The 71,895-nt window shown below is 47.5% G+C and overlaps 1 long non-coding RNA gene across 1 annotated transcript; it reads left to right on the top strand.

The window, feature by feature from the left end:
• Positions 1–21,549: 21,549 nt before the first annotated feature.
• Positions 21,550–46,889, top strand: LOC115835395. Its single transcript, XR_004030360.1, has 3 exons — positions 21,550–21,728; positions 35,905–36,156; positions 46,599–46,889. It is a non-coding gene; the product is annotated as an uncharacterized LOC115835395 (long non-coding RNA).
• The last annotated feature ends 25,006 nt before the right edge of the window (positions 46,890–71,895 follow it).

The raw sequence follows: 71,895 nt of genomic DNA, 5'->3' as shown, positions 1-71,895 counted from the left end.
ACTTTATCTGGAAGAGATCCAGCTTACCCTATGAACACAGCTGTATGTGTCAGAGACAGAACTCATACCCAGGTTGGTCTGGTTCCAAAAACTGGGCTTTAAACCAGACTGGAGCCACTAAATTCCCAAAGGTAGAATCACTTGATCAAAGAGATGCACATTTTAAGACCTTTGGAATATATTTTTCTCTAGAAAGAGCATACGAGAAAATCTGTTTATCCTCACTAATATCAACATTAGATATTATTACCATTTAGCATTATGAATGTAAGAGGTAAAGTGATATTTATTGTTTTAACTTGCATTTATTTGATTACTTGTGAGTTGATCACTTTTTCACATGTATCTTACCCATTTGTATTTCTCTTTCTGTAAATTCCATGGGAACTAAGACCTCCAAACCAGAGAATCCCAAAGTTGCAGGGGCAGGAAACAAAAATGTGGGTCATTAGGAATAGTAGTGAGGGGAGCCACTGCCATTTCTACCTCTTGAAGTCTGTCTGCACCTTCTGAGTTTTGACCACAGAAGAAACTGCACCATATACTGAGATTCAGTGAACATATTGCATCTCAAAAGACATTACCCAAGTCCTGCAAAAAGCTCCCCCCAACTGGCACCATAACTAAATCTTCAAATGGCCATTCCTCTGTTCTATTAGGTGGATGCTTAAGGCCAGTGACTTACATGAGCACAAGCCCATGGATGCACCTCATTAGCTGTGAAATGAGTTCCCTGGTCAGAAGCAATGCTGTGTGGAATACCATGACAGTAAATAAGATATTCTGTCCATGGATGGTGATGGGGGCAGGGGCATTGTGGGCAGGGAAGGCAAACTCACATCCATAAAACATATCTAGTCCAGTGATAAAAAGGGCTACTGCTTCCAAAATAGAAGTGGTCCAACCTAGTCAACCTGTCACGAGGTGTTGGCTGGTCCCTTTAGAGAGTAGTGCTATGTTGGGGGCTCCATGTTGGTCTCTGCTATTGGTAGGTAGGTTGGGTATTTGGCAGTGATTGTAGCCAGATTGCTTTTGATAAATGGAAGTCCATGTTGCTGGGCCCATGCAAAACCTCATTCCATGCTGGATATGAGCTGCAGGCACAATAGCATGAATTGAGGTTTTGGATGTTATGAGTCCACTGACATTTACAGAATGGGTCATCTTGCCCACTTGATTATTAAGATCATGCTTGCTGAGATTGCTCTTTGCTAAGCATTCACTTGGAATACAAATATCTTCACGTTTGAGTCCATTTGGAGAGGTCCATCTAAATATCTCCTTTCCAGAACTCCCTGTCATCAAATTTCCAGTTGCATTTCCTCCAAGTCCCTGACCAAACCATTATTAGCCTCTGTCCATAAATCAACATAGATCTAATCCAATCCTTTAGTTATCTTTTCTTCCAGGCAAGATAAACAGCCAGGTGCCCTGCTCAAAGTTCTGCCCCTGGGAGGGTTTCCCTTCACCCCCTGCCCTTCAGGGGGCAACCTGAGTGGAACTACAGTGCTGAAGAGCTGCCTCCAGCAATAGTGCCAACATGCCTACCTGTCAGCACAACTCACATCCCTTGTCCACAGGTCTCTCTCCACATGCACTTATAGTGGGATTCCTGCTGAGCTCCCTAAGAGCAGTTATACTGCCGCAGAACTCTGTTAAAAGAAAATGTCCGGTTACCCACTTTAGGTCCCCTCCCTTTGTATGGGAGCTCTGTTTTCAATCTATTAAATCTTGCAACTGCAGACTCTTCTGGTCCATGTTTGTTACGGCTCGAGCTGAGCTTTTGCTCACCATCCACCACTGCTGTTTGCCACCATTGCAGACCCACCACTGACTTCCACCCCTCCAGATCCAGCAGGGTGTCCGCTGTGCTCCTGATCCAGCAAGGCGCCCATTGCCGCTCCTGATCGGGCTAAAAGCTTGCCATTGTTCCCGCACGGCTAAGCACCTGGTTCATCCTAATTGAGCCGAACACTAGTTGTTGGGTTCCACAGTTCTCTTCCATGACCCATGGCTTCTAATAGAGCTATAACACTCACCGCATGGCCCAAGATTCTATTCCTTGGAATCCAAGAGGCTTGCCGCGATCTTGGAAGTGGCCCGCCACCATCTTGGGAGTTCTGGGAGCAAGGACCCCCCGGTAACATTTTGGCAACCACGAAGGATCTCCAAAGCACTGAGTAATATTGGACCACTTTTGCTTGCTATTCTGTCTTATCCTTCCTTAGAATTGGAGGAAAATACTGGGCACCTGTTGGCCAGCTAAAAACGATTAGCATGGCCGCCAGAATTAAGACTCAGGTGTTAGGCTGTCTGGGAAAGGGCTTTCTAACAACCCCCAACCCTTCTGGGTTGGGTGTGTTGGTCTGCCTTGAACCAGCTTCCACTTTCAATTCTCCTGGGGAAGCAGAGGGCCGACTAGAGGTAAAAAGCTGTCGTCCCGAACTCCCGATGTTAGCCGGTTGAGATCATGGCGCAGCCAGAAGTCTCTACTCAACAGTCCCCCATGCATTCACCCCTAGCTTTCCTTCTGACCCATACTTCCTGGGTCCGACCACAACTTTCTTTAAAGTGTAGCCCCAAAATTCTCCTTACCTCTGAATCTACTTCCTCCGATCCCTGCCTCCTAGGTACTAATGGTTCAGACTTTCATTTCCTCTAGCAAGTTGTATCTCCAAAGGGATCTAAGGAAGTTCTACCTGAGTCCTTAAGCCCCTAGGCTATGGACCCAGAGAATCTTGTCTCTGGTGTCTCTCCCAATTCAGGCATACAGCTCTCGACATGGGCAGTTATGTGGGACCCATTCCCTTCCACCCTTGCCAGGGCCCCAAGTTTGTAAAGGACTAGGAGAAAAGACAGAGAAAAAGAGACAAAGAGGGAGTCAAAGAGAGAAAGACAGAAGTATTAAAGAAAAAACAGTGTGCCCTATTCCTTTAAAAGCCAGGGTAAATTTAAAACCTACAATTGATAATTGAAGGTCTTTTCCATGACCCTATAATACTCTAATACTACCTTGTTGTCAGTGTAAACAAGGGTGTAGCCTGAAAACTCTGAGACCACTGACCACCTGTAGCCTTCCTATAAAAAATCCTTAACTCAGTAACCCGTGGATGGCCCAAATGTGTTCAATTTGTAGCAGCAACTTCTTGGCTAACAGAAGAAAGTAGAAAAATAACCTTTAAAGGGAACCTCATTGTGAGCACACCTCACCAGTTCAGAATAATCCTAAGTCAAAAAAGCAAAAAGATAGCTTACTAACTAAAATCTTAAAGTATGGGGCTCTTCTGTTAGAAAAAGTTGATTTAACATTAACCACTGAAAATCCCCTTAACCCAGCAAATTACCTAACAGGGGATTTAAATCTGAATTACCATACAAAGATCCGACCAGACCTAGGAGGAACTCCCTTCAGGACAGGACAATAGATGGTTCTTCCCAGGTGATTGAAAAAAAACCCACAATGTGTATTCAGTAACTGATAGGGAGACTCTTGTGGAAGCAGAGTTAGTAGAATTGCCTAATAATTGTTCTGCTCAAATGTGACAGCTGTTTGCACTCAGCCAAGCCTTAAAGTACTTACAGAATCAACAAACTATCTCAATCCTGACTCAAAAGTTTACCTACACCCTCTCTGAAATGAATTTGCATAACAACTCTTGTTTATGGGAATACATCTTGATGGGGCAGCTGGGTTGTTATGAAATATTCAAGAACCCAGCCCAGCTCTAGAACTCACCTCTGAGCACAAAGGCAATGTTGGGTATGCTGGTAAAGGACCACTAGAATCCAGCATCCTGCACCCCCTTCTTTGTGGTCAAGAAAGGCGGGAAAACAGGTGCAGGACTGCTACATCGGTGAGCATAACTCCGACAAGCAGAAGTCCACAGGTGGTTACGCACCCTGGAAAGGAATAAACGTTAGGACCATAGAGGACGCTCTAGGACTAATGCTCGTCGGAAAATGACTAGGGATGCTGGCATTCCTATGTTCTTTTTTCAGATGGGAAATGTTCCCCCCAAGGCAAAAATGCCCCTAAGATGTATTCTGGAGAATTGGGACCAATTTGGCCCTCAGAAGCTAAGAAAGAAATGACTTATATTCTTCTGCAGTACCGCTTGGTCAGATATCCACTTTAAGGGGGAGAAACCTGGCCTCCTGAGGGAAGTATAAATTACAACACCATCTTACAGCTAGACCTCTTTTGTAGAAAAGAAGGCAAATGGAGTGAAGTGCCATATGTACAAACTTTCTTTTCATTAAGAGACAACTCGCAATTATGTAAAAAGTGTGATTTATGCCCTACTGGAAGCCCTCAGAGTCTACCTCCCTACCCCAGCGGCCCCCCACCCCGACTCCTTTCCCAACTAGTAAGAACCCCCCTTCAACCCAAACGGTCCAAAAGGAGATAGACAAAGGGGTAAACAACAAACCAAAGAGTACCAATATTCCCCGATTATGCCCCCTCCAAGCAGTGGGAGGAGGAGAATTCAGCCCAGCCAGAGTGCATGTACCTTTTTCCCTCTCAGACTTGAAGCAAATTAAAATAGACCTAGGTAAATTCTCTGATAACCCTGATGGCTATATTGACATTTTACAAGGGTTAAGACAGTCCTTTGATCTGACGTGGAGAGATATAATGTTACTGCTAAATCAGACACTAACCCCAAATGAGAGAAGTACCGCCATAACTGCAGCCCTAGAGTTTGGCGATCTCTGGTATCTCAGTCAGGTCAATGACAGGATGACAACAGAGGAAAGAGAACAATTCCCCACAGGCCAGCAGGCAGTTCCCAGTGTAGACCCTCACTGGGACACAGAATCAGAACATGGAGATTGGTGCCTCAGACATTTGCTAACTTGCGTGCTAGGAGGACTAAGGAAAACTAGGAAGAAGCCTATGAATTATTCAATGATGTCCACTATAATACAGGGAAAGGAAGAAAATCCTACCGCCTTTCTGGAGAGACTAAGGGAGGCATTGGGGAAGCATACCTCCCTGTCACCTGACTCTACTGAAGGCCAACAAATCCTAAAGGACAAGTTTATCACTCAGTCAGCTGCAGACATTAGAAAAAAACTTCAAAAGTCTGCCTTAGGCCCGGAGCAAAACTTAGAAACCCTATTGCACTTGGCAACCTTGGTTTTTTATAATAGAGATCAGGAGGAGCAGGCGGAACGGGACAAACAGGATTAAAAAAAAAAAGGCCACTGCTTTAGTCATGACCCTCAGGCAGCAGATTTTGGAGGCTCTGGAAAAGGGAAAAGCTGGGCAAATCGAATGCCTAATAGGGCTTGCTTCCAGTGTGGTCTACAAGGACACTTTAAAAAAGATTGTCTGAATAGAAATAATCCACCCCCTCATCCATGCCCCTTTTGTCAAGGGAATCACTGGAAGGCCCACTGTCCCAGGGGATGAAGGTCCTCTGAGTCAGAAGCCACAAACCAGATGATCCAGCAGCAGGACAGAGGGTGCCTGGGGCAAGCATCAGCCCATGCCATCACCCTCACAGAGCCTCAGGTATGCTTGACCATTGAGGGCCAGGAGGTTAACTGTCTCTTGGACACTGGTGCGGCCTTCTCAGTCTTACTCTCCTGTCCTGGACAACTGTCCTCCAGATCTGTCACTATCCGAGGGGTCCTAGGACAGCCAGTCACTAGATACTTCTCCCAGCCACTAAGTTGTGACTGGGGAAACTTTATTCTTTTCACACGCTTTTCTAATTATGCCTGAAAGCCCCACTCCCTTGTAGGGAGAGACATTCTAGCAAAAGCAGGGGCCATTATATACCTGAACATAGGAGAAGGAACACCCATTTGTTGTCCCCTGCTTGAGGAAGGAATTAATCCTGAAGTCTGGGCAACAGAAGGACAATATGGACGAGCAAAGGATGCCCGTCCTGTTCAAGTTAAAGAATTCCGCCTCCTTTCCCTACCAAAGGCAGTACTCCCTTAGACCCGAGGACCAACAAGGACTCCAAAAGATTGTTAAGGACCTAAAAGCCAAGGCCTAGTAAAGCCATGCAGTAGCCCCTGCGATACTCTAATTTTAGGAGTACAGAAACCCAATGGACAGTGGAGCTTAGTGCAAGATCAGGATTATCAATGAGGCCATTGTCCCTCTATACCCAGCTGCACCTAACCCTATACTCTGCTTTCCTAAATACCAGAGGAAGCAGAGTGGTTTACAGTCCTGGACCTTAAGGATACCTTTTTCTGCATCCTTGTACATCCTGACTCTCAATTCTTGTTTGCCTTTGGAGATCCTTCGAACCTAACGTCTTAACTCATCTGTTTTACCCCAAGGGTTCAGGGATAGCCCCCATCTATTTGGCCAGGCATTAGCCCAAGACTTGAGCCAGTTCTCATACCTGGACACTCTTGTCCTTTGGTACATGGATGATTTACTTTTAGCTGCCCGTTCAGAAACCTTGTGCCATCAAGCCACCCAAGCGCTCTTAAATTTCCTCGCCACCTGTGGCTACAAAGTTTCCAAACCAAAGGCTCAGCTCTGCTCACAGCAGGTTAAATACTTAGGGCTAAAATTATCCAAAGGCACCGGGGATCTCAGTGAGGAACGTATCCAGCCTATACTGGCTTATCCTCATCTCAAAACCCTAAAGCAACTAAGGGGGTTCCTTGGCATAACAGGCTTCTGCCAAATATGGATTCCCAGGTACGGTGAAATAGCCAGGCCATTATGTACACTAATTAAGGAAACTCAGACAGCCAATACCCATTTAGTAAGGTGGACACCTGAAGCAGATGCGGCTTTCCAGGCCCTAACCCAAGCCCCAGTGTTAAGCTTGCCAACGGGGCAAGACTTTTCTTCACATGTCACAGAAAAAACAGGAATAGCTCTAGGAGTCCTTACACAGGTCCGAGGGACCAGCTTGCAACCCATGGCGTACCTGAGTAAGGAAATTGATGTAGTGGCAAAGAGTTGGCCTCATTGTTTATGGGTAGTGGTGGCGGTACCAATCTTAGTATCTGAAGCAGTTAAAATAATACAGGGAAGAGATCTTACTGTATGGACATCTCATGATGTAAACAGCATACTCACTGCTAAAGGAGACTTGTGGCTGTCAGGCAACCATTTGCTTAAATATCAGGCTCTATTACTTGAAGGGCCAGTGCTGCGACTGCGCACTTGTGCAACTTTTTTTTTTTTTTTTGATTCAGAATCTCACTCTGTCACCCAGGCTGGAGTGCAGTGGCGTGATCTTGGCTCACTGCAAGCTCCGCCTCCCAGGTTCACACCATTCTCCTCCCTTAGCCTCCCGAGTAGCTCGGACTACATGCGCCTGCCACCTCGCCCGGCTAATTGTTTTGTATTTTTAGTAGAGACGTGGTTTCACTGTGTTAGCCAGGATGGTCTCGATCTCCTGACTTTGTGATCTGCCTGCCTCAGCCTCCCAAAGTGCTGGGATTACAGGCGTAAGCCACCGCGCCCGGCCTGCACTTGTGCAACTCTTAACCCAGCCACATTTCTTCCAGACAATGAAGAAAAGATAGAACATAACTGTCAACAGGTGATTGCTCAAACCTACGCCACTCGAGGGGACCTTCTAGAGGTTCCCTTGACTGATCCCAACCTCAACTTGTATACTGATGGGAGTTCCTTTGTAGAAAAAGGACTTCGAAAAGCGGGGTATGCAGTGGTCAGTAATAATGGAATACTTGAAAGTAATCCTCTCATTCCAGGAACTAGCGCTCAGCTGGCAGAACTAATAGCCCTCACTTGGGCACTAGAATTAGAAGGAAAAAAGGTAAATATATATACAGACTCTGAGTATGCATACCTAGTCCTCCATGCCCATGCAGCAATATGGAGAGAAAGGGAATTCCTAACTTCCGAGGGAACACCTATCAAACATCAGGAAGCTATTAGGAGATTATTATTGGCTGTACAGAAACCTAAAGAGGTGGCAGTCTTACACTGCCAGGGTCATCAGAAAGGAAAGGAAAGGAAAGGGAAATAGAAGGGAACCGCCAAAAGAGCCACAAAGTGGGACCCTCCGTTAGAAATGTTTATAGAAGGACCCCTAGTATGGGTAATTCCCTGTGGGAAACCAAGCCCCAGCACTCAGCAGGAGAAATAGAATGGGGAAGTTCATGAGATCACAGTTTCCTCCCCTCAGGATGGCTAGCCACCGAAGAAGGAAAAATACTTTTGCCTGCAGCTAACCAATGGAAATCACTTAAAACCCTTCACCAAACCTTTCACTTAGGCATTGATAGCACCCATCAGGTGGCCAAATCATTATTTACTGGACCAGGCCTTTTCAAAACTATGGAGCAGATAGTCATGGCCTGTGAAGTGTGCCAAAGAAATAATCCCCTACACTGCAGGGCATACATTTCAATCCTTGTATCTTTAATGTCCTTGTTAAGTTTGCTTCTTCCAGAATCAAAGCTGTAAAACTACAAATGGTTCTTCAATTGGAGCCCCAGATGCAGTCCATGACTAAGATCTACCGCAGACCCCTGGACCAGCCTGGAGCCCATGCTCCGATGTTAATGACATCGAAGGCACCCCTCCCAAGGAAATCTCAACTGCACGACCCCCACTATGCCCCAATTCAGCAGGAAGCAGAGAGGATGTCAGCCAACCTCCCCAACAGCACTTGGGTTTTCCTGTTGAGAGGGGGGACTGACAGACAGGACTAGCTAGATTTCCTAGGCCGACTAAGAATCCCTAAGCCTAGCTGGGACGGTGACCCCTTCCACCTTTAAATATGGGGCTTGCAACTTAGCTCACATCCAACCAATCAGGTAGTAAAGAGAGCTCACTAAAATGCTAATTAAGCAAAAACAGGAGGTTAAGAAATAGCCAATCATCTACCGCCTGAGAGCATGGGGGAAGGGACAATGATCGGGATATAAACCCAGGCATTCGAGCCAGCAACGTCTACCCTCTTTGGGTCCCCTCCCCTTGTATGGAGCTCTGTTTTCACTCTATTAAATCTTGTAACTGAAAAAAAAACAAAAAAACAAAAAAAAACAACAACAAAAAAAGAAAACATCCAGATCCTTTAACTTCGTGTTTGGGAATAGCCACTCAATAACCCAGACACTGGACCACTTTCTCAGCTTCGTCCTGGTGGGTCACCATGGCTACTGACCCCTTTTATCTAAGAGTGAGTTCTTCTCCGCCTGCCCGGGGCCACCCCCCAAGTGTAGCAGAGACAAATATATCTTCTTGCCCTGGTAATGTAGTTTCCACCACCCAGAGCCTTGGGCCAAGGCCCAAGTTTTTCTTCACATGTCCTTTTCCCTAGGGCATGTATGCAAATCAAACCGTATGACTAGGAAGGGCCACAACCAAAAGTCTGCTAGATTGTCCCCACCCTCATAATAAATTTACTATATCAATGGTGTATCTTTCAGTCAAGTCAGTTCTTGGCATTGAGGTATCGGAAGATGATAGTCAACATCACAGGAATGGGTGGAATTACTCAAGGAGAAGATGTGGAGTCAGAGGAGAACTAGGAAATAAAATAAAAAAAAAATTACTACTGTTGTCTGGGCGTGGTGGCTCACGCCTTAATCCCAGCACTTTGAGAGGCCGAGGCAAGTGGATCACGAGGTCAGGAGTTTGATACCAGCCTGGCCAACGTGGTAAAACCCTGTCTCTACTAAAAATACAAAAATTAGCTGGGTGTGGTGGCGGGTGCCTATAATCTCAGCTACTTGGAAGGCTGAGGCAGGAGAATCATTTGAACCCTGGGGGTGGAGGTTGCAGTGAGCTGAGATCGTGCCATTGCACTCCAACCTGGGTGACAGGTGTGACTCTGTCTCAAAAAAAAATTATTAGTGTTATCCTATCAGTTAACAATTATTGGTGCTTAATTGTGTGCTAGACAGTGGTCTAAGGGCTTTGTATATATTAAGTACTTTAATTCTGATTATAATCTTATGAGCTAGGCATTGATATTATCAGCAGCATCTCCATTTTACAGATGAGGAAACCAAGGAAAGCTGTCCAGAGCATATATTTAATAAGTGGTAGAGGTGGGACCTCAATTCAGGCAGTTCTGGCTCCACCGTGCTCACTCTAAACCTCCATGCTATACCTGTTTCAGGAGCAAACACTTAAACAGGCATCTACCAGGTGGAGTTTGAAAAACACCAGACTGGGCATCCAGGATTTACCCGTCAGATTTTTTGTCACAAGAAATAGATCTTTTCTTTTCTCTTCCCTTCTTTCTCTTCCCTTCTCTTCTCTTCTCTTCTCTTCTCTTCTCTTCTCTTCTCTTCTCTTCTCTTCTCTTCTCTCCTCTCCTCTCCTCTCCTCTCCTCTCCTCTCCCCTCCCCTCCTCTCCTCTTCTCTTCTCTTTTCCTTTGCTTTGGAGTCTCACTCTGTCGCCCAGGCTGGAGTGCAGTGGTGCAATCTAGGCTCACTGCAACCTTCACCTCCCAGGTTCCAGCAATTCTCCTACCTCAGCCTCCCAAGGTAGCACATGCCTGTAACCTCAGTGCAATCTAGGCTCACTGCAACCTTCACCTCCCAGGTTCCAGGAATTCTCCTACCTCAGCCTCCTGAGGTGGCGCATGCCTGTAACCTCAGCCTACCTCCTGCGGTTACAGGCATGTGCCACCATGCCTGGCCAATTTTTGTATTATTAGTAGAGACGAGATTTCACCATGTTGGCCAGGCTGGTCTCGAAATGCTGACCTCAAGTGATCTGCCCACCTCAGCCTCCCAAAGTGCTGGGATTATAGGCGTGAGCCACCACGCCTGGCTGACTTCTTTCTTTAAGAAGGAAAGGAATTCATTAAGAGGCCATGAGTCTAGGCATCAATTATCAGCAGCTGCTAAATCCATGAGGAGAAATGTTGACAAGTCTCAAACTCTGATCAATCATAGCAACACGAAAAGAGGGACATCTGACGTTGAATGCATCACTACGATGGATTCTTACCAAAATAATGAACCTGAATTTGATCATGCCTCTGACACAACTACCAGTTTCCAGGAAATACAGAGGACAGAGGAGATGTTAAATAAAACCATAATACAGCAATCAGCCAAGACCAGAATGTTTGAAGTTCTCCAGGAGAAATGACCCTAATCAAAATGAAAACCCTGACATGAAACAACCAACCATAGAACTACATGTTGGAGACAATTAGGGAAAACTGAATATGGATAGTAAATGATATTAAAGAATTATCGCTAATGATGTTGGGTGAAAATACTAACACAGTTGTGTGTGTGGGTTAAGTCTGTATCTGTTACAGATATCTACTGAAGTATTTATGAATGAAATGATGGGTTGTCTGGAAGTTGCTTTAAAATAAATTATGACCAGGTTTGGTGGCTCACACCTGTAGTCCCAGCACTTTGGGAGGCCAAGATGGGTGGATCGCTTGAGCCCAGGAGTTCGAAACCAGCCTGGGCAACGTGGTGAAACTCCATCTCTACAAAAAATATAAAAATTAGCTGGGCATGGTGGTGTGTTCTTATAATCCCAGCTACTTGAGAGGCTGAGGCAGGAGAATCGCTCGAGCCTGGGAGGCGGAGGTTGCAGTGAGCTGAGATCATGCCACTGCACTCTAGCCTGGGCAACAGAGTGAGAACTTGTCTCAAATAAAATAATAAAATAAAATAAATGTAGATATTCCACTCTTAAAGGAGGGGAGCACAACTCCCCACTCTTTAGGTGTGTGCTATGCATAGTGATGTCCTTCCAAAGAGTCATATGGAAAGCAGGGAAAAAAGAGGAAATTTACAGTGGAGAAAGCTAACAAACACTACTTCATCCAGGGGATCAAGGTCAACATCAACAGCAATTAATCATGATTGATAGTATGTACCTTGAATATGATGTGATGAAAATAGCACTTTACCCTGTGATCTTCCTTCCAAAAACTCATCACCCCAGTTTAATCTTGAGGAAAAATAAAGTCCAGTAGAGGGCATCCCACAATATACCTGAGCAATACACCTCAAAACTGTCAAGGTCATTAAAAACAAGGGAAGTCTGTGAAACTGTCACAGCCAAGAGGAGCCTATGGTGACATACAGACTAAGCACAATATGGGATCCTGGATGGAATCTTGGAAGAGCAAAGGGGCATTAAATAAAAGCTAAGGAAATCTGAATAAAGCATAGGTTTTTGTTGATAATAATTAATAATAACAATAAATGTATTGCTATTGGTTCATTACCTGTAAAACATGTACCCTACCAATGCAAGATGTTAACGATAGGGGTAATTATGTGTGGGGTGGGAGATATGGTATATGGGAACTTTTGGTTCAGTCTGCTCCATTTTTTGTAAAACTGCTCTGAAAAAATGAAGTCTATTAATTAAAATTATTTTGAGAAAAAATATGTGTAGAGAGGCATAGAGGGAAGATGAACAATAATGGCGGATGATGATGATTGTTGAAGCTCTGTGGTGGCTACCTGAGGGTAGCCATCTTTGTACTATTTTATCTTGGTGCATGTTTCAAAGTTTCCAGACCAAAAGGCAGAGTTCTTAAAGATATCAAGAGCCTCGTGTGTCCGCTAGGTGAGCTGGGGCATCATTATCCTAGACCTACACAGCAGGAACATCATCCATGTCAAGCTCCACGACTGGTCACCTCCAGGATAGTGCTGAACCCAGGACACTGTGGTCTGCACCACCAATGCCATCTGCGTTGCCTCCATCCCTGGGCCCTCGACCTCACCATAACTGCCCCAGCCCTGTGGCCACAGAGAATACCCTTGCCCTCTCTTTCCTCATGTCATCAGCTCCTGAGTCTAAACTGGGACAGGTACTTCTAGTTGGATGAACCTTGGTCACATACCTCAGGAAGGCTGGGATGGTGAGTTTCTGGCCGTACCAACTTCAATAGTGGGAGGTGGGCTTGGCCTTCGACCAGGAGTCATTGTGAGGGGAGTTCCCCAAATGTAGAGGTGAAAAGATCTGCTTCTGGGACCCACACTCTGTCTTCACAGCCTCACCACCCTGCGCCGTCGTAGCCCAAGTGCTTATTGACCTCCACCGCGGACCTGCAGGCAGTGAGGGCAGCCACTGGGCCTGCCATGTCCTCACCATATCCTCCCAGCCTGACACCATGCCTGGCTCCTGGGAGGCCACCAAAAATGAATGAAGGAGAGGATGCAGCTGTGGAAATGATCTTGCCTCTTAGGGAGAAAGTGATGAAATCCTGGAGTTCTGGAAGCCAGCGTTCTAGCCCTGACTCTGCACCTAACTGGCTGTGTGTCTTGAGGCAAGTCACTCTCCCTCTCTAAGCCTCCCTTCCCTCCTCTGCAATGAGGGAGGCGGACAAGCGATCCTTTAGCTTGCCCATTCCTCCGCCTCAGCAATATCAATGCCCCATGGAGAGTCTAGTCTAGTGGTTCTGCTGCCTGGAAGGTCGGCTCGTGGCTGGCCTCAACTCCCTGTGCAGACCCTGTCCTCTGCCGTGGAGAGAAGAGGCAGGTGCCAGACACGGACTGGCTCTGTGACCTTCAGAAGGGTCCCAAGGGACCCGAGTCCTCTCTCCAACCATCGGTTTCCTTGCCTGTAGATTGGGGTTTGGTTACCCATCTCTGAGGTCGTTCCTTGCTCTGGGATTCTCTCGGTCATTACTGAGCCACCTGAGGAGGCCTCAGTCACAGATGTCCTGGCTCAAGGATGTCACCTGGAGAGAAAGCCTGGGAGGGAGGTCATGGCGCTGTTTGCTCAGGACCTGGGGTCTGTCTGCTCTGTGGGAGCACAGGGGAACTAGGGTGGCTGACACACGCTGTCTCTCCAGAAGGAGGGAACCTCTGAGAGAGGAAGGAATCCCAGAACATAAATCAAATGAGGTATAAAATTGTTCTGAGCCACGCTTCGTAAAACTGCTGCAACATGTCATTAATGGCTGCCCAGAGCTGGGGACACACGGGCAGGCACCTGGCAGGCGAGCAGGTGGCAATCAGCTCAGGAGTGATTGTGGGAAGGCCCACAGCTCACTGAGGGGTGCTGTTGACCCATCCTGGCCCTCATGACCCCTTCCAGGTGTGGAGGACCTGTGAAGGGGGTGGAGGGGCAGGTGCCTAAGGCCTGCTTGGTGTCACAGCACACCACCTTATGCAGAGCTCTGAGTCTCCCTGCAGACGTCTTGGAGTTGGAAGGGCACTGAGGTCTCCCTGCCTACAGTCAAAGCTACGAACAGGGTGAGGCCCCAAGAAGGGCAGTTGCAAACCATTGGCTGCCCCAGAAATGTCCATGGCTGAAGAGCCCTGCTCTCCACCTCAGCACCGTGAGGAGCCTCGTCCAGGTGATTCGGAACTATTCGGTGCATCCCAGACCTGGATTTCTAAGATGTAGAGCTCCTTTTCTTCGTTCTTTTGCCAAGTGAGGACCTTAAAAACAAAACAAAACCAAACCCCCTGCAATCTATAATCAGCATTATGCAGTTCTCTTAACAGCAAAAAATTATGATGAGTATCATTAATTCCCTAAAATTCATGATATCATCACAACTTCCCTCATTTCATGGTGAATTGGCAAACTCCATTTCCACCCACAGAGGTTAGTGGTTTGACCAGTGGCCTTGGTAGACCAATGAGTATCAGGTCATTGCTGTGCAAAAAACATTCACTGCTGAGGGTCCCCCTGTAGGGGCTTCTAGAAAGAGGGGTGCATTAAGACTGCAGCTCTCCTCACCTTCCACTCTGCCTTTCAGCTTTCCCTGCAACTCTAACAAAACTCACTTGGAGAGCCTCCATCTAAACTGTCTAACCGCTGGCAAACTGTATTTCCAGATTTGTAGGATTCTGAGCCAGGTGTTAAAGAGCCCGTTTTAGGGGAGGGGTGTTCAGGCCCTGGGGCTGCCTTCTCTGTGTGGTAAGGATAGCTGTGTCAGCAAGAGGCAGCCTTTTTATTATATAGCTTTTGCAGATTGGGTTCCCCCAAAGCAGACACTGAGGTGACGTTTGGGGTGCAAGATGTATATGAGGGATGAACACACAGGAGTTCAATATACATGAGGAAGAGGGGGGAAGGAGGATGGGCAGAGGGACAAGCTGAACCTCAAGGCAGGCCTGGCGAAGCCTCAGCGAGTGCCCATCAGAATGTCCCATGGTGGACCCAAATGGCTGTCTTTATCCCTGGCCTTGCTCAGTCCCCAGCTGTGGGCTGCCCCGGGGAAGGCATGACCTCAGGCAAGGTGGGTCTCTGCAGCTCAGGCAGACCCTGAAAGAGCTGACAGCTGGGGCCATCTGTGCCCACCGACCGCACTGCTGGCAGCATCCCGGAGGGGGATGGGCAGTCATTCTCTGTGTCCAGCAGAACAGACTGTGTATTTGACACTCTTCAGCTTTCAAAGCCCATTCACATCTCTGGATTCTCATAACTACTTTGGCAGTCAGAGCAGAAGGACTTACCCCTGCTTTCAAGATGGGGAAACTGAGGCCACATAGCAAGCGAGACAGTGCCTGAGCAGGGACACTAACACAAGTCCTCAGAGTCCTCCTCTAGTGCCTCCATGACCAAGGACAAAGGCTCAATGATAGTTATAATTATTATCATAAATGCTAACAATACATATTATTGATTCCACCATTAGCTGAACATGCAATATCATCAACTGTGCATATGAGTTAATTTAAACTTCTCAACCATGCCATGAGCTGACTTCTAGTATGATCCCATTTTGTGGCCAAGTAAGCTAAGACTCAGAGAGGCAAAGACTCTTGTCCAAGGTCACACAGCTAGTAAAGCAGGGTCATAGACTCAGGTCTGTCTGGCTCCAGAGCCTGTAGGGCCGGTGTGCTTCAATGTCATGGTGATCTGAGCTCACAAGGTCCCCAAGGGACTCTGAAAAGTGTCAGGCTAGTGCTGCAGGTGCAGGCAGGGTGGATGAAAAAGCCCAAAAGACGGACATCACTTCCTCAGAGAGGCAGCCCTCTGGACTGGGGGTTGGAGCAGCTTCTCGTCTGGGTCATGTAGCCTGGCAAGTCCCTCCCACTCAGAGACTCTGGGAAAAATGAGGGTCCAACCTGTGTGCATTTCAAAGGATCTTCTCTAGAATTTCTAACTGTCTGGATTTCTAACTGGACTCACATCTGGAGCCACCCTGGCATTGTAGAGCAGCTACGACAGGAAGCCCCCTTGGGTGTCCTGGCCCCGCTCCACTCCTCGGGTCCCTGCCCTCAGTAGGTTGGCTTGGACTATCTGGATTCTATCTTGTCCAGGATAGCAAGTTGGTCTCTGCTCCGTGCCATTCCTCCCTCCTTTCTCACACCTGTTGTCTACAAAGAACCATCAGTCCTTGCTCTCCTAAGCGGAAGGTGGCAGCGAGCACAGCCTCCCCCAGCCTTTCCTCCAAGCCCTGGTGAGCCCTTTGGCCTGGGGAGGTGCAGCAGAGGCTCCCGGAGAGACAAAGCCGGGCAGGAGGAGGACTGGGCAAGGAGAAAGTGGGGAGTGGGATCTGTGAGGGGGAAGGGGATGGAGAACAGGGACTGTCGGGGCTCCACATTCCTCAGGGAACCTCCTCCAAGAAATTTCATGCTCCAGCAAGAACTCATAAAATCAAAGATGTGCTTCCATATGCAATAACTTACCCAGAACAAGTGATGAAAGCTTCCCTCCCATTAATCACTAGGTGAGAGGTGAATTGATTTACAGCATATGGCCAGTGCAGCACCCTACAGGGTTATGTATGGCTTGAATATGGACGTGACATCATATGCACTTCGGCTCGGCATTCAAGGCCCTCCCCAGGCAGAGCCAAGCTTGGCTGTAACTCCCTGACCTTCCAAAGCCACTTCCCTCTTCCTACTCACATCTCATCCCACTGCAACCCAGCTTTGAATAGATATATTACTGAAGCATGCTGGTGTAAAACCAGAGCCAGTGGCTGCTTCTAGCCAGTCACAGAAGCAGCTCAATCTGCTTCTAACCAGTCCAAGCCAGTTCCAATGTCGATCATCTCAGGATGTAAACTGGTTCTAACATGATATGACTGGATCACACCAATTTGGACCTTTTAAAACAAATTCTGACTGGTTCTAAGGGGTTCTGGCTAAATCCAACTGGATCAAACCAGTTCTGTTCAGATCAAAGCAATGCTGACTGGTTTTAATGAGTCCAGCCCGGTTCCGACTCAGCCCACTCCTTTCTTGGCCTCCTTTGATCTTGCTGACTGTCTATGAAGAAAAAGATGGGTTATGTGTTTGGTTTGGGGGAGCCCTCTAGAGAGGGTTCCCTTTTTTTATTGTTATTTATTTATTTTTGAGACAGAGTCTTGCTCTGTTGCCCAGGCTGGAGTGCAGTGGCATGATCTTGGCTTACTGCAACCTCGGCATCCCAGGTTCAATTGCTTCTCCTGCTTCAGCCTACCAAGTAGCTGGGATTACAGGCGTGTGCCACCATGCCCAGCTAATTTTTGTAATTTTAGTAGAGACAGGTTTCACCATATTGGTCAGGCTGGTCTCAAATTCCTGACCTCGTGATCCGCCCTCCTTGGCCTCCCAAAGTGCTGGGATTACAGGCGTGAGCCACGACGCCCATCCAGGAACCCTTTATTTTATTCTGAACTCACACTCACAGTTTACTAAGTACCATTGTACGCACTGGTTCATTTGAGCCCCACAGGTGTCTGAGGCAGGGTTTGTCTCCTTTATCCACTGTACCTGGGGGGCTGTGAGGTGGGCTCTGGAATCTCACTCTCCATGTGCCAGCTATGTGGCTTGGGTTTCCCTCCTCTGAGCCTCAGTTCCCTCCTCCATAAAATGGGAGTAATAATAGTGTCTATTTCATTGGTCATGGTAAAGATTGAGGGAGCTAACTGAGGCCAAAGCACTAACACTGTTGCAACCCACAGCAAGTACACAATATGTGTTAGGGCTTTTTTTTTTTTTTTTTTTGGTGAAACATATGCCCAGGAAGGTACTTATATTCAGAATTTACAATGAACTCTTACAACTCAGTAACAAGAAGATAAACCATCTAATCAAAAAGTGGGCGAAAGACATAAACTTTCTTATTGTCAGTGTTACTGTACAATCATTGTGATGATTATTGTCACCATGCCAGTGGGAAACTGTAGGGGCTGGTCCTGGCTTTTAGTCTCATTTGAACCCTAACCTTACCTAAACCATACCCTCCTGGCTTCTGACTGGGAACTGGGGGGTGTTCATAGAAAGTTAAACAGAGAATTGATTACCACTGTACTCTCCACTGTCACCTGCCAGGGGCTGTCCTGGGGTGGGTTTCCAAGACTACTCCTGGGAATTTGTCACTTCTGAATTGCTTTCTGACAACCATCAGAGGTTTCCTCTTGACTGAGAGCTTTCTATGGTTGAGTAAATTCCCCTGGGACAAAGAAAATCGAGCGAGCTTTCCGTTTACATCTGGAGGCCAGCAGAGCCAAAGACCCTCTATGGTGAATGGGCAGGGAGGGGGCTCTTCTTGGGCTGAGAAGAGGGAAGGAGGACTGTACCGGGAAGGAGGACTGTTGAAGTGGGGACTTCTTTAGGGGCTGGCAGAAGTTCTGGGGATCTGGGTCTCTGGGCTTCTTATCCTGCTCCAAAGAAGGGAGGGGACAGTGGTGGTGGCTGAGCTGTGGGGAGGGTAGTTTGGAAGACATCTTGCCCCAAGAGGGATGCCAGCTTCCTTCCTGAGGTGAGGACTGGGCTTTTCTCTCTGACTCTGTCTGTCAAAAGCAAATCACACACACACACACACACACACACACACACACACACACCACTCAACACTCAAAAACTAACAATCGACATCCATCACCATTTGTTGAGGGTCCGCTGTGCTCCAAGCGCTTTCTGCATTGCGTCGTCTATTGTCACAGCCCTATGGAAGAGGCGCTATGATCAGGTCCCTTTCCAGAGGAAGAGACCAACTCAGAGACAAGAGGGCTGGATGGAGCCCATGCCTGCCTGCCCTGCAGTTTTCGCCATTCTTTTCACCTTGCTCCTCCTGTCCCTGCTCTGTCCCCAACCCAGGACTAGGAAGTGCCACCTGTCTTAACTGCTTCTGCCACTGTTCCCTCCCTCGCTCACCTCCAACTGGCCATAGGCTCCTGGAGGCTGGTCATAGCCCCTACAGCCTGCCTGGCCCAGGGAGGCATGTGGTGGGTGCTCCCAGACATGGTCTGGTTGGCAGAGGACAGAATGACCAGGACACCCTAGTGCAGCCACTGAAGATGGTGGCGGGGTAGGGCAAGACAGGTCGAGCTGAGAAACTGTCTGAACTCTCGGGTGAGAAGGGAGCTGAGGGCCCACATCCACCGCCGCGTGTAGTTGCCTGGCCTCTACCACTCGCACACTGCCTCTGTCGGGGAGCTCACTACCTCCACTGTGAGCAGCTGGGCCACTGCCACTGCCTCCTGACACACGCTGCAGCCTCAGCCACAGGGACGCTGGCCTCCCCTCCAGGGAGAAGGGACCGGGAGGCAGGGAACAGGACTTATTAAGCGTCCTTTCCATTCCAGACACTGGACCCAGTGACGGTGGGATCTGCTCATTGATTCCCACCACAACCCCATGAGGTAAAGATAAGTGCTCTCACTGGCTCCACTTTTTAAAAGATTTTTGAAAATGTTTAATTGGGATAAAATACATGTAACTGAAAATTTATCTTCATAACCATTTCTTTTTTTTTTTTTTTTTTTTTTTTTTTGAGACAAAGTCTTGCTCTTTCGCCCAGCCTGGAGTGCAGTGGTGCGATTTTAGCCCACTGCAACCTCCACCTCTCCAGTTCAAGTGATTCTCCTGCCTCAGCCTCCTGAGTAGCTGGGATTACAGGCACCTGCCACCACGCCCGGCTAATTTTTGTATTTTTAGTAGAGACAGGGTTTCACCGTGTTAGCCAGGATGGTCTCGATCTCCTGACCTTGTGATCCACCCGCCTCGGCCTCCCAAAGTGTTGGGATTATAGGCGTGAGCCACTGCGCCCAGCCCTTCATAACCATTTCTAAGCGTACAGTTCAGTAGAAAGAGCATTCACATTGCTGTGCAACCATCACCACCCTCCATCTGCAGAACTTTCCATCGCAAACTGAAACTCAGGGCCCACTAAACACCAACTCCCCATCCTCTCCTCCGCCAGCCGCTAGTAACTATTCTACTTTCTGTCTCTATGAATTTACCACTCTGGGAACCTCATGTGGGTAGAATCCTACAGTGTTTGTCTTTTTGTGATTATTAGCTCCATTTTAAAGGAGGCTGGGCTCGGTGGCTCATGCCTGTAATCCCAGCACTTTGGGAGGCTGAAGTGGGTGGATCGTTTCAGCTCAGGATTTTGAGACCAGCCTGGGCAACATAGTGAGACCCCATATCTACAAAAAATACAAAATTTAGACAGGTGTGGTGGTGCACACATGTAGCCTCAGCTACTTGGGAGGCTGAGGTGGGAGGATTGCTTGAGCCCAGCAGGTCGAGGCTGCAATGAGCTGTGACTGTGCCACTGCACTCCAGCCTGGGTGACAGAGCCAAACCCTGTCTCAAAAAATAAAAGTAAAAAATAAAAGAAGGAAATGGAGGCTCAGAAAGACTAAGCCCCTTGCCCACAGTCACCAGCTGGTTAGTGACAGCTAGGATTTAACCCAGGCCTGCCACACTGCCCTTCTGAGTTAGCTGGCATCTGCATGGGTCTTCCCTACTCCAGGTGAAATAGCCTGAGGCCTACTGGTGTCACAGGTGTGAGAGCAGGTATGAGGGGAAGCCCAGACACCTGGCTTTGGCGCTAGAAATAAGTCAAGGAGGCTCCAGTTTTTATGATCACTCCCTTGAATTTGGCATGAAGGTATTCAGCCAGGAGGGGCAGCAGAGGATGCCAAAATCTTTTTCTCCTGCTCTCTGAAGCCCAGCTGGCTTTTTCAGGCCATTTCCCCTGGAAGGCAGGGCAAGGGTTAGACAACTTCCCAGAAAGGACGCCATGAGACATCCTCCAGAGCCTCTGCCTCACACCTGGTGCTCACTGTTCATTCTGCACGACAGACACTTCTGGGTGCCCAATGTGTCAGCATGTCTAGGCCCAGGGGAGTCAGAGAGGCTCAGAAATAGACCTTAGCCTCAGAGGCTTTATGGAACTAGGTGATGGCAGTGTCACTTGAACATAAGTGACCACAGGGAGGTGGGACTGGCTGAATACTCTACCAGAGGCTCAGTGAAAGGGCTAAGGAAGTCCACGCGCACAGGCCATTTCCAGGTGGGGTGGTCAGGGAAGCCTTCCTGGAGGAGGTGGCACTGAGCTGGGAAGACCTAGAAGGGGTTGAGGAGACGGAGTAGAACACAGCCCCAATAGTAGGAACAGCCTGAGCACGGGCACTAAGGCCTGTGAGTGTCTGTCACCTTTGTTCCTATGGTTAAGGCAGGGTCTGGGTCCTCACTCTCTCCAGCAAGTTCTCTGTAAGAGTGCATGGTTAGTGACGGTTCCTGGAGAGGAGGAAGATGTGGGCTTTCTAGAGAGAAGAAAGGACCTGTGTTCCCTCACTGGCCTCAGTCTTTCTCTTCCCTCTCCTCATACCCCTCAGAAGTGCAGACATTGCAAAGCCCATCCCCCTTCAGAACTAAAGCCACCCCTCTGATAGCTGCATCCCTCCCTAGGGAGAAAGAACTCCAGTGACTGCCAAGAGCCCCTGCCAGATGCTCCTCTCCATCACCCTGGCATCTTGTGCATAGTAGGTCTGGGGAAATGCCTCCATCATGACTGCTATTGGAAAGGAAGGCAAGTCTCCTGTTTGTTGCCCAGAGTGCTGGCTGTGAGTCACCTGGAGTTTCCTAGGTGAGTAAGTCGGAAGGTTGAAGGAGGGGCACGAACAGGCATGTGGAAAGAGAAAAAAAAAAGCACTAGTGTTTTAGAGGAGGCAGTGGGCACCCCCTGTTGTGGAGAATTCATTGAAGTTGTCAAGCAGGTGGTAGGTAGCATTGGCTAAGATGGCCTTTAAGGTGGAGGAGGTTTTGAGAAGCAGACACGCGGAATGGTGGTGAGGGCAGGCCTCCCCAGGCACAGGGAACAGCATGGGCAAAGGCCTGGGGGTGGGATGGGAATAGTGTGGGCCACACACAGGAACAAACGGATGCGCCCTTTGGCTGAAAGCTGAGATGGGTAAAGAGGAGTCTTGGCATTGAGTTGCCAAGTTGGCATGTCCTTGGAGATGAGGAGAAGGGCCAGAGCATGGCCACTCTGCAGCGGGACTCTCTTGGGAAGGGCAGGGAGAGCCTTTGGAAGTTCTTTTTTTTATTATTATTTTACTTTAAATTCTGGGATACATGTGCAGAACTTGCAGGTTTGTTATATAGGCATGCTTGTGCCATGGTGGTTTGCTGTACCCATCAACCCGTCATCTAGGTTTTAAGCCCCTCATGCATTAGGAATTTATCCTAATGCTTTACCTCCCCTTACCCCCCACCGCCTGACAGGCCCTGGTATGTGATGTTCCCCTCCCTGTGGAAGTTCTTGAGCAGACAATGTTAAGAAGGGTAAACAGGCAACAGTTTCCACAATGCACTAGAGCCCAGAAAGGAGACCACCAAGGGATTCCATGCAAGAGGTAACAAGATACTGAGCTACTACTGTGTGGAAAGAAGCAAAGAAGGATGAAACAGGACTTATCAACAGGCCATTCCACAGAAACACAGGACTTCTAGTCCATCTTCCTGTTTTTCCATTGGGAAGACCAGTAAGAATTGCCCAAGGTCACCCAGCTGATTAGGTTGTTGACGTCTACTACACCTAGGATAGCAATCCTTAATCGATTGGTAGTGGCTGCCTAAAGGGTTGTATTGAGACGTTCTGAGGCCTCATCCCAGATGAACTGGAAAGAATGGCATGATTGATTAATGATGTCTGCTACTAGCAAAGGAATTGAGGAATGGCTTGAGCTCCACCTGTTTGTTGTCTCCGCCCAGGTAAGCCTCTCTGTGCCCCAGGGTGAATATTTCTGTCTTCCCCACCTTATAAAATACTTGCAGAGATCAACAAGATCATATGTACAAAAATGTTTGAAGACTATCAAGGCTGCCTAAGTAGGAGGGGTTGTTGACATGATTACGCATGCCTGCGTTAGTCACCTTGATCCTGGTGCCAGAAAAAGCACACAGCCCCCCAACATCTTCAACAGCTTTTACCCACCAAATGTCCCCAGTATATTGACTTGCTTGTTGACTAAGGAAGGTGTAGTCACAGGTGGCTGCACAGGGGCTGAGACTGGGGAGCAGATGGAGGCCTGACATGTTTAACAACTGCAGATTGAGGGCTCTGTGAGTCACCCAGCTCCTCGGCACATGGAATTGAGGGCAAGTCCACTTTCATGATCAGAAAGAGCCTGACACTGTGAGAAGGTGCAGCCAGTGAGCTGTTTCTGCTCCATATTGTTCAACTCCAGCCTCGGGCCATCATGGGCTTCACTCTGTTCCCTGAATACTCAGGCGTCAGGTTAGACACAGGCAGGACTCCTATCTGTACCTGTGGGGCGTGTCTCCTTACCTGCTTCCAAAAGAGTCGATCCTGAAGGCTGGGGAAGTCCTTTCCAGTGGGCTCAGATCCACAGGGATTTTCTTTCCATGGGGGTCTTTGTAGGGAGATGACTTGGGGAAGTAGAGACTAGATTCAGACTCACAGGACCCAGATCGTGGCCCCAACTCTGCCACCCACCAGTTGTGGGACCTTGAGCAAGTCACTTAACCTCTGTGCCTCTGTTTCCTTGTCTCTGAAATGGGGATAAAATGATCTGCTCTGCTCAGCTCTGTGGGAAGGGTAAGATTTAACTCTCTGAAATAAACTTGCATTCTCAAAGAACTGCCATGTTTTAAAAGGCCTGTCATACCCATTTTCATATTTGAGTCTCACAGGGCTCCTGTGGGGTACACAGGGCAAGCGTGTGTATGATCCTCATTTTACAGATGAGGAAATCGAGGCCCAGGGTCAAACTGCCAGTTAACGGTGAAGCTGGAGCTAATTTCAGGTGCCTGTGCTCAGCCTGTTGGGTGAGGGAGTGGTGGGGTCACCCTGTCTGAGAGCTCCAGTCAGGTGTTAAAAAGCCAGAAAGGGCACTGCCACTCAGCCAGGTCTCCGCCACTGCCCTTCTGCTGGGGGATGGGGCAAGCCTGCAATCCCCATAATCTCCCCTGTGCCATCACATACCCTCTCTTCCCATCACATGCCTTTCCCCTGCCCATCAATCGACTCAGTGAGAGTCTCCCTTCCTCGGAGAGGCAGTTGCACAGTGCCCATTGGTGAAGCCCAGCCCGGAGTTGGGAGCAGAATAAGTGTGTATTTATTTGTCCCTGAGGAGTCCCTGTCGACCCCCTCAGTGACCTTTGACTCTTGTGTCTGGATGTGGAACATCTGCCTGAGTCACACAGTCTCTGCCTCTCAGGTCTCCTGGAGCCACCAAAAAGATAACATTTCTTGAATACCTGCGTAGTGCCAGGCAGAGCCCTGTGCGGGTTCACATAGGTCACCACTGACTCCTTGCAGCTCCATGAGGTATGTCAGTGAAGGAAGCTAAGTTATGCTCCAGCAACCTCTCATTTCCATGGCCTCTACCAGGTTTGTCTCTCACTTATGACTTTCGAAGGCTGGCGGGGACTTCTGTTCCATGTCTTCTTTGTTCTTACTCTGCAACCCAGACTGGCAGAGCAGCTGCCATCAGAAACACGGCTGCTCCCCATGGCAGAGAAAAGGCTTGGAGGGCCTTGCATCAGTGATTACATGAGCCAGCCCAGAAATGACATACATCATTTTTGCTCAGAAGCCATTGGCCAGAATGAGTCATGTGACCCCCATGCAATCACTCAGGTGCTGAGAAACACCTGGAAACAGGAGCAGGGGAAGAACAGCACTAATTATTCCCATCTTACATTTGTGGACACGGCAGTTGGAAGCCTGCCCATGGGCACACAAGGGAGTAGCCACACTGGGAGCTAATGCAGTCATAGTTGCCCCAAAGCTGAGCCCATTCTTTGGCAACATCCTGACCCTGAAGAAGGCTGTCCAGGGCTCAGAAGCAGCCTGGGGATGGTTATAGGGTCTGCAGAGACAGGATGAGGTCAGCAGGCCTTTGGGATGGATGTCCTGGCTAGGGCCACTTTAATTTGTGGCATGTTAAAGGAATGATTAAATGACAAAGTGTTTCCAGGTGGTGTGGTCAGGGAAGCCTTCCTGGTGGAGGTGGCATTGAGCTGGGAGGACCTTCCTTGGCCAAATCCTTTGTGGAAAGGACACCTCTGTTCAACAAAGAGGTACCAAGTTTCTCCCAGATGTCTAGCCAAAGCCTCACAGTCCAGCTGAGGAGCTGGGATGAACACAAATGGCAATCAAAAAGTCAGTCTGAAAGGCACCAAGAACACACATTGGGGAAAGAACACCCTCTTCAATAAATGGTGCTGGGAAAACTGGAGAGCCATATGCAGGAGAAGGAAACTAGACTCCTATCTCACCATATACAAAAATCAAATCAAAATGGATTAAAGACTTATAGGTAAGACCCACAACTACAAAACTACTAGAATAAAACATAGAAGAAATGCTTTAGGACATTGGTCCAGGCAAAGACTGTATGAGTAAGATTTCAAAAGCACAGGCAACAAAAACAAAAATTGACAAGAGGGAATATATCAAACAAAAAAGCTTCTGTATAGCAAAGGAAATAATCCACAGTGAAGAGACAACCTGTAGAATGGGAGAAAACATTTGCAAACTAATTCATCCAATAAGGGACTCACATACCAAATATACAAGGCGCTCAAACAACACAACGACAAAAAACCGTCTGATTTTAAAATGATCAGAGAACCTGCATAGATATTTCTCAAAAGAAGATATGCAAATGGCCAAGAAGTATATGAAAATATGCTCAGCATCACTATTCCTCAGCGTAATGCAAATCAAAACCACAATGAGATACTACCTCACCAAGTTAGAATGGCTATCATGCTAACAAAAGACAGAAAATAATGAATACTGGCAAGGATGTGGAGAAAAGGGAACTCTTACACACGGTTGGTGGGAATATAAATTAGTAAAGCCACAATGGAGAACAGTATGGAGCTTTCTCAAAAAACTACAAATAGAACTACCATATGATCCAGCAATCTCACCAGTGGGCATTTATTCAAAGGAAAATAAATCACTATATTGAAAAGTTATCTGCACCCTCATGTTTACTGGATTGAAGCACTTTTCGCAATAGCAAAGATATGGGATCAACCTAAATGTCCATAGACAGATAAATGGATAAATGTCGTGCACACAATGGAATATATTGAACTACAAAAGAATAGACTCCTCTCTGTTGCAGCAACATGGATTAACCTGGAGGACATTACATTATGTGAAATTAGTCATGCATGGAAAAATAAATACTGCAAGTTCTCATTCATATGTGGGAGTTTAAAAATGGGCTGGTAGAAGTGGAGAGTAGAATTGTGGTTCCTAGAGGCTGGGAAGAGTAGAGGAGAGGTTGGTTAATGGATACAATGTTACAACTATTAGAGAGGAATACCTTCTAAGGTTCTGTAGCACTGTAGGGTGAATACAGTTCACAATAATTTAGTGTATATTTTCAAAAAACTGGAAGAGAGGATTTTGAATGTTCACAACACAAAGAAAGACTAAATGTTTAAAGTGATGCATATGCTAATTACTCTGATTTGATCATTACACATTGTATGTATGTACTGAAATATCATTCTGTGTCCCATAGATATGTACAGTTATTATGTGTCAAGTAAAAATAAAAGGAAAAAAAATTTTAAGAGTCAGTCTGTCCTTCGGACTAGAAAAGTAGATGACTGAACAACCACATCTACTTTTGCTGCCTCTCAGAACTCACTAGAAAAACAGTAAATAGTGGCTTAAAATATATCTATATATCAGTAAAGATTGGGAAGCAGAAGAAACAACAGCAACAAAATATTGGAAGATGGAAAGCAGATGGGCCACTGTAAATGAAACCCAAGAAAATTGAATACTTACCCAGTAGTGGGAAAAGCAAGAGTCAACCAGGCTTACATTCAGAATTTTTAGAAGGCTCAGAAACTGGAGGCTCCAGATGCCTCTGGAAGTGGAAATGAAGAGGGGCTAAATAAGGGAACTGACTGAAAGTCTGTTTAAGAAAAAGACAGATCTCAGATTCTCTCTCTACCTCTAAATAAATTGATGTCTACAGCTAGATCTCTCACTGCCCTCAAAGATTGGAGGGTTATTTTCTTGAAGGGGTATAGGAGGGTCTCTTGACAGATGGGTACCAGCAAAAGTTGAGGGCAGAGGTCCCATATCACCTGCTAGAGAATTGAGTGAGGGTATCGTGTTGGTGCTGACACCACCTCCCTCCTAGCCCTCCACCCCTATTCTCCACCCAAGCCCTGGCAGCCAGGCTTCTCCTTTCAGGCAGGAAACTGGAATAGTCCTTCCTGAAGATTTTGAGCACCTCAAAAAGACAGGGATGCTGACATTAGGAGCTCCCCAACTAAGTGACCTGGCAGACCTCCTTACAGGGGCACCGGCAGTTGACAACCCACTTCCAGCTAGCTGGCTCGTTCCTCATCATCACACATGAGCCCACAGCCAAGGATTCACAGGCAGCTGAAGACAGCCTCTAACATGAAAGATCTCTATGTATCTACCAAACAAACAAAAAAGCAATTTGGAGGAATAAGACTCTGCAAGGGAAGAAATTGCAAAATAAACAAGGAAAACTTGTCATTACTCCAGAAATAGATGAGACGTGCTATGAGAAAAACCTTCAACAAATTAAACTTAACGGAGTTCAATCAAGCAAGGAACAATTCATAAATCAGGCAGCCCTGGAACCAGAATAGGTTTAGAGAAGCTCCAGCATCGTCTTTTGGTCAAAGAGGATTTATGGACAGAAAAAGGAAAGTGATGTACAGAGAACGGAAGTGAGGTACAGAAACAGCTGGATTGGTTACAGCTTGGCATTTGCCGTATATAAACATGGTTTGAACAGTTGGCCATCTTTAATTGGCCAAAACTTGGTGATTGGCACAAGAGTAGGTTACAGTCTGTTTACACATCCAATTAGGCTGCAGTTTACTATGTACAGAGAAACCTGTAGGTCAAACTTAAAATACGTAAGAAGATGCCTTTAGGATACACTTAATTTAACAGATGAGATTATAATCATGAAACAAGAACAGGATCCTATGAAAAAATTATATAAATAGCTCTTCCTTTTCACTTCCTCTCTTCCTCTCAATGGTTCAAGAGCCATTAGGTGGAGCAGCATAACGTAGGTAGGTGTGTTCTTGGAGGTGGGGGTCTGGGGTGGTCCAGTGTCTGAGTCCATGTTTTGTTGCTTTAACAGAATACCTGAGACTGGGTAATTTATAATGAATAAAAATTTATTGGCCGGGCATGGTGGCTCACGCCTGTAATCCCAGCACTTTGGGAGGCCGAGGCGGGCAGATCACGAGGTCAGGAGATAGAGACCATCCTGGCTAACACGGTGAAACCCCATCTCTACTAAAAAATACAAAAAAAATTTAGCCGGGCGTGGTGGCGGGCGCTTGTAGTCCCAGCTACTCATGAGTCTGAGGCAGGAGAATGGCATGAACCCTGGAGGCGGAGCTTGCAGTGAGCTGAGATTGCACCACTGCACTCCAGCCTGGGTGACAGAGCAAGACTCCGTCTCAAAACAAAACAAAAAAAAAGACTCATGGTTCTGGAAGCTGGGAGATCTAAAATCAAGGGTGTGCATCTAATAAGGGGCTTCTTGCCTTGATATAACATGGTGGGAGGCAGCACATGGGTGAGAGAGCACTTGAGAAAGAGAAGGAAGGGGGCTGAGCTGATTTTTTTGTGAGGATACCGCTCCTCTGATAATAAACCCAATCCCATGATAACAACATTAATCCATTCATGATAACAGAGCCCTCACAGCCTAATCACCTCTTAAAGGTCTCACCTCTTAACACTGTTGCATTGGGGATTAACTTTCCAACACATGAAATTTGGGGGACACATTCAAACCATGGAATTCTGCCCCTGGCCTCCAAAATTTATGTCCTCACATACAAAATTTATTCCATCACAATAGCCCCAAAAGTCCAGAGTCTCATCTAAATCAGATATGGGTAAAACTGAAGGCATGATGAATTCTGAAACAAGTTCTTCTCCAGCTGTGAACCTATGAGATTAGACAAGTTACGTGCTTCAAAAATACAATGGTAGGACAGACATAGGATAGACATTCCCATTCCAAGAGGGAGAAATAGGCAAGAAAAGAGAGGTAACTGGTCCCAAGTAAGTCCATAACCCGACAGGGTGCATGTTACATCTTAAAGTGGAAAATAATCTTTGACTCCAGGTCCCACCTTCTGAGCATACTGGAGTAGGGTTAGGCCCCCAAGGCCTTGGGCAGCCCCACTCCTATGCTTTGCTGGGCTCGGCCTATAATGCGGCTCTATGGATTGGAGTCTTGTGCCTGCAGCCCTCCTGGGAATGTGATGCACACTGGTAGCTCTGTCATTCTGGGGTTTCAGGAGTGGCTCCACCCTCATGGCTCCAGTAGGCATTGCACTAGTGGGACTTTCTGTGGTGGCTGTGGCAGCTCTGCCCCCGTGGCAGGTTTCTATCTAGGCCCTCAGGCTATCACATGACATCTTCTGAAATCTAGACGGAGGCCACCATGGCCCCACAGCTCATGCACTCCATAAGTCTGCAGAGTCAGCATGATGTTGTTGCTTCCAAGGGTTACTGTGCCTTTCAGAGCTGCAGCACGAGCTGCCACTCGGCCTGGCTGAGTCATTGCTGGGGCAGCCAAGGGGCACTGCACCAGAATACAAGGAGCAGAGTCCTGAGGCAGCCCTGGGCAGCAAGTGTAGAGGTCCCACAGGCGCCTCTCTGGATACTTTGGCATCTAGGTCTGAGCTTCCCTTGAAGATCTCTGAAATGCCTTGTAGACCAGGACTCCCTGGAGAAATGGCTGATTCAGAACTGGGGCAGAGAAAGTGCAAGATGAGTGTGGAGAATCTTGTGGGGCCAGAAGGCAAGGAAGTGCTCACAGAATGACGGGGACATGTCAAAAGGGCACAGGCACCACCCCAAAGGGGCTCCCATTGGTAGCACCAAAATATTTAATGTCGGTAACAGGTTATAATCCATTGAGTAAAATAAGAAACCATGAGTCCATATTTGCATAAATAAATAAAGCAATAAATTGAACAGGATAGTTACATAGTATCAAAGGGCCTCCCACGAAAATACATACCAATTACAAAGAGCGAAAGAATAAGTAGCAGGGAGAAGTCTGGCAGATGCCACCCTCATCGAGTGATCGGAATGGACATCAACAGGAATGGAACAGATGGAAACTCTGCCCCACCTGTGGGCTGCAGCAAGGAGACAGCATCACAGAACAGCCCTGCGGAATTCCCGCCAGAGATGCAGGACCTGAATCTAGTCATGAGAAATATCAGACAACCCCAAACTGAGGGACATCCCACAATAGCGCGGTGGTGGGAACGTCAAGGAAATGCCAAGGAGCTGTTGTAAACGGAAGCCGACTGGGGACTTGACAACTACGAGAAGCATGATTCTGACCTGCATTCTTTGCTACAAAGAACATCACGGGGAAAATGGCAAAACAGTGCGGCGCCTGGAGATTATGTGGCAGTGATACTTCACTGTTTATTTGCTGATTTTGATGGCTATAGCGAGGTTAGTTAGAAGATGACTTTGTTTACGGGAAACAGGTACTAAAGAATTTGGTGGCCAGGCGTGGTGGCTCACGCCTGTAATCCCAGCACTTTGGGACGCTGAGGCGGGTGGATCACCTGGGGTCAGGAGTTCGAGACCAGCCTGACCAACATGGTGAAACCCTGTCTCTACTAAAAATACAAAAATTAGCTGGGTGTGGTTGTGGGCGCCTGTAATCCCAGCTACTTGGGAGGCTGAGGCAGGAGAATTACTTGAACCTAGGAGGCGGAGGTTGCAGTAAGCCAAGATTGTGGCATTGCACTCTAGCCTGGGCGACAGAGCGAGACTCCATCTGAAAAAAAAAAAAAAAAAAAAAGAAGAATAATTTGGTGAACCTGGGGAGTGATTTCAGCAAGTTACTCTTAATGGTTCGGGGAGAGGGGGAGAATTACTTGTACTGTACTTGCAACTTTTCTGCATGTATGACATTATTTCAAAATGAAAAATAATTAAAACTTAACAGGTAACAAAAAGTGAAAGGGCCTTTGCTCTAGCTTTGGGAGAACGTCTCAAGGCATGTTTCTTTGTTGGTGCGAGGGCGCCCTCTTGTGGTTATGAAGGCACAATGCAGCACGAAGCCTCAAGTGGGGTCTGACACCTGGTTCCTCCTCTACAGCTGTAGATGTCCTCAGAGGTCATCTCATCCAACCCCTTGTCTCTGGCCAGGGTTTCTCCTCACCTAGATCATAAAGATACCTGTGTCTTCAGCCTCCAGAGTTCCAGAATCCCTTTCTGGCCCTGCCGCTGGGAACTGCCCTGAGTGGTAGACCCCTTGTAGGTTCTCTGGACATGAAGTAAGCTGCGAGCCAGTGTGATGAGGGGCTGGGCCAGCCACAAGAGCTGCAGAGGACGGAGCGCAGCGGGAAGGGCCCTAACCTCTGCCCGGCCTTGGGCACATCACCTCCCTGCTTGTAACTTCAGTTTCTTCATTTCTGCATTGGAAACCATGAAACTTGCCCAGACTTTCACGGGAGCTAATGAGAGAAAAAAATGGGTCCCAGTTTCCAATTAATGGGTGACCACATGTCTGAGGCACCTGGGGAAAGCCTGATTTACACCTGCTGCCCGGCATAATTACTAATGACCCCTCGTTCTTGCTCACAAGTGTCTCTGTTCAGAAAATACATCATCTGGTCACCCTATCAAGCATAGATGATATCCCGGGTGAATGATAAATCACACAGTCACTCTGCCACCTGTGGGCTCCCTTCCTAATGGATTTTTGAATGGTTTATTCCCACCCATTCCACTTTGGACATGACCCTTGTCAGAGCGATGAATGCAAACTCATGTTAGTGTCACCATTAACAAATCACAGAGAGTGAGTCCGATCTCACTCTCTTTGGGGGCTGGGCACTTGGTGACCAGCTAGCAGGGCAGCAGCTCTTTCTCTGGAATTCCAGGATCTTGGGCAGGCAGCTGGGCCCCAGGGGCCTGAGCGTGTAGGTTACAAAGTGAATTGTTGAAAAAGATATTTAAGATCATAGTTTAGTTTTGTGATGGAGGAAAATGAAAGCAGCATCTCAGTCCCTCTTTTTGGAAAGGGAAATCCAAGCCTTTGAGTGCTAGGGTGGGGCAGAGGTGGGTGAGGGGTGAGCAAGAGTGACAGCGTTTGTGTTTTGGGGGCTGCCACCAGATTTGGTCATCTTGGGGTGGATCTGGCTTTTCCTGGGGTGGGGGCAGGCCTGGGGGATAGGGTGCCCTCAGGATCAGGGAGAGGGTGACAAAGTACCTGGAAGAGGATAGTGGCTCTGGATACTCTGCTGGGAGAGGAGATGAGGAGGTTGTGAGGTCCTGAGATGGGGTCCTGTGCCTGCTCCCCAGTGCAGGCAGGGCCTTGTTGGGCTGGTGGTGGGGGTCAGGGGACTGGACAAGGGTCTTTGGTGGCTCTGGGCACATCCAGCGGACTGGAACATATCAGTAGCTGGCTCCATGCAGCAGGGGCCACATTTGCAGAGGAAGGGGCAGCATCAATGTCGATGTCACAGCCTGGGCTGCGGGCCCGGCTCTGCCCCATGTCCTGGGACACCGTGTCCATGAGCAACTTCTTGTAGGATTGAAGAAGGGGTGGGAATATAGAGTGCTGCAGAAATGCTCTAGAAATTGGTCCTTGTGGGCCGGGCGCGGTGGCTCACGCCTGTAATCTTAGCACTTTGGGAGGCTGAGGTGGGCAGATCACTTGAGGTCAGGAGTTCGAGATCAGCCTGGCCAACATGGTGAAACCTCCTCTCTACTAAAAATACAAAAATTAGCCCGGTGTGGTGGTGGGCGCCTGCAATCCCAGCTACTCGGGAGGCTGAGGCAGGAGAATCGCTTGAAACTGGGAGGTGGAGGTTTCAGTGAGCCAAGATTGTGCCACTGCAGTCCAGCCTGGGCGACAGAGTGAGACCTGTCTCCAAAAAAAAAAAAAAAAAGAAGAAGAAGAAGAAGAAGAAAGAAATTGGCCCTTTTAAAGGGGGTATGATGGAAGGCATGGGGATACAGGTGAGCTTGATTTAGAAAACTGAAGGACTGGGACATTTCTTAGACCCAAGTGTAAAGAAGGTTTCAGACCAGCTGTAGGAACTCAATGAGTTCCTCTGGGAGGGACCAGGCTTCAGGGAGCTGGGCTTGGGGCTCAGCAGAGACTTGGAGTTCATTTCATTTTTCTTCATTATTATTTTTTAAATGTACATTCATGTGCAAAGGGCATATATTCTAGAAAACAGGTAACATGAGTGTTTCTATGACAGGAGGGCATTGTGAAGGGTGCCACTGAGTGGGGTACCTTCCATGGCCAGGTGCTTTGGGACGTGATCTCAAACCCTCACATCCACTCTGTAGACAGAGACTATTACCCGCATTTTTCAGATGGGGAAACTGAGGCTCCATGGGGAGCTGTGACCCCGCTGAGCTCTTACAGGCAGGTAAGGGATGGGGCTGGGATTTGTCTGTCTGTGTTGTGGCCACTACACCCCACGACCTGCCTGCGCCGTACCCCAGCTCGGCCACTCATTCCCTGGGCCTCTGGGTTTCAGGCCCTGGCCTTTGGAGCTGTGGAGGCAGAGCTCGTGAAGAGGCCTGGAAGACTGCGACCCTGTGGAGGCACCTGGTGGTGGTCTGGGGGTTGCTGATGGGTGGTAGGGTCAGGAGTCAGAAACAGGAGCTGTTTGTTGCTGGGGCGGGGACAAGCCGGGGCCCCGGGACTCCTCTGTGCGTGTCCCTGTCCTGGCCCCAAGCCCTGCACTTCACTTCTACCTTGCAGATCTTGCCAACTTGAACCCTACAGAGAAGGGGGTTCTGGGAAAAGCAGTTCTGAACCTCGGGGGAGAGCAAAGGTGCCAAGTGACACCTGGCCCAGCACAGTGCCCCTGGGGCCTGGCCTCATGGCTCCGGGTGCAGAGTCCTCCTTTGCAAGGGAAAATCCTTCGCCAGCCCTGGCCTTCTTGGGAGACTCCACAAATGGGTGTGTGCAGGGAGCCTGGCAGCTGCTTTGTGCTTAACGCGCATCACTGAGTCCAAATGGAAGGTCTTATCTTAAAACATAACTTACAGAGAATACATTGTGATGCTGTGGGCTGGGAGAGCTTCGTATCAAGGTAGCAGCTGAGTCTTCAGGCTCCTCGGTGTCCTGAGGGAACCGTCAGGCCTCCCAGGGCAGGTGGGGGCTCTGGGGGAAGCTGCAGTTGGGAAGACGGCTTGGCAGCTGCCCCTGCCCCTGACACACACTGAACACGGACACAAACCAGCCCCACCGGGCCCCCTGCCACAGCCTGGAGCCAGGTAGTGTGGCTCAGCACTGTGACCTCGCAGCGGGCCCTGGGCTCCTACATTCTGATGGGAAAGAAGAGGGAGGGAAGGAGACAGGACAGGGAGGTGGGGAGCCATTTCCATCCCTCTTTGGTTTCCTCTCCCCATCCTCCCCTCTCCTCTCTGACCATCCTAAGGGGCCCTCAATGCTGTACAGGTTGCAGAGTCCCCCTTTCTCCCTATGGCCCCTGCTGTGGCATTAAGATGTGGAGACAAGAGAGGGAGAGCAGGGCCCTTTCCCTGTCCCCCAGAGCTGGCCCTGCTGGGGGTTCAGGCGCCTCTCTCTACAGCGGGCTCCGGTAGCCTGGGCAGCTGCTTTCAGAGAGGGCTTTGTGCAAGTGGAGTCATAGCTTTCTCTTCCTGTGGGGGAAGCACCACCAGAAGGAAGCCTGGCCTGGGGGTCCCAGAATGAAGCCAAACTCCATCACCCATCTCTCATGCCAATCCCTACCTGCCCCCAAACACTCCCTCAACTTTCCCCACAGAATTAGCCAATTAGAAAAAGCTTCTCTTCCCAAGGCCTGTAGAGAGGCAGCCCCAAGTGGGGTGGGCTGTGCTGGGGCAAGGGACAAAGATGCGAGTCTGAGTCCAGCCCCTGCTGTGGGGTGGCTGTGAACCTTTGGGTGAGTTTCTTTCTAAGCTTTGAACCTGAGTTTCTGCCTGTGATGAGCAAGCTCGTGCCTGCCTCACCAGCCCATAAGCAGGATGGGTAGGAGGTGAGTTCAGCCCCCAACACAGTGCCAGGTGCATGGTAGACAAGCAATAAAGTACAATGTGGGATTTTTTTTTTCCCTGAGATGGAGTCTTGCTCTGTTGCCCAGGCTGGAGTGCAGTGGCACAATCTCAGCTCACTGCAACCTCTACCTCCAGGGTTCAGGCAATTCTCCTCCCTCAGCCTCCCAAGTAGCTGGGATTACAGGCACGCACCACCATGCCTGGCTTTTTGTATTTTTAGTAGAGACGGGGTTTCACCATGTTGTCCAGGTCCAGGCTGCTCTCGAACTCTTGACCTTGTGATCTGCCCACCTGGGCCTCCCAAAGTGCTGGGATTACAGGCTTGAGCCACCGGCCTGGTCTTTTTTTTTTTTTTTTTTTTTTTTTGAGACAGTATCTCTCGGTTGCCCAGGCTGGAGTGCAGTGGCATGATTGCAACTCACTGCAACCTCCAACCCCTGGCCTTTAAGCAATCCTCCCACCTCAGCCTCCCAAAGCTCTGGAATTACAGGTGTGAGCCACTGGTCCGGCCTATATGTATTGTTTTTTGTTTGCTTGTTTGGTACATGGTCTTGCTCTGTCACCCAGGCTGGAATGCAGTGGTACAATCTTGGCTTACTGCAGCCTTGACCTCCCAGGCTCAAGCGATCCTCCTACCTCAGCCTCACCAAGTAGCTGGGAGTACAGGCTCACGCCAGCATGCCTGGCTAATTTTTTGTTGTTGTTGTTGTAGAGATGGGATTTCGCCACGTTGCCCTTGCTGGTCTTGAACTCCTGGACTCAAGTGATCTGCCTGCCCTAGCCTCCCAAAGTGCTGGGATTACAGGCTATATATTGCTAAAGAAAGAAAAAGCACTAATGGCTGAGGCTAGAGAGAGCTTGCTGAGGAAGAGGGAACCTAAAATGGGAAATAGTGGCCTGGTAAAGAGGTGTGGCCAGAGGACAGCATGGAGCAGAGCCAGGAGAAACTGCTCTGGGTGAAGAGGTGAGTCTGGGAGCTTTGGAGGGGGTGTACGGAGAGTGAGCTGTCAATAGCTCTGTTTCCAACACTAAGTCCTCTTTGAGTGGTCTCACCTCTGATGACATCTCCATCCCCTTAGCTCTGCAGTCCAGAAACCCAGGAGGCGGCTTTAGTACTTCCCCTCATCCCATATCCAATTCATCTGCAAGCCTTGCTGAGTTTGCCTCCTAAAAAGCTCTTTCTTGCATGTGCTCACTTCTCATGCCCTGGCAAACCATGAGAACAGGAGAGGGATGGGCATGAAGGCTGGGCAGCCAGAGGGATGGACTGCAGCGGCCCCAAGCCCTTGCTGCGTTTGCGCAACACACCCTGGTGTGTGGCCCAGTACGGAACATAGCCCCACTTTGCTGCGCTGAGGACGTGGACATCTGATCTAAGCTTGGCCCCTTTGCTTCTTCCAAGCTGGAAGTGGATTATAAGTGAGTGATGAGAAGAAGTAAGGGCAGTTCTGTGCTCATCCTCGCAGCAAGGCCCAGGGCCAGTGGTGGCCACCTCACCAGGTAAACCCTGCAGTGTGGATCCAGCTGGGGACAGAATGCCTGGCTTCCCTTACCCTGTGTATTTCCTATGCCTGGGTCTCCCGCCTTCGCATCAGCTCTGAGCGCTGCTCAACCGCCTTCCAGTGTGTTCCCTGTTTAATATATGGTTGGTTTCTGTTAGTATCTGGCTACAAAATGAGCTGCAATCGAACCCAGGAGTTCAGAGACAAGGGGGATGGATCAGGATTTGGGCGGAGGACTTCTGGAAGGAGGTAGGACTTGAACAGAAGTTTAAAGGAAGGGAGAGGGCTTTCCAGGGGAAGGAAAGTCTGCCCACAGTGAAAGAAAAGCTAGAACAGTGAGCAGCAATGAGGTGAGGGAGCATTTCTGGGAATAGAAGGGAACTTTGGGGGCTCCCTAATTTATAGCCCCTTCCTGATAGAACCAGCCCTGACTGTAAGTACGTATCACTGTCATTTCACTAAAATGAAAACTGCCTCAAGGTTCATTTATGCATATGGCTTTCATTAGGAGGTATGATTAACTCACTTCATTTGTTCATTCATCAGATTTAATTGGGTGTCTGCTTAGTGGCAGGTGCTGTGTTGGTCACTGGGGACACTGAGATGAATACATATAATCCTTGACCAATCCACAAATTCAGTTCAGAGGGACAGACAAGTATCATTCCAACGCAGCATGGCAAGGCTATGCTGGGGAATTACATGAGCTTTGGGGACACAAAGGAGGTAGCAGGGACCTCTGCCTGAGAGGAGTCAGAAAAGAACTTCAGAAAGTGGGTTTCAGTTCACGCTAACATGTCAATGACTAATATGGCATGAGATCTGTTCCTGAGACAGATGAGCAAGTTAGTATCTGCCTCATTTGCCTGGAGTCAGGATTGATAGACAGGTTTTGACAGCCAGTAGGGAAGCAGGATAGCGCTGTAGTTAGAAGCATAAGCTTTAACACCAGAATACCTAGATTCGAGCCTCAGATCTGCTATATATATATGCCATCTGACCCAAGCCAATTAGCCTCTCTGAGCTTGTTTCGCTAACTGGAACGTAGGAATAAAAAGAGGATTTGCCTCATAGAATTTGGGGGAAGATGAAATAAGATAATACAAACAGGGTACCCAGCACACAGTTAACACTCAGCACATGTCAAATAAAAAGTCAAGCTCACTCTGAAGAGGGGAGAGGATAACTAAGGAGAATGAAAGGCCTCAAAAGTAAGGCTGAGAAAATAAAATGTAAATAATAATAACCAATGAATATTATATGTTATCATCAATGCACGTATAGATATGCTTTTTTTCCTCATTTACTCTTCCTCACAACCCTGTGAAGCAAGTCTTATCATCTTCATTTTCAATTCCATTTGCTGCAACCCCTTCCTTTTATAGAGGAGGAAACTGAGGCTCAGAGGGGAAGCCATTTCCCCAAGGCCTTGCACACAGTGTGAACATGCAGTCTGGGTCTTCAGGCCACGCACCTGTGCTTTTGTTTGAGCCTCGCAATGTGGCTGCCTGGGAGGGCTGGAGGGGACCCTGGCCTGAGCCGAGGCTGGGAGGCTGCACTGGGCACTGCAGGTGTGACTGATGAGGAGACAGGGCTGGCTGAAGTGGAGGCTCTGCACTGGGGAGCAACCAGGAGGGTTCAGTGGAGATCCCTGAAGGAAGATAGACAAGTGGGCAGGGAGGCGAGGCAGACGCCTTACAAATGAAAATGCAGAAGCCAAATGTTGTAGCCTTTTTGGGGCAGAGGGGTGGCCTGCCCCTGGGACTGGAGGCAGGGTCTGGTGGCAGAGCTCTGGGCTCCTGCACTAGGGGAATGTCCTCCCTGGGCCAGGCTTTTCCACACATCTCCTCTTGCCCAAGCAGACATTGTAATTCCTCCTCTGCCATTCAGAACACGGAGGTTCGGGGAAGTGCAGTCACCGGCCCAGGGTCACAGAGAAAGGAAGTGCGGCAAACCATCACTCAAACCAGGGTCTTCTGTCTCTGATGCTATCTTCCTTCCAAAACATGATCCTAGCAGCTAACGAGAATCGTTGACGACTGACTAGGAGCCACAGACAGTGCCGAGCGCTTTACCTGGATTACCTGTAACCTGTAATGTCCCCCCCTCATTTTATGGAGTAGGAACCTCAGGCTCAGAGAGGTTATGTGAGATGCCTGAAGCCACACAGCATTATAACCCAGATCTTTCTTGACTCAGAAGCCCATACTCCTTTCTCTATAGCTTGTTTCCTGAAGTGTGTTCCATGGCATGCCCATTGGCATCCTGGCAGTGGAGGTGTTGGTGAACAAACATTTTGGGAAACATTGGGTTACACAGTGATCTTCATGTTAAGGTTTCTCAGAACCTGTAATAATCTATTTTGTGAATCTCTGACAGTGGAAATTGGTATACACACACTGATTTGGTCCTTAGAACTCTTTTATCATTAAACATTGCATTGGTTAGAAATGTGTTGAGTTTCAAATAAGAGAACCACCTCCCTCAGTAGTGGCCAGGAACCAGTACAGAAATAAGCAGTACAGGGCTGATGTGGTGGCTCAGACATGGCACTGGGAATCCAGACTCCTTCCAGCTTCCTGCTCTGCCCTCCTTAACATGTAGCTTTCATCCTGATGGTTGCAAAATGACAGCGGCCCTTTCAGGCACCACAGCTACATTCCAGGCAGGAAGAAGGAGAAGACAAGGTGCAAAGGTGAGTTTGAACCTTTATATCCTGGAAGCATCCTCCAGCTGACTTCTGCTTACATCTCATTGGCCAGAAGTATGTCACATGATCACTCTAGCTGCAAAGGAGCCTGGGAGAACAAGTATTTCTAAGGCGCATATTATCAGTTGGATGGAATCGGAGGTCTATGGGTAAGAAAGAAGGGGAGGATGGATACCACAGAACCCCTTCTGGGATTAGTGTTCTATGAACCTAATTTGGAATACGTTGCTCTATACTCAAGCACCGCCCCCTCCCCTTTATTTTTCTGCCCAAAGTCAACTCACTCTCCAAGGCCTGCAAATGGTCCCTCCTCTGCCAAGGCTCTCAGATTTCCCCTACCTCCTACTTCATACCCCTTCCTCCTTGGCAGTTTGTGCACTCCTTATCAGTACATTGTGGGTTGTGCAAGAGTGAGGAATACGGAAGTCCAACTCCCCTATTTTGTTACCTATCTGCTGCTGGAGGGCAAGGACATATCTTACTTGCATAGGTATCTACTGCAGGGCAAGCCCTGGCACAAAAGCCAATTAATTGTATGAATGGAGTGCAGAGGCAGAAAGTGGTTCAGAATGCCTTGCTTGGTTAATTGAAGCAAGCACCAACTTAACCCAGTATAAACAGTTCTTTTTTTTTTTTTTTTTTTTTTTTTTTTTGAGATGGAGTCTCGCTCTGTCACCCAGGCTGGAGTGCAGTGGCACAATCTTGGCTCACTGCAAGCTCTGCCTCCTGGGTTCACACCATTCTCCTGCCTCAGCCTCTCTGAGTAGCTGGGACTACAGGCACCCGCCACCAGGCCCGGCTAATTTTTTGTATTTTTAGTAGAGACGGGGTTTCACCATGGTCTCGATCTCCTGACCTCGTGATCCGCCCGCCTCGGCCTCCCAAAGTGCTGGGATTACAAGCATGAGCCACCGCGCCCGGCCCCCAGTATGAACAGAAAAGCAGACTCTTTAAGAAGGATCCAGAGGGCTTTGGGGAACACAGGGCCAGAATGTAGGCAGGGCTCAGGACAGGATGGGGACAGTCTGAAAGGGCATTAGGATGCCAGGCAGCCTCTCTCCACATGGGTTATTTCATTCCTATCTTAGAACCTTGGGGCTGCTATAACAAAATGCCATAAACTGGATGGCTTATAAGCAACAGAGATCTATTTCTCATGGTTCCGGAGGCCGAGAAGTCCAAGACCAAGCTGCTGGCAGATTCCATACCTGGTGAAGATGGCCTGCTTTCTGATTCAGAGATGGCACCTTCTTACTGTATCCTCACATGATGAAAGGAGCAAGGGCCTTTCTGAGGTCTCTTTATAAGGGCACTAATCCCATTTATAAAGGCTCCACCCTCATGATCTAGCCACAGGCCCCACCTCCTAATACCATCACTTTGCGGGTGAGGGTTTCAACACATAAATTTAGGGGACAGGCAAATATTCAGACAAAAGCAGTTTTGCACTGTCTACAGCCCCCTTTTCTCTGCATCTCTGTCTAGAAGGCAGGAAGAAGATGGTGGTCCCTCAGTTCCCAGTGTAAATCAGCTCCAGACCCAACTGACCCACTTGGTCCAATTCCTTAGCCTGGGGAAAGACTCTGAGTAGCCCAACTTGGGTCAGGTATCACCACCGGTGTCTTCCCAGGGTGGGCCAATCAACTGAGTCCACCAGAGTAGGGTGGGAAGGAGATAGGAGGGCTCACGCAGTGCAGTGGGTGAGGGACAGTAAAAGCAGATACCTCAAGATGTGACTACCTCAACTTCAGATGTTGTCATATAGCAGGGGTCAGCAGATCGTTGAGGGAAGATAGACAAGTGGGCAGGGAGGCGAGGCAGACACCTTACAAATGAAAATGCAGAAGCCAAATGTTGTAGCCTTTTTGGGGCAGAGGGGTGGCCTGCAGGGTCTGGAGGCAGGGTCTGGTGGCAGAGCTCTGGGCTCCTGCACTAGGGGAATGTTCTCCCTGGGCCAGGCTTTTCCACATATCTCCTCTTGCCCAAGTAGACATTATAATTAGACCCATGGGCTAAATCCAGCCTGCCACCATTTTGGTAAGTAAGGTTTTATTGGAACACAGCTATGCTCATCCATTTATGTATTGTCCGTGGCTGCTTTCACACTGCAACAGTGGAGTTGAAGAGTTGTGACAAAGACCATGTGGGCTGCAAAGCCAGATTTTTTTTATCTGGCCCTTCGTAGAGCCTTTTTGCCAATGCCTGTATTATAGGGAAGAAGAATGTCTGTCTAGGAGATAGGGGGAAAGGATTTGTTGTTCAGATCTGTATCCCCAAAGGCCATGGCAAAGGCAGCTGGATGGATGGACGGACGGACGGACGGACAGATGTACAGATGGACGGATGGATGGATGGATGAATTAGAAAGGCAGAAGCTGGAGCCGCTGCGAGTTCTCAGACCACTTCCTTGGATTTTGAGCAGCGCAGAGGGACACTGGGGAAGGGTATTTTTTCCTCCTCGTTCGCTCAGCCCCACATCTGCTCTTAATTGAGGCGTAGTTGTACAAGCCTGATTGGGAATAGCAGGGGCTGGGATGTGGTGAACATTAGGGAATAGTCACTTGGCGGGCTCCGGAGCTGCCAAAAACGAAAGTGTGCCGCTCGGCCAGATGTTCGCTCATTACCATCCGCTCTTCCTCAAAAACGTTTTAAGGGAACATTTGTTTGTTGAGGAAACACAGCTGTTCCCAGGGAAATGGGTTTCCCTACTTTGGGCAGAGAAGCGGGGGAGGGGACTGTCGGGAGAGGGACACTGGGGACGCCGTGGGTGGGTGGCAGCGAAAGGCTTTCTGTCCGGCCAAGGGCAGGGGTCTGTGTGGACCGCCGTTCCGGACGGACATCCGTCCATCCTTTAGAGACCGTCAAGTCCTGTTGCTCTCATTGCAGCCTGACTTTCTCCACACTCGTGCGAAGGAGGGACTGCTAGCTGGGTTTCCCAGAGAAGGAAGCAGAGGCTGAAAGGTGAAGTGACTTGACCAAGGCCACAGGCTCATCAGTGGCTGAGCCCAGCCCTGCAGCTGGACTCAGGTCACTAAGACTCCGGCCCGTGCACAGGCCCCTCATGCTCTGGTTTAGTCTAGGATGTGTCTCCTTTGGGTCTCAGTCTTAGAATCTCCACTTTCCAGCTTGCTTGCACTTCTGTCTCTGCATCTCGTTTTTAATTTCCTGTATCTCTTTGTCTCTTCCTTCCCAACCCTGGGCTTCTGTGTTTTCCACTTGATTCTGCCTGCCTCCCACTCTGCCCTTCTCGGGGGACCATGTCAACATCTGTGGGTGTGCAGCTGCGGCTGAGCGGGGCTCTTCCTCCATCTCTGTCTCCCTGTTTCTCTGACTCACCCGCCGTGTCCCTCTCCACCCCTGTCTTTCTTTGTGCTCAACCAGTGCCCCAAGACACCATCTTGGTGTCTGGGGCAGGATCTGTATGATTTTGCCTCCACTGGGGCAACTTACTTTTCTCTCTCCCTGTAAATATTTCTTTTTTCTTTTTTTCAGATAGTGCTTTTCAAGTTGTGTGTCATGACCACTGATGGATCAGGAAATCAATCAATAAATGCTTGGTTGTGACCAGTAACTAAAAAAAGGAAAAAAAAAAAGGATAGAAAATATCCGAATGTGTTGTACATACTATTTTGTGAATTATTTGTTTCAGTTCTCTGTATGGATCTGGATTCCAGTGTAAAATATTTTCACAATGAGATTTGATTAAAAATGTTTGAAAACCATTGAGTAAAAGTGCTTTGGCCACAAGTAGCAGAAAAGTCTGACCCAAAAGGCCCCAAAAGAAGGAATTAATTATCACCACTACAAGAAGTCCAGGGGGCGGGACTGGTGAATCAGGGGCTGGACAATATTATCAGGAAGTCAGGTTCTTTCCTGTTTTGCCCTCGGCCCTCCTCAGTGAGCCAGCTTTCTGCCCTCATGGTCACAAGGTGGCTGCTGTAGCTCCATCCACCCTGACAGGTCCAGGAGAGAAGGAACTGTCTCCTCCCCGACACACTTTTGTAAAAACCAGGAAATCTTTACTCTCACATTTTACTGGCCAGGACACATGCCCACCCCTTAACTCGTCACTGGCAAAGGAAGCAGGTTTACCATGAATGGCTTTCACTAACCAGAATGGAGCTCTTCCCACAGTGGATGGCTGTGCAGAGGAGTGGGCAACAGAGGCCGGGGGCTTCTCCTGCCAACGAGAAGATGGAGAAGCCTGTGGGCCATGCTGCCACCATCTGCCCCAGCCTCTCACGTCTCTTCTGCCTGGGTGCCTGCCTCAGTGTCCCTTTAGTCCCTCTTTTGGTCTGTCTTGAGGGAAGGCCATGGCGTGTGTGGGGTATCATTTAGGCTCTCTGTGTTCATTTCCTGTGGCTGCTGTAACAAATCACCACAAACTGGGTGGCTTAAAGCAACATAAATCAATTCCCTCACAGCTCGGAGGCCAGAAGCCCCAAATCAAGGCCAACAGGACTGGGATCCCTCTGAAGGCTCTGGGGGAGAATCCTTCCTTCACTCCTCCAGCTTCTGGTGGCCTGGGCATCTTGGCTTTTGGCAGTATCACTCCTGTCTCTGCCTCTGTCTTCCCATGGTGTGAGCATGTGAGCCTGTGCGTGTGGGTGAGTGTAAGCGTGTGTGAGCATGTGCATGAGTGTGCATATGTGAATGTGTGAGCCTGTGCATGTGTGAGTGTGAGCATGTGCGAGCATGTACATGAGTGCATGTGTGTGTGTGAGCATGTCAGCCTGTGCGTGTGTGCGAGTGTGAGTATGTGTGAGTGTGTGCATGATCCTCAACTTAATTACATCTGAAAAGACCTTTTGTTCCAAATAAACTCACATTCACAGGTTCCTGGATGTGGGAATATATTTGGGGGTCACCCTTCAACCAAGGCAGTAGGGCCTATGAGCTGTTAGAAAAACATCCCTGATCCCCCCTTGAGGGTTATAGGGCCCCATTGTTTCTATTCACTGTGAGCCTCTTAGACCACACTTAGTAGCTTCTGCTGATGAGGTGACTCTTGGTGGGCCCCTCCATCATTTACACTAATGAGATAATTCAGGATAAGGACTGTCTATGTCAGGAAAAGCAGTCATGGCATTAGAGAGCTGGGGCTTTGAGTCATAGTACATCAGTCTGACCTCTGGGGAAGGGAGGTGGGCTGGAGATTGAATTCCATCACATGGGCAATAATTCCATCAATGACAGCTATATGAAACTCCAATAAAAACTCTGGACACTGAAGCTTGGGTGAGCTGCCCTGGTTGGCAGTCCTCTGAGTTGGTCACATTCAAAGCTGAGAGGGTGATGTGTCCCTGAGGGTGGTGGGAGATTTGCATTTGAAATCCACCCTTACCTTGCATACATGTCTCTCTCTCTCTCTAGTTGGCTCTGATTTGTAACCTTCTGCTATAATAAAACTATAATGGCCAAAAAGACAAATGCTGTAGGATTCCATTTATACAAGGCACCTAGGGGGTCAAATTTGTGGACACTGAAACTGTTCCAGGGTGGTTGCCAGGAGCTGGAAGGAGGGATGGGGAATGGTTGTTTGATGGGCACAGAGTTTCAGTTTTGGAAGGTGACAAGCATTCCCAAGATTGGCTGCACAACAATGCAAGTGTGCTTAGCACTGCTGAACTCATGCCTAAAAATGGCTAAGATGGTAAATTTTATGCTATGTGTATGTTACTACAATTTAAAAAATTATAATCTTAAATATAGTGCCTTTCTGAGTTCTGTGAGTCTTTCTAGCAAATTATCAAACCTGAGGGTGATCATGGGAACTCCTAAATTTGTAGCCAACTGGTTACAGTGCAGGTGGCGTGGGGAACCCATGAGCTTGCAGCTGATGTCTGGAGTGAGGACAGTCTTGCAGAGGACTGTGCCCATTACCTGTGAAGTGTGGCCACACTCCACGTAGATGAGAAAAGGGGAGGAAGAAAGCGAGAGCTGACTTTTGCACCAAGTGGCCTTTGGAATCCCACCCAGCCCTGAGTTTCTGTGATTCCTGTACGAAGACCCCCAGCTCCAGAGCACTGCCCCCTGCCCACCACCACCTATCTGTTCTGCTTACCAGTGCTGGGCTCCTTCCCCTTGATTCCCTTTTTGGATGTGTGTGTGTATGAGTGTGAGTGTGTGTGAGCATGAGTGTGTGTGAGTGAACATGAGTGTGTGGGAGTGGGAGTGTGTGTGATCCTGTGAGTGCATGTGACTGTATGTGAGCATGTGTGTGTGCGTGTGTGAGCATGTGTGTGCATGAGTGTGCATGTGTGAGTGTGTGAGCATGTGAGCATATGCATGTGTGAGCATGTACATGAGTGTGCATGTGTGTGAGTATGTGAGCCTGTGCATGTGTGCAAGTGTGAGCATGTGTGGGCATGTGCATGAGTGTGCATGTGAGTTTGTGAGCCTGTGCATAAGTGTGAGTATGTGTGAGCATGTGTGTGAGTGCATGTGTGAGTGTGTATGTGTGAGTGTGCATGTGTGAGTGCATTCTCTTCCCATCAGGACTGTGAGCTCCTCTAGGCCTAGAACTAGACTTTCTACCTTTCTGTCGCTTGCACCACCAAAGTATTTTCTGATGAACGGATCGGATCCAGACTTCTCTCCCTTCCCAGCCTGAAGGGCTGCCTCTTTGGTGGGCACTCACTGCCGTGCTTCTATCGTAAGAGTTTGTTTCTTTGAGTTTGTGCTGGATTGCTCTTTGGAGTCCTTGTAGACAGCAGGAAGGAAGAGAGCTGTTCAGCTACAATCCAGCACAGTGACTAACAAAACAAACAAAACACTGCCTGGCTGCACCCCGAGCTCGCCACCCCCACCTGTGGTCCTGAGGCCAAGAGGAGGGATCAGATCCTCCATCCCTAGGATGACCTCGCAGTCCCTGGGGATGCAGACTGTTTAATTAGAGCACCTTCAGTCGGAAACGCTCATCCATTTATACGGAAAACAGCAACAGGCTTTTAAGGACATGCCATAAGTTTTACAGTTATTGGATTTTTCAACTTGTTTACAAAAGCAATATTGTTAAATGGCCAACGGCCAGGCCCAGTTGTTTTTCCTCCTGTGCCTTCTGACGACAGGAAGGCATATTATCTCCCCCCAGCCAGCTCCCGGGAGGTGTGTGCAACTGCATTCCATTTTGCTATCTGTTTAATTATCCATTCAGCCCAGCTTACACTAAAGCTCTTTCTCGTTTGTTCACAGCCAGATCTGCTCTGGAATGCAGCAAAGAGCTCCTTCCTGCTTTCTTAGCCCCTGCAGCAGCTCCTGCTTCACTCCAAGAAAATGCCAGCCCCCTAAGATCCTGTCCCTTTGGAACAATGGATCCAAAAGCTGACCCAAGAGACCTTGAACTTAACACCTCTGTGTCATGGGCTCCTTCTTAATAATAGAAAGAAGATTGCTTTAGAAGACTGGTTTGCAAACCAGTCTGCTGGGCCCTAGAAGCCTTGGGAAGATTTGAAAAATAAATCTTATTGGCCTCACCATTTCACATTCTGACTTAGAGGGTGTGGGCTCTCTAATCTGATTGTGTTTTTTTCTGGTTTTGTTTTTGTTTTTGAGACAGTCTTACTCTTTCGCCCAGGCTGGAGTGCAATGGCGCGATCTCGGCTCACTGCAACCTCCACCTCCTGGGTTCAAGCGATTCTCCTGCCGCAGCCTCCCGAGTAGCTGGAATTACAGGCATGCACCATCACACCTAACTAATTTTTGTATTTTTAGTAGAGACGGGGTTTCACCATGTTAGCCAGGCTGATCATGAACTCCTGACCTCAAGTGATCCGTCCACCTTGGCCTCTCAGAGTGCTGGGTTACAGACATGAGTCACCGTGCCTGGCCTAATCTGAATTTTTGAAAGCTCCCGCAGTAATTTTGATACCTAGCAGCTGGAGCTGGAGTCTTTTGGCCTTGATCACCTCTGCCTGTCTTTCCCCCTGAAGTTCTGTGATGCTCTCTCCTGATGGAGGGTGAGGGTGAGAGGCCAGGCCTCCTCCCACTGTTCTTACCAGCACTAGGTAGGAACTCCACACCTGCCCAGCTGGCTGGGCTTGAGTGAGCTCACACCTGGAAAAGTCATCTTAGGGAAATATCCAGGTGGACAGGGCTTGGAAATCATGCAGCCATGAGTAACTGGGAAGCACGGATGAGCTGATGCAAGGATTTTGTGATTGGTCTTCTCATGGAACATCTGTACTGGCTTAGCAGTGTCTGCAGGACCTGGGAAAATGTATCCCTGGCCCAGGTTTCATTGGGAAAGCACCTCCAGATGAAGGTGGACTTGACCACTGCGGCTGGCTTGGCTGAGGGCTGTGAAGAGGAGAGTGAGGGGCAGGGAGCTCAAGGTGGGAGCCCCTGTTCTTAGCAGCCCTGGTTTGTCCCCAGAGAAGTAGGCCACAGGGAGAGGGGCCAGGAGCTCCTGCATTCAAACTTCCTCACCCTTCCCCTCTGCAGCAGTTGGAGCGAGGACATTAACAACAGTAAAAATCACACTAATGCTTAACCTCACTATTGCACTCTACAGTCTATAATGCATTTGCACATCCATTATCTTGCTCCGTCCTTAAAATATCTCTGGGATATTGGCAGCATAACTGTCAGATGGGGTCCCCATTTGACAACAAAGGGGACTGAGGGTCCAAGACAAGATTGAGTGATTTCATGAAGGTCACAGGGCTGCTAAGTGGTGGAGCCAGAATTTACCCTCAGATCTTCTAATTCCAAGTCCACAGCCCCATGGGCCTCCCTTATCGTAATACACTTACTCATGCATGAGGCTTTCACTCTTCTCAAAGTACGTCCATATACAGGACTCTACATGAATAACTGAGCTAAGCAGGGTTAGGTTTTGAGTCATCAGCTGAAAACTGAGGAAACCAAGACTGTTTTAAATTCTCCTTTGAACTAGCTTTGAACACCTTATTGGTTCCTTCACTAATTAGTGAGTTATGACCACACAGCCATAACTCTTACAAATCAGAAGCTATAAGAAGGAAGGCTGTAAAGCTAGGTATGGGAGCAGATAGCAGAAAGAACAGGAGGTTTGGACTTAGTCTGTAGCTTTTACAAGCTATGACTCTGGGCAAGGTACTTAAATATTAAGGTTTTTTTTTTAATGGGGTCTTGCTATGTTGTCCAGATTGACTTCAAACTCCAGAGCTCAAGGAATCCTCTTGCCTCAGCTTCTTGAGTAGCTCAGAGTACAGGCATGAGCCACTGCACCTGGCTTAAATTTTAAGTTTTGACATCTATGTTAAAGGATAATTGTGTCCGCACCCAAACCTCATTTTGATTGTAGTTCCCATAATCCCCACATGTTGTGGGAGGGACCACATGGAGATAATTGAATCATGGGGGCAGTTTCTCCCATCCTCTTCTCATGATAATGAGTTAGTTCTCATGAGGTCTGATGGTTTTATAAGGGACTTTTCTCCCTTTTGCTCAGCACTTCTCCCTGCTGCTGCCATGTGAAGAAGGATGTGCTTGCTTCCCCTTCCACCATGATTGTAAGTTTCCTGAGGCCTCCCCAGCCATGTAGAACTGTGAGTCAATCAAACTTCTTTCCTTTATAAATTACCCTGTTTCGGACAGGCCTTTACAGCAGCATGAGAATAGACTAATATGGTAAAGAAGTCACTTTAATACAAATATAAAGATGAATAAGTGTCGACAGATTTTAACTCACTAATTAATGCAGGAACCGGTAACGTGTTAAAAACTAGTCCAAAGGAGAATTCAAAAGAGCACACATACACAAACATAGGAAATTTGAAATGAATCCATAAATAGTTACAAAATTGGCCAGTATCATTAGGATGATAATCAATTGCATTCCAACAAACAACATTTATTTTCTTCTCTGTGGACAAGATCATTTGTGTTATCATTAGTTTTCTCCAATGTATAGAGTTGTAAAATGGCTCAAAGACAAAAGGCACAGATAACCCAGAAAAGTCCACTATTCATGACATCCAGTAATCTTTCCTTCCTTCCTTCCTTTTCTTTTCTTTTCTTTTCTTTCTTTCTTTCTTTCTTTCTTTCTTTCTTTCTTTCTTTCTTTCTTTTCTTTCTTTCCTTCCTTCCTTCCTTCCTTCCTTCTTTCCTTCCTTCCTTCCTTCCTTCTTTCTCTCTCTCTCTCTCTCTGTCTTTCTCTCTTTCTTCTTTCCCATTTCAAAAACCTTCACATCTTTTCCTACAATTGTACAATAGGGGCAATCCAAAGAGCCTGTGAGAGGGTTAAATGAGATAGCATATGCTTATTACTTGGCATGAAGTCATGGGGCAGAGAGAAAGCTCCTTTCTGTCTTCTCTGATGTTTTACTGAAATGACCGACAGTAGACAGATTAATAGGAGAAAAAGGCTTAAAAATGTATTTACATATATGTGAACGTGACAGTCCTGAAAATGTGAGATTCAAAGAAGGCCCAGATGTTTGAGGCTTCAATACCCTCTTAATAAGGTAGAAAGAAATGGGGGGAACGTAGGCGATTGTGAGGGATGGTGAATGATTTTCAGAGGAAAATGGATGAGCCCAAAGGACAATGGCCTGAGACAAAGTTCATCTGAGCTCTGGGGGAGGTGGCAGGAAGGTGAGGGCAGGTCTTCACTGTGAGCAAAGATTGTCTTATCATGCAGATAAAGACTCCCAGGTAGCCTTTTGGAGGTGCCCTCAGAAAAATAGATAAAAAGCCTGTTTGGGCGTGGTGATGACTTTTAGTTTCTTCTCCAGTGGTTAATCTTTCCCGGTTATTTGATGAGATTCCTGGGGAGGGGGTCTTAAGACAATTGTATTTCTTTTAGAAAGAAGTTTCCTTAGTCAGACAAGAAAATTTCAGAAACAGCCTCCCTCTGCACTGGAGTTGTGGGAAGAGAAACAAGAGACGGTTAGAAAGTTAAGCAGCTATTAAGGCCTTCCAATTTTTCTTACTTCAAAGTGCTCAGCATGCCAAAAAGTCATGCTTTGTGGTATTGTTCTCTGTGCCCCAACAAAGTTTATGTCCTGGAAACTTCCCTTCCCTTCTCTAACTAGGCCAGAGTTCTTCCCTTCTGGATGAGCTTCCCTGATTTCCCAAGCCCAAGAGCTTTCTTGTCCCTGGAGAATGGTACAGAGGAAAGGGGCTGGGCCATGCTGTCACCCAGAGCCAGGGGCTGGTCTTGGCTCTGCCACAACCTTGGGCAAGTCATTTTTCTGCTGTGGGCTTCAGTTTACTAACAGTAAAAATGAGTAACTGGATTAGATGACTTTGAAATTATCTTGAGCTTGATAAATCTTAACCTCACATTGACTTATATCACACAACCACAAGTACAGATTTTCTGAGACCGATTGATTGCATAGTTGAACAAACATGGATCTTGAAGCCAGACAGATGGATGTTCAAATCCCAGCTCAGTGCTTTACTATCTGTGTGACCTTGGGTAAGTTGCTTAATATCTCTGAGTCACTACTGCCTATCTGTTTGATGAGATTATAAACAGAGGTCCCAAAAAGTTATCCTGAGGATGAAGTTGGATAATATATGTTATGTGCTTAATGTAAGTTTAATGCTCAGTAAGTGTTGGTTTCCATCTCCACTTTGCTATAACCACTGAGTGCTCCCCTGGGTCACTGGGTCAGATACTCCCTGCCCCTGTTGCTTTGCTGTCCCCGGTCAGGCAATTGGTGAGTGAACAAACCCTTGCTGAGCTTAGCTGTGGCCATGCATTGAGAGGGTGATAGCACTCAATTGCACTCAAGTAGTTTTAGCCTTGCCATGGAGCTAAGTTGAGGACATGGCATGGACAGGAGTCTGGCTGGCATCTGGAGGCCACAGATGCTGCTAAATATTCTCCAGTTTACAAGAAAGGGCCACAACAAAGGATTATCCAGCCCCTGGTGTCAACAGTGCCTGGGTTGAGAAACACAGAGGATATTCATGGGGCACTGATAACGTCTGCTACAAAAACCAGGACCCAAAGTGGGTATATTAATCTGTTTTCACACTGCTGATAAAGACATACCTGAGACTGGGTAATTTATAAAGAAAAAGGGGTTTAATAGACTCACAGTTCCACGTGGCTGGGGAGGCCTCACGATCATGGCGGAAGGCAAAAGGCATATCTTACATGGCGGCAGATGAGAGAAAATGAAAGCAAAGTGAAAGGCGTTTCCCCTTATAAAACCAGCAGATCTAATATGACTTATTCGCTACTGCAAGAACAGTATGGGGGAAACTGTCCCCATGATTCGATTATCTCCAACGGGGTCCCTCCCACAACATGTACAAATTATGGGAGCTACAATTCAAGATGAGATTTGGGTGGGGACACAGCCAAACCATATCAATGGGTGAAGTGACTCTGTCTGGGTCACACCAAGAGTTAGCAACAGCTGGAAAAGAGAAGCTGGATCTTTGGACTCATCAACTAGGGCTCTTTCTGCCACCATGCCCCTCATATCTCACCACCCACATTGTCAAGTCTCAAAATTATCCTTGTCCATCTGCCTTGACATGGTTTAATAAGCAGAAGTGAACATGTCATGAAAATACCAAATGGTTCCAATCTTTTTTTTTTTTTGGTGATAGAGTCTTGCTTTGTTACCCCAGGCTGGAGTGCTGTGGCATGATCATACTTCATTGCAGCCTCAAACTTCTGGGCTCAAGTGATCCTCCAGTCTCAGACCCCCAAAGCGCTAGGATTACAGGTGTGAGCCACTGTGCCTGGCTCAAGTCTATGAAACTTTGAGCCCTTCGCTGACAGAGAGACTTAGCCCTTTCCTCGGACCTGAAATTATGGAAACATTCCCACCCAAGAATTAATGTAAGAAAAAATTAAATGTTATATAAGTAAAGACAAGCAACAGTGAGCTAGGAATAAAACACCTTTGGATGTTCATTATGCTGGATTCCCAGATGGCTAAAGTAGTTCATGCATTTCCCTTTGGCCTCTGGATCCATCTCAGTGGCAGTTGGGGACATCACACATGCTCTGTTATACATCACAACCTAAATGCCTGGGTTAGGCCAGTGGAATCCTGCTCTCCAGGTGAGGGCTTGATTCCTGGCCAGCAGAGCCGAGGAAGCCAACAGATGACTGTGTCCACCATTTGAGCTGCCAGGGGCTCTCTCTCACACTCTCACACATGCATGCATATGTGGAGCCCCCAAAACAAGTGGTTCCATGCAAGTGAAAGGAATTTATTCAATTAATTCCTGAAATTATTTAATTAATTATGTAATTAAGTATATTCTGTCATGGGTGGGTAGGTGGAAAATCATAACATCCTCTCTGCTTGGGGAGTTTCCTTTGAAAGGTTGCAACCAGTTGGCATGGCCCAGGGAGAGAGTGGGCAGAGCGGGGAGTAGAATGGTTTTGGGCAATACCTGGGAGTAGCATTTGTGCAGCAGACATCTGAAGGGGATGCTTCCTCCCTTGTAGCCAGCAGCGAGCTCAGAGCTTGGGGAGCATCATGAAAACCCAGGCTGGGCAGCAATTCCGTGGAGTGAGATCAGCTCCACCCTCAGTTTCCCTGTCTGTGAAATGGGGGCTAACACCATCTTTCATGTATCGTTTCTTCCTTCCATTAATAACGATTCGCTAAGGTCCTGATGTGTGCCAGACTCTGATGGAGGCCCTGGGACTGTAACTGAGGAAGAGAGAGAAGGAAGGATGTGGAAGAGGCCCTGGAAAGCAAGACCTTGGAGAGGGTCTGCAGGTTGGGCAACAGTTGGTTGGGAATATTGTTCTGTTTTGACAAGCCCTGGGGCCAGGCTCCATCTGTGAATTCATGGCCTTCCCCACTGGCACACAACACCCATGACCTGCCCTCCCCTTTCTTGGCCACATGTCCCCTTCTACCAGGCAGTGACCAAAGCTGGGCTTTCCCCCAAGGTTGCCATAGGATACCATGTCCTCCGGGATCTGAGGCATCCTTCACCCCTCCCACACGCCTCTTTTCCATTATCTGCTCAGTCCTTGTCTCCCCGTCATGGTTGCTGACATTTCAACTGCTTTATTATTGGTTCATGTGCCCATGGTTGCCTTGGCTCAAAAGCTAGGCTGTACTGCGCATGCCCATCAGGATGGCTATTGTCAAAATAATGGAAGATAAATATTGGTGAGGATGTGGAGAAACTGGAACCCTTGTGAAATGCTGTGGCTGCTGTGGAGAACAGGATGTTGGTTCCTCAAGAAATTAAACATGGAATTTCCATACAATCCAGCAATTCCACTTCTTAGTATGTACACAAAAGAATGGAAAGCAGGGACTCAAACAGGTATATGTACACCCATGTTCATAGCAGCATTATTCACAACAGTCAAAAGGTGGAAGCAACTCAAGTGTCCACAGATGGATTAGTGAACAAGATGTGGCATATCCATACAGTGGATATTATTCAGCCTTAAAAAGGAGGAAATTCTGACACAGGCTGCAACATGGGTGAACCTTGAGGGCATTAGGCTAAGTGAAATGAGCCAAACACAAGAGGGTAAATAGGGTATGGTTCCACTCACATTAGGTCCACAAAGTAGTCAAGCTCACAAAGCAGAAAGTAGGATGGTGGTGGTTGCCAGAGGATGGGGAAGAGGGGATGGGGAGTTGGTGCTTAATGGGTACTGAGTTTCAGTTTGGGATGATGAAAAAGTTTTGGAGATGTATGGTGGTGAGGGTGGCACAATAATGTGAATATGCTTAATATCAATGAAACGTACACTTAAAAATGATTATGATGAAGTGTCATATATATTTTTTTACCATAATAAAAAAATGAAGGGGAAAAAGGGCGTTAAGCTCCTTGTGGGCAGAGCCTATACTTCCTACGTCTTTGGTTTCTGTTTGGTGATATCAACAAAGGCAATGCCTTTGTGAAGAGAAGGGGAGGGAAGGAGGAAAGAAGGGATAGGATCAGAGATGGGGGCTGTGGGGTCCTTATGTTCTCTGCCTCCAAGGTGCTCACCTCCCATAGGCCCTTCTTCCAGACCTGCAGCCCTGGCTCCATCCTCTATAGACCTGAAGCAGGCACTGTAGCCACCCACCGAGGCCTCCACATGCCCTACCGGGCCTTCCTTGTTCCATCCCTGCTGACCTGGAAGGCCACATCCCCTGTGTCCCACCGTGCTCAAATCACTCTCAACCACTTTCTGTTCCCAGTTGTGTCACATTCTCACCACCTACCTGTGACTTCACACAGGCCTTATCTTTTATCTGGAAGGTCTTACCTCACCTGTTGCCTGAGAAAGTCCACCCAGGCTTGGAGTGTCAGTTCACACCCCACCTGCTCTGTGAGACCTCCCTGGATCTCCTGCAGAGATCACGCCCCATCCTCTGCGCCTGGCCCATCCTAGCACCTAACACCAGGATCTGTAGGTGCTGACGTCTCCCGCTAGAGGGCGAGATGGTGGAGCAGTCACAGCAGATAAGACCTGTCCCCATCCTCAATCTTTCTTCCTTTCTTGCAAAGCCTGACTTTCGTTCAGCTAGTCCCCTTCTGCCTGGCCATGGGAGTGACCACAGCCCCAGCCCCAGAGAGATGGATCCTGATTCATCTAAGCTGATCACAGTTTCTCATTCCCCTTGGTAGGGATTGACTGAGGAGAGGGCGTGAGATCTGATTCTGGCTGGTGAAATGAGAGGGGAAATTTGCTAGGAGAACTTGCAGGAGTGTTTCTTTTGTGCTTAAAAAGACATGGGGCAAGAGGAAGGAGGTAATTTTCTGCCTCTGGACCTGTTCAACGTTTGTCCATTGGGATTGCTGCAGCCACCGTGTGACCATGAGGTGTGATGTCACCAGCATATTGGGGAGGGCAGAAACAGGCAGGGGTCAGAAGCCATACCAGTTATGTTAACAAGGAGAATTTATTATGAATCACGTTAACTAGGGACAAAGCATGTCAACTGGGTAACTGGATGGGTGAAAAGGGAGTTAGCAACTGCAAGAAGCAGATGCTACTTGTAGGGCTGGGAGAAACAGGAAAGGGGTGGGAGTCACTAACACTTACTTAGAGAAGGAGACCTCTGAGAAGGAGGTGCCGCATGGTTGGTGTGGGTGTCCCTGAGCTTGGAGGATGAGCCCAGCAGGGCAGACCCAGACTCTGAGGCAGTGTGCAATGAGGCTGTGTGTTGAAAAAGCAGCAAATTAGATTCGCCTTCTATCAGGAGGAACTGCCTCTGCCGAGGTGAAGAAGCATTGCTAGAGCAATGCTGACAGGAAGAGTAAAACCCTTGGGAAGGCACAGGAAGTCCCTCTCCCTCCTCCAGCCCTGCTGGAGGGATCCAGCTCCCCGTATTGCCAGGGTTTAACATGGAGCAGTTGTCAAAGCAGAAATGTGGTTTGTGGAGTCCCGGTCCTTGTGTCACAAAGCAGTGTAGAAAGGTGAGTTTGGAACTGAGATAACAGCCTGGTAACCGACACAGACGGAGAGCACCTGAATCATGGAAGTCATCACTAAGCATTGAACTAAAAATGCATGGAGCTGCCTGACTTTGGTTTCTTGGCATGGGAGAAAGTAGATATCTCCCTGTGTGAGCTGCTTGTTCCTGGTCTGCTTTTCTGTTATGAACCAGCCTCTGTACTGACACAGCCTTGTCTTATTCAGCTCTTGACCCCCACAGTGCCTTGCACAGGGCTGCTACATTGGTCAACATTAATCAGAGTGAACTGAAGCCCCCCTCACAGCTAGTGTGGTCTTGAGGGACTGGGACCCTGGCTCGGATTCCTGGGCATAAGTATCTGCTCCCTCCCTCAGCATGCTAATTCAAGCCAGTTTTCACCTCTCCTATCCTCCGTTTCCTCATCTACAAAATGAGGGTATCAAAACCAGTTATCTGGGCCAGACACAGTGACTCATGCCTGTAATCCCAGCATCTTGGGGGGCTGAGGCAGAAGGATCACTTGAGTCCAGGATTTCAAGACCACCCTGGGCAAAATAGGGAGACCTCATCCCTACAAAAAATAAAAATAAAAAAATTAGTTGGGCATGGTGGCATGTGCCTGTAGTTCCAGCTTCTCAGGAGGCCAAGGCAGGAGAATCCCTTGAGCTCAGGAGTTTGAGGCTGCAGTGAGCCAAGATCATGCCACTGCACTCCAGCCTGGGTGATAGAGTGAGACCCTGTCTTGAAAAACAAACAAACAAAAACCAGTTGTCTCACTGGGTTGTGCTGATGCTAGGCCTACTTCACACACAATAAACATTCTTTTAGCTACTGTTACTGGCCATCAACTTGCATGCTGCTTTTCTGACAAATGGGCTTTGAATGCTCCACCCAAAAAAACCCAGCTATACTCTGTGCCTCACAGAGAGAGCCAGGCTCTGCACCTTACCTCCCTGGGCTCAAGCCACCAGCTCGATAACCTGCTTAGTACCTACTCTCAGGCCTCACAGCTCCTCCCTGTTTCTCTGGGTTGGTCATTCATGATGTCTTTGGATTGCCTGGATAATTTCCTGTTGCTACGGCTTTGTAGCCTCATGCTATGCGTGCTACGGGTGCCATGTCCTGCTGCCAGCTGGACTTCCTTTTCTTGCAGCTGGCTCTAGTTCTGCTTCTGCATTCTCTCCCTTTTCAATAGTCTTGTCCCTCTGCCTGCTGCTTGAGCCCTTCCATGGCCTTCATGAGACGGCCAGGGAATCTCATTTCTGTGGGGCTACTCTGCAGCAGACATTCTTTTCCTGTGGCTGCTGTAACTTGATGGCTTAAAACAACACAAATGTACTCTCTCACAGTTCTGGAGGTCAGAAGTCTGGCATCAAGGTGTCAGTAGGGCCGTGCTCCCTCTGAAGCCTCTAGGGAAGAATGTTTCCTTGCCTGTGCCAGCGTCTGGTGGCCTCAGGAACTTCCTTGGCTTGTAGCAGCATCAGTTCAATCTCTGCCTCCACCTTCTTTCTGTGTCTCTGGGTGTCTTTCTGTCTCTGATGAGGACACTTTCATTGGACTTAGGGCCCACCCTCATCCAGTATGATCACATCTCAATTCTTACCTGAATTGTACCTGAAAAGACCTTGTGTCCAAATAAGATCACGTTCTGAGGTCCTGAGTGGACATACATTTTCGGCAAACACTGTTAACACATAACACGTCTCCCAAGAGACTCCTTGATGATCCATAAAGACAAGCTGAAGACAAAGCAGTGGCTGTCCCCATTCAGACTCAGGGGAGCCACTGTCACCTCTGAGGCAACCCCAACATTTCAGCCCCTGTGACCACCCAGCCCTTGGTGGCCAGTGGTCCCTGTTGGGCCCCCTCAGGAGGTTACTGTGCCCCACCCCTTGCGTCTCACCTACGTGTTGTTGGCAAGGGCCCTCTGTCAAAGCATACGCTGTAAGAAAGCCATTGCAGTTTGGGGACTGGTGGTAGAGTGAAGGAAATAGGAAGAGAATTAAACAAATAAAGGCAAAATCTTCACCATCCACAAAACAATGTGCAAAAACCAGGGCATTCCTCCAGACCATCAATAAATAATCCAGACCACAAAAATAATGTATTAGACAGCTGGTGTAATGGTAGCATGTGAAAGACTGTGGAACTCTCTAAAATTAATTTTCTTCATTTTGGTTTATTAAAATTGCACTCATCTATCTCCCCTGTTAAATATTTTATTTTTTCATATTAATGGCTGCAATTTCAGCTTGTGCCTGTTTCTGTCATTAACACTGTACAAACTTAATATCATTAGTAGTTTTTCCCTTAATTATGTGACTAGAGAAGAAAAACATCAAAGTTTCCGTGAAATTGGAATAGTATATCTAAATTGCCTCATGTTTATTTTAACATTAACAGTAAATGAAGCTAATGGGCTTTTATATTATTAAAAGCACTCATTTGTGTCCTGCCTGTTCTAACATATAACAAAGCTTTAAAAGATGTTAAATAATTAGTTATTTAATAGGGATGGGTGGAATAGATCAAAAGAAAGGAACAGTTGAGAGTAACCAACGTGTGCCGTTGAGGGATCTGTCCCTTTTAGAGCTTGCGAACGGGATTCCCTCTCCCCATGTCCCCTGACCCACTGTTAATGTGTTAGCTCTAATTTATAATGACCCTGGAGTGTTAAAGCAACATAATCTATTGCTGTAGCCCTGTGGAGGACACACATGTGTGGGGGACAATAATGTTTGCAATTATTTCTGGGCAACATCCATTCATAATTCAATACCTGCTCACGGCCCGTGGTTGCTGGAGCAGCTCAGGCCCATGCTGGGCTGGGGCTTCAGAGGCCCTCTGCGGGAGACAGGCCGGTTTAGCCCTCCTCCCTACCTCCCTGACTGGCAGTCTCCTTGCCTCGTGACTGGGATCTCTTGGGAGGATGCCAGTGAATAGAGGCATTTGTCTGAGTTAGGAATGCAGTGAGACCTGGGAAAGGACTGTGGCTGCCGGCTCTCGAAAAGGTATTAGATTGTTGTCACTCTCCTCCTGAAAAACCTGCACAGACTCCTCGTGGCCTGCCCTGCCAAGGCCAAGCTCCTTACTGGGCATTTGAGGGCCTCCCTATTCAGTGTGAGCTGCTACTTTTCCTGACATTTGTGCTCTGTTCCATCCAGCTGGTTCCCTTGCTGTGTCGGCGCACACCGAGTTGTCCTGCCTCCTTGCCCCTGCTCAGGCTGTTGCCTTTCCCTGAAATTGCCTTTGCTCTTTCTTGTGTCCATCCAACTAGCCATTCTTTATGAATCAAATTCCAGATCCTCCAGTAGGCTTCTCCTGGTCCCTCTGTGTCCTGAATTCCCAAAGTAGTGCTTCCCAAACCTGAGCACACATCAGAGTCTCTGAGAGGGCATGTTAGGACACGGTCCTAGAGTGGTAGATTCAGAGGTCTTGTGTGGGGGCTGAAAATTTGCATATCTCACCAGTTCCCAGGTGATGCTGATCTGGGGACCCCACTTTCAGAGCCCCTAGAGCATATCCAGTCACCTCAGATCATTAGGCACTGTGCTTGTTACTTGTACTTGCTTGAAATGTTCTCTAACAGTGTCATGTAGCTTGTCTCCTCAAATAGACAGCAAGTTCCTCAAGGGCAGGGACTCTAGTCCATTTCTTTCTATCCTCCAAAACACCACTAGCTCAAGGACGGGCTTATGGTGCGTGAGCCAATGACTCTTGATGCACTGGTTGGCTAGTTGCCATGTTTCATTCAATTGGAGAAATCTCCATTTTATAGCTGAGAAAGCTGAGGCTTAAAGATGAGTACATTGCTGGAGGTCACACAGATGTGAAGTGACAAACAAGATCTGAACCCAGGTTTATCCCCAGAGCCCTGGCCAATGCCTCTTAATTAAGTGATGCCAAACATGAGGGCTTTGGGATGACAAGGCCTCTGTGTTAGGAGAGTGGCTGCTTTTGTCACTGATAAGGTAAGGAGCTTGGGTTGACAAAATAATTCTATCTAGTCAAGGAGGGAAACTGAGATGCTTTCCCCTGGGTTTCATGATCCTTCCTTCAGTCTAGGTAAAATACACATGGGAAGTAAGCTGCCAGGCTCCTGCTCCCCCGCTAATCAATAGCTGCACTTTATAGCCCTGACTTTAGGTTCAGCCTAAGAACCTTTCTCGCTGCACCAATGCATTTCTTTGGCAAGATGAAGCCCATTTGCCATTAATAATCTGTCCAACGTATCTGCTATGCAGGTGAGAAAACTGAGACCCAGAGAGGAAATGTCAACATCTATAAAAGGCACTGCGACTTCCTCATTCTTTTCTCTTGATCTCTTGCTCTGAGGGAAGCCATGTCTTAAGGACACTCAATTAGCCAATGGAGAGGCTCATGGGGTGAGGAACTTAGGCCTCCAGCCAATAGCTAAGAGGGTGAATTTCCCTGGAAAAAGATCCTCCACCCCCAGTTCGACAATCTGGAGTCTTTTAAACAGGAATATTTAATCCACTTGTTTTTAATGTAATTCCTGGTATATTTGCATTTATTTTTTCTACATTATTTTGTGCTTTCTACATGCCTCACCTTGCCTATGTTTCTTTTACTCTCCTTTCTTGCTGTTTTTATATTAATGAAATATTTTTGACAATTCAAAATGACTTCCTCAATTTGAAAGATGTATTTTCTATTTCTATTATTTTAATAGTTCACCTAGAAATTACAACACATGTATTCAAAACTTATCAATAGCTAATACAAATCAATACCCTTATCTTTCTCCTAAACTATAAAAAGGACTTATAACACTTTAAATCCATTTAACCCCTGACTTATGTGTTGATGTTTTCATATTTTAGGTTCTATCTTTTCTTTTAATTCCACATAACATTATTAGGAGTGCTTAAAGTAGTTAATGCTTACTTAGTCTTTTCTACATAGTTCCCAGTTCTCCTGTTCTTTGTTTGCTTTTATACTTTAGCTTCTCATCCTGGAATCATTTTCCTTTTCCCTTTAGTCCAAACTTTGGCATTGCCTTTAGTGAGGCACTTCTGGCAATTTTCTTCTTCCTTTTTATCTGAGAGCCTTAATTTTACTTTGTTCTTGAAAGACACTATCACTGGCTACAGAATTCTAGGTCAGTGGTTATTTTTGCTCAACACATGCTAAAATTTTGTCTTCTGGCTCCCAACTGTTGCTTTTGAAAGTAACCTGTTAATCTAGCTTTTATCTTTTGAATATGTTGTAATCTAGTTTTTCCCCTTCACTGACAGCTTTAAAAATATTTGAATCTTCTTAGTCCTATATGTTAAGAAAAAAATGTGAGTCCTATATACACTGTTACATATCCTGTAGAAATAAATCACTTTCTCGTAGAAAACAAAATTTCTGTGTGTGTTTGGTGTTCTCCAGTTTCACTCTGACAAATCTACATGTGTATTTCATTTATTTAACCTTTATAGGATTTATTGATCTTAAAATTATAAATTGGTTTCTTTCTTCAGACCTGGAAATTCTTAGCCATTATTTTCTGAATTATTGGCTCTGTCCAGTTCTCTCACTCTTCTCCTTCTGGAGTTCTAATTTGATGTATATTATATCTTTTCATTTTTATCTCCCATATCTCTTAACTCTTTTTCATATTCCCTATCTCCTTTTCTTTCTTTGTTGGATTCATCTAGTCCACTGATTCTCTCTTCAGCCATATCTAATATGCTGTTTTACTTATCCGTTGAGTATTTCCTTTATTTATCATTTCTAGATGTGATATTTCCTTCTTTTTAGAATCTGCTAAGTCTGTCTCTCTCTTTTAAACATTTTCCTGTTCCCTGTAGATATTATCAATCTTGTCTTTTTCCTCCTTCTGAACAGTAAGCATCATTGCTTTATATTCTGTACCTGATAATTCCAATATCTGAAATCTTGCAGATCTGTTTCTGCTGTTCTCGCTTGGAGCCTTGTTTCCTTGTGTACTCAAGTTCTTGGTTATTTTTGGCCTGAGTTATTTGTTCATTTTCCTCAGGAAAATTATTTTTGGTACTTCTTTGAGGTTTGGGATGAAAAGATCTGAGTAGCTTCTGCCAGGTACCCTGAAGACAGTCCAAGACTACTTTAAATTAAATTAATCATAATGGTTATTCTGACCATTGAGGTAATGTAAATTTGGGCTGTAAATATAATTTTCATGAATGGCTGTTTTCCTTCCTGCTCTTCTCATAACTTTTCTTGAAGCCCCTGAGTGTGGGAGGGGTGAGGTAGTCTTCCTTCTGGTTCACACTTACCTGAGGATTTACCTTTGCAGTCTCACCTTTATGAAGGATGATGTCCTATTAGATTCCTCATCTTTGCTGAGCACTGAGCTTTATCTTCTCTTCCCCAAAGCCCTCCATGGTATCAAAACTGAAGCTCAAGTTTGCTGGTTGAGCAAATGCCCACAGGCCACAAGTAGCTTCAGTGCTCTCAGAGTTCCTACTTTCATTTAGCTTTTGGACTGGTAACTTCTTACTGTCTTGTAACCCCTAAATGCTTTTAAGAAGATATTTTAACTTTTATTCACCATTTCTGTTGTATCTACCGTGAAGGTTGGTCTAAGTAACCCAATTTGCCATATTACTGGAAATGTCAGTCTGCTGAATGCTTTTTCCATAACCCAAGGTTAGTGTGTTCCTCTGTTGGAGAAACTAAAACAGGAGGTGGTACAGTCCAGTCTCTTGGATAGAGTGAGTAATGGAGGGGTGGTTGTTGGGCAAAACCTCCTGCTGAGGATAGTGGGGCCTTACCCAGTGCACATGAGCCTTGCCCATGCACCTATGTAATTGGTCTGCGTTCTCCAGGGAAGATTGTCCTGACTGTCCTGACCTCCAGTTGTTTTGCCTGGCCTCACTTACCTTGGCTTAGTGGCCACTTGCCTCACTTTTCTTCATCCTCATTCCTCTTTCTGGCCCCTGTTCCTACCCTGTACTCTGATGTCAGCTTCCAGCCCATGTCTGGCTTCAGGTCTCCGTCTCTAGTTAGTATTCTTCTGCTGTGTGCATGGCCCTGAGCCCTTAGCACCTTGGGAGTCCTTAGCATCAGGGAGCTGCCAGTTGGCAGCAGGATACCCCTCATCTCTTCTCCTTGTCCCTGGAGGCTATGGAGGAGGGTACATCTTTCCCTGGGACTGTGGGGCCCCTTGAAGGCATGGCTTCAGTCTGATTCCTCTCTGGCCTTGCGGTGCCCAACTCTGAGCAGTCTCCTTGAGTGTTCATTGCATTTCCAATGCCCAGCCTGCTGCCAGGCACTCAGAGGGTCCTGAGAGGGACACAGCAGGAGACATCATGGGAGGAAACAGCATGAAGTTGGAGGGAGGAGAGGAGAAGGGCTTAAGGCCAAAGTCATTGGAGGCTTTTAAGCAGGCAAATGAAATCAGATGGGACTCCAAGAGAGAAGGCTCCGGCTTCTGGGTGAAGAGAAATTGAAGACAGTGGACTTGGGTGGAAAAGTCCAGAAGCTGTTGCTCAGGTCAGCTGAGACACAAGCCTTCACGAGTGGTGTAGTCACTGCTAGCATGGCAATGTCTCAGGGCTGGGGCCACATCACCACTCCATCCCGAATCTCAGTCAAGGTGAACTTGAACTGGAAACTGGGAGGGGGAAAGAAGTGGACAAATTGAGTGACATTAGGAAGTGACACCAACAAGCATCACCCTGTTGATGATGGTCACTCCAGATCCATGAACTTGATACAGTGAAGACTGCAGGTTTAAGAGGTCAGGTCTTCTTGAGGCTCAGTTGACATTAATGGCCAGGAGGTAACTCCAGTCCAATGGATCAGTCCTGTGGCCACACTGCGAACTGCGGCTTGGGGAGAGCTCACTGTGAGACTGCCTGGGCGAGGGATTTGAAGCCCCTTCCTTAAATGGGCATGCCAGATTGACAACTACAAATATAGGGGGCCAAGGTGCCCCATTATCCCGAGGTATGAATGGGGTCCTTCTCATGACTTCCTTTGCATCCTTTCATCCTGTTTCTTGTGGTAAATGCCCACTCCCAGGTGGAAAGAATCACAAAAAGGGATTAAGAGAAGGGGAAAATAAAGAACAGAGTCAGATGGCTGGGCATAGTGGCATGCACCTGTAGTCCCAGCTGTTTAGGAGGCTGAGGCACAGGAACATTTGAGCCCAGGGGTTCAAGGCTGCAGTGAGCCATGATTGTGCCAAGACACTTCAGCCTGGGCAATACAGCAAGACACTATCTCTGAAAAAAAGAGAGCAGGGTCAGATGACAAAGGTAGGATAAGATAATTGTGAAAGGTCAAAATAAAGAATGAGAATAAGATGAAACATTTTTCAAAAAACACATTACAAAGAATTCAAGAGTAGAAAATAGTGAGTTTATAAATAATAAAATCAAATTAATCTTAAAAAAAGAACCTGTGAAATAAAAATACACAGTTATTATTAGGTTTCACAAAATAACACCCTTATATATGATGCATATATTTTTATTCTTTTTTTTTTTTTCCGAGGCAGAGCCTCGCTCTGTCACCCAGGCTGGAGTACAGTGGCATGATCTCAGCTCACTGCAACCTCTGCCTCCTGGGTTTAAGTGATTCTCATGCCTCAGGCTCCCAAGTAGCTGGAATTATTCAGGCGTGCACCACCACACCTGGCTAATTTTTGTATTTTTAGTAGAGATGGGGTTTCACCATGTTGCCCAGGCTGGTCTCGAACTCCTGGACTCAAGTGATCCACCTGTCTCGGACTCCCAAAGTGCCAGGATTACAGGTGTGAGCCACCGCGCCTGGCCTATAATATTTTTATTCTGTTCTATTTCTTTTTTAAAAAAAATTATTTATGACCCACTAAATTGTAACCCATTTTTGAGACTCAATCTCTGTTTTGGAAAACACTGCCTGCTCACACCGCCATGTGAGAAAGGCTCTGTGTGCCTTCTCATTTGACCATCCTGCCTGCCCCGGAAGGTGGGTAGTGGTGTGCCATTGTACAGATGAGGAATTGAAGTAGTGATTTTGTCCCAGCCCCCAAACATCCCCAAGCTAGCTTTACATAAAAATATGTAAAGTGAGAAGGATTCACTTGAAGTAACTAAAAGGGTTTGTCCCATTCAAAATGTTAAAATGATAATAAAATAATTTTTTAAAGTATAAAAATGGGAGGATTGGCCGGGTGCGGTGGCTCACGCTTGTAATCCCAGCACTTTGGGAGGCCGAGGCGGGCGGATCACGAGGTCAGGAGATCGAGACCACGGTGAAACCCCGTCTCTACTAAAAATACAAAAAATTAGCCAGGCGTGGTGGCGGGCGCCTGTAGTCCCAGCTACTTGGAGAGGCTGAGGCAGGAGAATGGCGTGAACCCAGGAGGCGGAGCTTGCAGTGAGCCGAGATCGCGCCACTGCACTCCAGCCTGGGCAACAGAGCGAGACTCCATCTCAAAAAAAAAAAAAAAAAAAAATGGGAAGATTGATTAAAAGGGATCCAAATAGGAATGTGAGATTAAAAAAATAGGTAGATAATAAAAACCTAAAAATAAGAGGAAGAGGCCGGGCGCAGTGGCTCATGCCTGTAATCCCAGCACTTTGGGAGGCCAAGGTGGGCAGATCACGAGGTCAGGAGTTTGAGACCAGCCTGGCCAACATAGTGAAACCCCATCTCTACTAAAAATACAAAAAATTAGCTGGGTGTGGTGGCACATGCCTGTAACCCAAGCTACTCAGGAGGCTGAGGCAGGAGAATCACTTGAACCAGGGAGGCGGAGGTTGCAGTGGGCTGAGATCGTGGCACTGCACTCCAGGGCGGGGACAGTGCAAGACTCCATCTCAAAAAAAAAAAAAAAAAAAAAAGAGAGAGAGAGGAGGAGAGAAGGAGAGAGGTGATTTTAAGACAAAATTAGGGAACAAAGAGGAAAAATGCAGTCAATATCAGGCCACAAGGAAGAGTCCCAAGGGCTCCTGCAAAGAGTGAGAGCCCCTGGTGAGGGCACTCCCACTCTTTGCCCTCTGGACCCTTCTGGGCTGCAGCAAGAAGAAGGGGACAACCCGAATTAACACAGTTTATAGACAGGTAAACTAAGGCTCAGAGCACTGAAATAACTTGCCTAAGTTCACCCTGTCATGAAGAGCCGAGGCCAACATGGGGCTTCCCCTCATGGAGCTTACGGGGACAGAGGGACAGCTGAGACCTGAGCATTCACAAGCTGTGTGGTCAGTGCTGGCATGGAGATGTGTGGGGGCCAAGGCCAAATCACTAATCTATCCAGAATCTCAGTTCCTCATCTGTACAATGGCACACCACTACCTGCCTTCCGGGGCTGGGGGGATGGTCAAATGAGAAGGCACACAGAGACTTTCTCACATGGCAGTGGGTGCAGGCAGCGTTTTCCAAAACGGGAGTCTCAAAGCTGGGTTACAATGGAGTGGGTCATGAATAATTCCTTTGAAAAAGGAAATAGAACAGAATAAAAATATTATATGCATCATATGTAATAAGAGTATCATTTTGTGGAACCTACTAATAACTCTGTGTGTGTGTGTGTGTGTGTGTGTGTGTGATGCCGGGTCTTGTGGAAAAGTTGTTTTGTTGTTGTTGTTTTTTTTTTTTTTTTACCGTGGGTTGTGTTCAAAGAATTTTGAAGGCCACTGATGTTCCAAGTGGTCAAGGGCAAGCATTTGAAGTCACGCATGTTTGGTTCAAATCCCAGCTCCACCACTTCCTACATCGTGCGACACTTCTTTCCCCTCACAGGCTGCTGTGAGGACTGATGAGACAGTGCTTGTGAACAAGATGCTCAGAACAGCACCTGAGACATCCTAGGACCTCTAAATATTGGTACCTGTTCGTGTTATCATTGTCCATATCACATGGCAGGACCTCAAATAAGAGCTGTCCCTGATTGAAAACATGACAGGTAAAAAGAAGGTCATATTATTGTTGCTGTTCTTTTTATATCAACAACTATCATTTTTAGGCATTTGTATGTCAGGTACCAACCTCATTTAATCCTCATAGCAGCTATGTGACGTAAATTCTATCACTGTTTCCATTTTACAGCTGAGGAAACTGAGGTGAAGGAGGTTGAGACTTAAGAGTGAGTTTCTTAAGTCCCAACCAAACTCACACTCCTGCCCCGGCACACAGCAGCACTCCCTGCCCCGCTCTGGGGACTTCTCTGGCCCCCAGGCCCTCAGTGGCTCCAGCTTCGAGCCTCCGGGGCCTCACTCACTGCGGGTCTAGGGTCTCCTCTGCGTGGTCTGCAGGTTTTCCATCCTCACTGCTCTGCCTTGCTTTCCTCAGGGCACCAGCCCTTCCTCTTGCTAGTGCACTCCAGATGTTTCTTATTCAAAATCCTCCCCATCCCCAGGCTTCCCAGAAGGTGGCTTAAGTGTTGGCAGCGGCCAGGGAGCTGGTCACAGGTGGGTGGGGAGCTGGGGAGAACCTGTGTTTGAGGCTGGAGCCAGGCCTGGAGGCTGAGGCACTGTCTACCTCTGCTCCAGCCTGTGTGGCCAGGAGGATGAAGCTCAGCTTCTGCCACAGTCCTCTGGACTGAGAAAGCACCAGAAAAGGGGTCCTTCCCCAGAGCTTCAACTTGGGAGATGACCCCAGGTCTGGAAATGGAGAGCCAGCGCAGAGGCCCACCGGGTGAGCCTGCGGTGCCATTGTCACTGGAGCGAGGCGCACAGGCAGCCTCCCAGCTCAGTGTCAGCTGCTGGCTCTTACCACATCGATCATCCAGTCCTTAAGACATATTAAAATGGATTTAAAAAGGCATTTTGCATTTTCTTTCCTTAACACCCACATTATTGCCACACATCGGCTTTTGTTTTAATTAAAATTGGTTTTGAAATCCTCCATGAAACTTCAGTGGGATTGTTAAAGGCAGCAATTTCCTTATCGGCAGTGCGTCCCCACAACATACTGTAATAGTTATTTTGCAACAAAGCACAAGTCTTATTAATTTAGCTCAATCAAATCAGCACCACGTTAATTTACGGGGCTGTAAAAATCTGGCAGTGCCGCTCTAGATCAAGGAACTTAGGGCAAGCAAGACACCAAGTGGGATGTTTATTTTGTACAATGGTCCCTAACTGCATTTCTGTGATTTAAAAGCTTTCTGAGGCGTGCGATGATAATATTACATGCATATAGAATTGTGTGTTTGCCATGCCTCATTACTCCCCACAGAGACCCAAAATCATTTGGTATTCAACTCCTACCTAAAATATTTCCTTTTACATGCAAATATTTTTTCTGCTTTAAATGGCTTCTCTATGTTAACTTTTTTTTTTTTTTCTTTCTGGGGCTGTGAAGCAAGATCGCTTCCTACATGGGATGCTATTTTGGTCCAGTATTGATCTTTAGCAGTAGTTGCTAAGTGGGTTGTTGGCTTTTTCCCCCTTCTTTTCCTGTAGCCAATTCCTTCCCAATACAAAGCAGGTGCAGGTTTTCGTGGGGTTGATTTTGAATTTTCTGCTCATTCTTTCCCTTCCATTTCAGATTCTTGCCTCCTGGTTTACTTTTACTAATGTCTTCCTCAGCAACTAGAAATGTTTCTCTCTCGCTCACGTCTTAATAACAAAGCTTCATAATAATTATTATAATGCTTTGCCAGGAGAGGCAAGCTTAACAGCCAGCAGAGGATTTGGAAGGTAGTGTCGTTTGGAGAATTGCAGCAGATGGGTGGAAATGAGGAGATGGAGGCTCAGAGAGGGCAAGCGACTTGCCTGAGGTCACACAGTAAGTTAGGAAGTGCACTGGACTCCAGGACTCCTCTGAGATCCTCTGGGATTCTCTAAGCCCCAGTTTTCTTCCTCTGGGATCCTCTGAGACCCAATTTTCTCATCAGTAGAACAAGGACCTTAAGAGTTGCTGCTGGGAGTTTAGCACAGGGCTCAGTATACAGTGGCTGTTAAGCAATGTTGGATATGCCTTTAATTGTCTTGCCCTTCCTCAGCAAGGGCAGGCCTAGCTTTTCAAGTGCCCGACTCCGAATTGCAGAGCTGGACTATACTCAGGTGCAGGCTAAGAGCAACTGTCATCTTAGATCTGCAGAGACTCTCTCAGCATACAAACATGTTTCCGTCTGCTCTGGGAGGACATACACCTGCTCTGGGGATACAGGGTGGACTCTGGAATCCTATATATTTATTAATTCATGGACACATGACAACCTGTCTCAAGATGGGCAGGCATGGAAGCCCATTTCATGGATGAGAAAACTGAGAGTGGCATAGAGTTTCAATGACCAACCTAGAATCAGACAGATAGTCGATGGCAGAGGGGAGACTTCAACCCAGGCCTATGGACTCCAAGGTCAGTGTACTTTCCAGTGAACTGGTAGCCTCTGGTGCCCTGGCCAGTCTGCAGGAGCCTGGGTGGACGGTGGTGAGGTTTGTGTGGGAAGCGTGTTTCCTGGTGGTGGTATAAGCAGCTGCTGATGTGACAGCATTTGAAATGCTACACAGGTACCCCCGATCCCTCCGTGCCCATAGCCAGGCCTTAGAGAGGACTGTTCTCTAGGTTAAGTCTTGCCATTTCCCCACGTATGTACTTATCTATTTTAATTCTATGACCCACATGGTCCACGAATGTTCCTTCTCTGTCCCATTAGTGAGAATGAGTTTCTGGTTCACCTAGGCAGCAGAAGAGCCCTCAGTGCTCAGCACGGGCCTTTGTGTTAGTTAGGGGTGGAGAATCTTCTGTGTGACTCTCAGATGCCACCACATCCTTAGTGACAACAACACGGGACTCACTACCTCACTCCAGAGATGGGGTCCTCACCACTGATGGACAAAGCTCTTGTTTGAAATTCATCTTTCCCGGTGTGGAACCCAAGCCAATATATTCAATAAAGCATTATCACTTCATTATGAATGGCCAGACATCCTCCCCGATCTGCCCAAGGCCAGAAGGTTCCAGAGCCCCCTGGTGATGGAGGGTGTGACAGTCATACCAAGCACCAACTCAAACCCACATAAGTTAGCTGAGGCCAAGACAGCTGAGTCTGTGGGCCTGGGCAAGCAAGGTCCCATTTCCTAGGAGGCTGGAGAAACAGAGATGAAGTGTCAGAGATGAGAAGACAGGGAAGGGGTGTTCCAGGCCTTGGGCAGACACAGCACCTGTTGCTGTGCATGGCTTTGGGGCATGGGCTGAGGAATACAGCCAGAAAGGTCACAGCTAAAAGGATCAGTTCTAGGCAGATATAAACCCTCTGGCTCTGTACCAGGAAAGGATCACTAAAATGGGAAGATGTGAGCTGAGAGTGTCTACTCGATGAAGTTTCAGAGGAGGCTTCAAAGCTGGGCAGTGAAGGGAAGGCTGCAAACTTTGCTGACCACTTCATTCAACAATTAACTTTGAGAAACGTGCTGTGTGCCCAGCACTGGGGTGGGCTCTGAAAAGAAGAGGAAGCAGAAACGACTCTCGAAACAGGCCCTGTCCTCCCAGAGCCTGCCAGCTGCTACGAGTCTGTGGGCTCCAGGCTGGCAACTGTGTCCTGGTGAGAGAGCTAGTTCCCATTTCTGACTGCATTTGGCTTCTCCTTACACAGTCTGTGCTGGCTTTGGGGGCTGGGTGCAGGAGGTAGTAGAAATGCCCACAGAAGAGGCTGCTCTTTGGAAAGCCTAGCTCAGCCTCTGCAAGCAAATGCTAAGCCTGTGCAAAGCTGGGTCCCGTTGTAGAATGACCACTCTGGGCGGTATCATTTGCCACAGAAAAGGGGGCAGAGACTTGTTTGCTTTCAAAATGGCTTCCCTCAAATGAGGGTCCAGCTAGGTCATAGAATGCCTTCTGTGTGCATTTGAAGGTGGCCCCTTGGGGCAGACATACTCCACAAGGACCTCAGATGGATGAACAGATCACAGGATGGACTTCAGCCTTCACAATGCCCTGGGTTGGTTATGCTTGTGCAGTGAACAACCTGTACAACTGTAATTGGTGGCTTTGATGGCCAGCTGCATGGCCAAAGCTCCCAGACCCCTTTCAGCTGTCACCTGTGGGAGAATCCAGGCCTAGGCTCTCCCTTGACATAAAGATAACCCCAGATCTAAGCCGAGATTCCTTCCCAAAGGTGGAGGAAGCTGTGCTCTAACATCCCCACCCCACATACAACCAACTCACTCAGAAACTCAGCTTCACACACCATGACCTCTTGACACCTTTGCTTCATGGAGGGATGGGTGGGCATGGCAGGGGCAGGAAAAGACGCCTGAGACCCCTTCCAGAGTCAGCGCCAAGCCTTCCCCTGTTCTTGCCGCTCTTCAAGAAGCCTTTCTAAAGAAGAGGAACCTTCCGTGGTGGCAGATGGCGGATAAGTAGGAATGGTAAATAGTTTTAATTACTGCATAATGTAAGTGAGACAATAAAGGAGAGACAGTGGAAGCAAGCTGCTGCCACCGAGGCCCTGAAACTGTTGTGGGGCCCAATTTGTCTAGCATGTGCTGTTCTCAGTCTTGGGAGGGCTTTAAAGAGAACGCTGAAAATATTAATTGCCCGCCTCACTGGCCCATCCATCTTCACAACCGAGTAACACGCTTTTTTAATTTCAGGGGAATCGTTTTCAAATGGGAATCATGCAAATGAGTATTTTAGCTATTCATTTGTTTTACTGCGAGCGCTTTGTGAGCAAATGGCCTACAGCTTGCAATGAATTAAAAGACATGGGCACTGGAGACCGATTTTTAATACAAAGTCTTGACTCGGAGACGACCCCGACCAGCAGCACAGAAAATGTTGGCATAGCAACTTTGGGCATTTTCATGCAAATTGGCTTCTATATAGATGATACGAATGCAATGTTTTCCTTCAACTAATCATCATAAAATTAGTTTCACTATATTTAAATGCCTCCACTTAATGCATTATATCCATATGCATGAAATTGCCTCCGCTAATGCAGTACATAAAATGCCAAAGATACAATGAATAGCCAAATTGCAAGCAGTTATGTTATCTCCCATAAAAACGGCTCCCCTCCCCCCTTCTTTTTTTGTGAGTGTGGGTGTTATTGAATGTGTGGGCGCCAAAGGCATCTATCACAAGTTACTATTAACACACAGACTCTCTCTCACACACACACAGCACGCACATCCCAAAGTCCTCTACAGTTAAGTAACAGTAAGGTTGTAACACAATCTAACAAAAGCCAGGCAAGGGAGGGGCTGGCCTGGTCG

Source organism: Nomascus leucogenys, chromosome 6 (genome assembly GCF_006542625.1).
Source record: "Nomascus leucogenys isolate Asia chromosome 6, Asia_NLE_v1, whole genome shotgun sequence".
NCBI classification, from domain to species: Eukaryota; Metazoa; Chordata; class Mammalia; order Primates; family Hylobatidae; genus Nomascus; species Nomascus leucogenys.
Note: the sequence above shows the minus strand (reverse complement) of the source record. Positions and strands in the feature narration are given on the sequence as shown.